The sequence below is a fragment of the Astatotilapia calliptera genome, chromosome 7 (assembly GCF_900246225.1).
Source record: "Astatotilapia calliptera chromosome 7, fAstCal1.2, whole genome shotgun sequence".
In the NCBI taxonomy this organism is placed as follows: domain Eukaryota; kingdom Metazoa; phylum Chordata; class Actinopteri; order Cichliformes; family Cichlidae; genus Astatotilapia; species Astatotilapia calliptera.
Genome location: NC_039308.1, coordinates 65,799,928 through 65,872,016, shown reverse-complemented (window position 1 = coordinate 65,872,016; position 72,089 = coordinate 65,799,928). Strand labels below are relative to the sequence as shown.

The following is a 72,089-nucleotide window of genomic DNA, read 5'->3' as shown; positions in this document are numbered from 1 at the left end:
CTTTATTTCTTGTCACATTTTGATGTATAATGTAGCCTAATGATTTGGCTTAAAATAACCTACAGGTTCGACTGTTCATCATAACACTTAAATGCTTCCTCGACCGTAGCCAATAGTTTGATGTAATGCACGATCCAAACTACCATCAGCAGCTGCAGTGAGCGTCTCCTTTCCAAAGTTATCCCTTATTTGGATAACGGTGTGCACTTTAATCAGCAGCAGCCAGATGTGTTTGTTTTGAAAAGCCTGTCTTACATCAGCTCAGCATAATCCCTAAAAGGACATGTTGGAAAATGGACAACATCCATGTGAAGGTTCCCCACTGATTACTACAGAGGATTCATAGGACGTTTTCTTCATCTTTTACCTTTTCTTACGACATAAATTAGGCCAAAAAAAGCAGAGCAGGAGAGAGAAAGGGATACAACTCGCTTCTGAAAATTCAAGCTCAAAGCAGGCTGATGGGCTCATAATAATAAGCCCAGGTATGTGACACAGGAGTTTTGAGAGCTCTTCCATTTGAGAATGACAAAAAAAATTCAGCTTCTTATCCTGTTATCAAGACTAAAAAAAGCATTTCACTGCTCGTTTCCTGTACAAACAATTTCTGAAAATGACCCTTGGCACTTCTTTGGTCAAAGAGTGGAGGATAATGCACCAAGACAAGAGTCTTCAATGACAGATGGACAGACAGAAAAAATCTTTCTGTATTTTGTAGAATTTAATAAGCAGATGGTCGTCCAGTCTGGGATGCTCTATAGCCTGGAGATTGAGCAATAAATTGGAGGAAAAAATCAGAGTAAAATGGAAAAGAGGAAGAGAACGATTCTCTGCTGGCTGCCCTGTCATCACTCACAGAGCTGATGACATTGAAAACACAAGAGTAAAGTGCACGATGTATGAGGCACCTGAGGAAAAGACAAAGCACGAGTCAAACTGTATACTTTTGGGAAATGCAGCATATCCAGATGGCTTGGGTTTAGGGCCGCCTCATGTTCCTGCAGTACGGGACAGTCAACCCCCCAGGTATGTAATGACAGGCCGGGACAGGATCAAACCCTCAAGATGGAGGAGGTTGTTCCAAGGTCACAGACTGTGGAGAACAGAGGAGGTGTAGGGGGGAAAAGAGAAGGACAAAGTGAAAAAAACACTCAGGAATCTTTAAAAATTCAGGTGTTGGAGAATTTAATGAAATCAAAAGCTGACCTTCTTCCACCCTTCGTTTAAAAAGATCATCTGAAACGTCCACGTGAGGTTTAAACTTGTACTCCGTGACAGATTGGAAGTATCGACCTTGTGTTTATGTTTGACGGTGGAGGCATCTCGTGGATCATCACGGATCGAGTGAATCGTGTCTCCTGATATGGCAGAACAACATCGCTGAAAAAGAAGTAGGAGATCCTCAAAATTATGATCATACTGAACACTGTATCCCAACTTCTGTGCAGATTAGATATGGAGACAGCATCAGTTTGGTAAGACTCTACCATGTAATCCAGATTGTGGTTACTCTTTTGGTGGCTGATCGAAATAAAATAAGCAGGAAATGATTTAGTACACTTAAATTCTATGTAATAACTCTGGGAATTTTTAATATTAACACATTTAAACAGTTTGCAGTGCAAACAATCTATTAATCAACAAAATCATCACATCAGATTTTCAGTGCAAAACTAGTTGCTGCTGCTTATTTTGACTGTTTTGAACAGTGCTGCTCAAAAGTCTTGAACCACTGCTTTTTCATATTTTCCAAGGAGCCAGACTATGGATTAGTTTGTTAACGTGGTCTTGAGCAAAGGTTTGCTAGGTTTTCTGCAGTTTTTCTTTGGACACTGGCTGGTTTTCGACTCATTTTCAGTTCAGCTCTTTTGTGTTCCTTCCTTTGTTAATATCACTGATCTGTGAATCATTTAAGCATAAAGAGGAGTCAAACTTATAGGATGAAACGGTGTCTGTAGCACCTTAGCAAATAAACTATTTTAAATTGCATGCTTAGGCACTTTGTCACAAAATCATAGGGTTTGTTTCCATTTCTTTAGTAAAATTTATGAAAAATTCCAACGATCAAAGAGTTTGACGGGCATAAAATGCCAAGTGCCACTCAGCTCAGCACGACCAGGAAGAAATGACCCGAAAGACTGAAGCTCAAAGTCCTGATCTCATGGACTCGTGTGGAGTATTGACTATGTGCACGTTAGCATATGCTACTTCTGGTGCGGAAACTCCTGTGGGGAGCTTTGTTTCCGGTGTCCAATTCGCGCCTTGTTTACGGTCCAAAACAAGTTTTGCAAATGAATGAATCAAGCGGCGATTTACATTTCTATAGATGTCTCGGGCATTTACCCAATATATCTGTAAATGATGTTCATCGACTTGTCGATATTTTTCCCCGCGCCTCAGAGCAAAAGAGAAAAGGGATTCAAATGTTAGGTTTCTCAGCTGTCCCTCGTTTATCGCGGGTGTTATGTTCTAAAAATAACCAGCGAGAGGTGAAATCAAGTAGCCAATTTTATTTTTTGATGGTGCAAAACGTTTGGTGGACATCGTGGACATACAGCGCTGCACCTCAGAGTCACACTGCTAGCATCGATGCAGCGATTCTGTACTGTACAGGAGAGACGTCACGGAGGAGATCGTCTGCAGCGATCAGGACACAATGTGATGTAAAAAAAAATAAGCATGCAAACTTGCACTAAAAAAAAATCTGCGAAACAGCGAGGTGAAAGGTGAACCGCGTTATAGCGAGGGACCGCTGTAATTTTGAAGGTAAGTCACAACATACCCTTCGTACATACTAATGTATAGAAACCGTTACAAGCAGTCGTTCATTTTTTGTGTGGCTTTTTTCACGGTTTGTTAACATGCTGTGTAGGTGTGTACTGGACTAGCTGATCTCGACATAACGGGAAACATCTGGTTTGACTGTTCTTCACCTGTAGTTTGAACGCTGAACATTTGCCTGTTTAGATCATGAGACCAGTCACTATACAGAGATGTGCTTCTGAGTGTGGACGAGGTGTCTTCTGCTGCAGTGATGCAGTTCTGCTTGTGTTGAGTGATGTAAACAACTGATCGATCTAAACGCTTTAAACGTCAAAATTGATCATTAGATTTTTCATGACACAACAGCGGTGAGTGTTCCCACCTTCTGCTCTTTGTAACTTAACGCCATCTTTCCTTTTTTCGAGTTTTGGACATGATTTTGGAGGATATATCTTCACAGTAGCGATTGACCGCAAAGTAAAGCTACCGGAAATGTACAACCCCACATCCGGTCTCAAACCAGGAAGTTAGCATTTTCTCGTGCACAGGGTCAATTACAGCAGCCTGGAGGTCAGAACCAAACAGACCAAAGTGCAGGTCACACAGTAAATCTTGAAAACACTCTGATGGATGCTTTATGCACTGATCTCTATATGAGACGGGATGCTGCAGTCTGTTTCGTAATAGAAAGGCTTATTTTTATCAAAGTCTCCTTCGGGATAAACATTGCCCTTGCTCACCAACTGTTCCCCTGTGGAGTTCATGTTTTTCTTTGCTCTCACTGACATTTCAACATCTGAAGATCGAGTCCACAGATGGCCAAATAGCTCTTTTTTGCATCATCTCCTTCTCACTCAGATTTATTTTGGAATCATGAGCCCAGCATAGGGGGCAGGTTCTTTTTGCTGGTGACGCCAGTTTTTTTCCTTCATATGGTGTTTTGATGCCTGCAAGCTACACATCGCGCGAGTGTGCACTCATGTGGGTGTGTGCTGTCTATCATGATGGAGAATGCAGTATAGCAAGTGTCATGTTAGTAGAACGAGGACATTAGTTACAGTGGAGCCAGACGATAAACAGATACTTCCTGAAAGGGACGATAACAGAAGAAAGTGAAGTATTCAGCAAACACACAATTTCGATGCACAAGAGCTGGAGAATGTCAAGCGGAAAGTTGTTTTCCTCAGACAAAAGTTTTTGACACTGGCTTTAAAATGTGTGACTCAGATTGTTCAGATTTTTTTTCACACATCCCAAAAGACATGAATTAAGGCAGCTAAACAGAGCAGCAGCAGCTTCCAACAGAATAAAGGGCAAACGTAGAACTCGCAGTCAAAAGCAAAGAACTAAATGCTCGGCTTAAAGCAATGAATAATCAGTAACAATGAGTTTTAAGGAAGATGGCACATCATATCAGTGCTAAGAAGAAGTCAGTTGTTCGTTATTGAAAACTCGCTGACTTATTGGTTGTTTCATATCTAGATAATTGGCTCTATTCTCACGGTTCTGGGTCATTTTGACCCAGCATTTTGAGTTCCTATGTTTTGGTTTAATTTTGGATTGTATTCTGATTCTTGTGCTTTGTTGATTATTATTAGAATTCTATGTTTCTGTTTCTTCTTGTTAAGGGATTCGTTCTTAGGTTTGGTGTCTCATGTTTAGTGTAGGTTTAGTTCTGTGTCTACTCTGCGTCTTTGTGTAGTTGTTTCTTGTTTCCTGTTTTCTGTTTTATTGTGAAGGTCCGTGTCTTATGTGAGTATATTCAGTTTTGCTTCCCTTGTCTCGTCTCGTCAATTACTTCCAGCTGTGTTCCCCACCTGTGTGTAATCTCCCTCTGTCATCCTGTGTTTCCCCCTGCATCTGTCTACGTCTCCCTGCATCTCCGTTTGTGTCTCCAGGTGTTTTATTCTTAGTTTTCCCAGTTAGGTTTTTTCAATTCTGTTCTCGCCATCCTTTGCCTTTTGTTGTACGTCATCCTCCTCAATAAAAGTCCACTCACATCACTAGTGCCTGCGTCTTGGGTCCTTTAATAAATTACACACGGCTCGCCCCGCTGGCCGTGACATCTATTTTTTAAGTCAGTAGTATAAGAGATTTCTTACTGGCTTTTACTGACTGTCTATATCAATACAGTTATAGTTATGGTACAGTTTTTTGACGCCTGTCAAAGTGGAAAATTGCAGGTCACCAACAGATATACAGATTCTTGTGTGATATGAAGAAAATTACCCCCACAAAGAGGAAACAATACAGTAAATAATGGGATCAAAATGGGTGAAATTGATGGAAAGTGATTGTCAGAGACCTTTGTTCATGTTTCCAGTATTTCCTGTCATGTTGATGGATGCACTTCACTGAAACCCAAATGACTACTAAACAAAACGGCAACTAAATAACAGCTTATACAAGGACAGGACAATACATGAGAATAAAAAGACTTTTACATAAACGTCAACTTCCTTTTACTCACATAGAGTAGGCAGAGCGTTGAGAAGGTCACGCCGCAGTAAAATATATATCTAACGACACCGCTTTTGACAAGCCATGCCACTTTTTTCCTTCATTACTTTTCAGGACTATTAAAAACACATTTCTGAAGAAGAAAATGAGATTTAAGCTCTGCAGTAGTTCTGCTCTACTGGTATATTGTAACATAATTGAGTTTTTTAGTAAAAGTCTCTCTCTGACTTTGTAATGGGCATGCACAGATATGACAGAAAGCAAAACATCACTGACTCTGCAACTTTACCATTGCATAAAATCCCCCATTGTCATTAAATTGTTGGGTTATGCTAAATCATCCTCGATCAGAACTGAGACTAGGACAGACAGTCCGTCCATCCATCCAATCTCCATCCGTCCATCGATCCATCCATTTGTCCATCAATCCATCCATTCGTCCATCCATCCATTTGTCCATTCATCTGTCTATCCATCCGTCCATCTGGTCCTCCATCCATGCATCCATCCATCCATTATTCGTCTATCCATCTTTCCATCCATCCATCTATACATCCATTCGTCCATCCATCCATCCATTCGCCGTTGAGATGGTGGTGGGTCTGGAGCCTATCCCAACTACCATAGGGCAATAAGCGGGATGCACCCTGGACAGGTGGCCAGTCTGTTACATATTGGATTGGATGGTTATTAGTAATTAAAAATAAGTGATTAGAAAACATAACTGACTTCAAGCGGTATTTAAATTATCAAGCACCCAACATTTGTTGTAACGGTGTTTGTGTAAACTCTCTAAATTGCATTTCTTGTGTTGAGGATAAGCTGGGCTTATAGAAATAATTCAATAAAAAATGAACAAGTAATAATAATAACAAAATACTTTTAGTTCACTGCAATCAGGAATGCATGCTATGCTATGCTTTCAGAAAGCCATTGTGGCTGCTTCCCCCTCTTCCACCAGCACCAGCACCCCGAGCCACTTCTGAGCCACATTAAATGACTCCATAAGTTAGTTTAATAGAGAGGAGTGCAGGCCCACAGTGAAATATCCACCTTGTCAGTGTGCCACAGCTGGCCCTCAATTTAGGACTGAATAGCTAGCATTTCGTGTTGTTTGCCCATATGTTCTCTGGCTCAGAGGAGTGTGTGTGCGTGCTTGTGATTGTACGGGTGTGTTTGCAGTTCCACAGGCTCTTTTGCCTCATGATTGCTTCGGCAGCACTCTACTGCTTTCTCTCCTCTATTTGCAATCGGCATGGAAGGTCACGCATGCAGCACGCTCATACAAACACACACACACACAGATACATTCACGCCAGCTGTTTTCTCCTCTCTAAGACAAACTGCGAGAGAAAAAGCAGCAGACGGGGGAAGATTTCCTCAAACTTTCAAATGTGTTTTTAACCCAAAGACCTCTCAGACTTGCTCAGTGTTTTAGGGTCAGATGAAGACAGCAGGGCTTTGTGCATTCACACTCAGTTCCTCCATTCCCTGAGCAATTAGCTCAGGATTAGATTGAGGTCAATACCTTCACCTTCGTTGCAGTCCCTCTTTGTGGAACATTTTAATCAATCCAGCCCCTCTACACACAAATCAACTTTCTTTTTCACCTCCCTCCCTCTGTTTTTATGCCTCAATTGAGATTCAAATTAAACCTCATCTAATCTGGCAGTTAAGCAGAACATTATTTTCTGCTCTCAGGTGAGGTCGTTACATTGTCTTTTTATGCTGAAAGACATGAAACAAAGGGGCCGCGTGTACTGTACCACTGAACATCATTATTAGCCCCCAAACTCTCTTTTGAATAGGTGATTTAAGCCAGAATAGAAAGGAGGATGATGATGATGAGGAGGAGGAGGACAGTGCTAGATGTGACAGTGCTGAAGGTGATGATGATGATGATGATGATATGGGTCAAAACCCTCATGACCATCAGCAACAAACTGATTTCCTCCCACCGTTACTTTTGAAGGAGGCAGAGTGGCTGTCTGCAATACTTTACAGTCCATAGGTTTTACACACCATTACTGACTCTCACTGGTGGGTATTGAACTCATTTGCATGTTATGATACTGCATTAGTGTGATGACCTCAAGCTTTATAGCACATCGCAGAGCATGTGGCTGATGAGGATTTATCCAGAGGTCATCTGTGTGATGTGCACGCCAAGATAACATCAACTTCTGCAGAGCTTCCCGACATTAAGTCACCGATAATCATTAGTCACGTGCTGGAAGTCAGAGCAGATACACAAGTTCATTAAACTACTCTTGTTTTTAATTTCATAAATTAAAAGGTTCTCCCTGGATAATGAGGAGAGATGTTCAATGTCACTCAAAGTGTTCAACAGAAAACATCAAATTTACAGAATATTAATTCATCGAGACAGCTGAGTATGTGATATTAATCTGCTTTGTTTAAAATACATTAGTTCCAGAAACAATTGACCTTGTTATAAACCCATCAATAATGAAATAACTGAAATAATCACATAAGGCATGACTCTTTACTTTGGCCTAGTCTAAACTAACAATAAATACTAACAGAAATCATTGAGATTCTTATCCCAGTGTCTTTGTTTTCAGTATCTCTGCTTTTACAAAACAATATGGTTGCTACACACTTACCTCAATAAATGTCAAGGACCCTGTGGTTCAGTTATAGCACAGTATGGCACTGCGAGGTAGCGGCTTCCTGTTATGATATGATGGCATTAGAGAATCTCCAGACTGCTTTCCTTTAGTAACAGGTTGAAGTAGGTTATGATAACTGTGTCCTGCTGCTCTCTGCTGCCTGTAATGCTGTGGCTTTGTTTTGACATTGTAAAGTGAAGTAAAATAAAGCAGCAGTGTAGGCATTCCTATAACGTTGTCCTCTGTTCTCGAAGCCAGCTAACTGTGTGCTGCCAGTACCTTTCTATCTTTATCATATCATACAGCTTTATTGCAACTGATTTTTTTCCAGTAGTGGTTTAGCATGTTTTTGGCAGCAGTGATCAGAATACTGTAAGGTCTGAGAGTGGCCTCCTCTATGCTCTGTACTCAGGCCTTGGAAAACCTGGCATGTGATGGGAGACTTTGTCCAATTGCCAGATGAGGTGATTGTTGTAAAGAGTGATGCATGAGGTTTGAATACCACGTTTTTATATGCATTCAAAACGCGCTCATGTTCAAACATCTTCTAGATTTCTGCCTACTGAGACTTTCAATTCTAAAATCTATTTGAAATATTTGAAAATACAAATACATTTTCTTTTTTGAATAAATGTCAAAAAAAATATTTTGAATCAGCTGTTTGTTTGTTGTTATGTTGGCAGGAAAACATACCAAACAAAATACAAATAAACAGATACAAGTTGCCTTTGTGTCATCAAGATGATGCTTTTTGAATGCAAACTTTTATACATGTCATATAAAGACATTTTCATGATTAATGGGACTAACAATGATTGCTGCTTCAGCAGGGTCATTGTGAAAGCCAAGCCACTGTCACTGGATACTTGGAGAGTTAAATAAACAAAGGCGCTGTAAAAAGACAGAAACCCACCTGTGCTGCTGTGACAGTGTTTGCACTTGATCTCTAATCACACTTATGAAAGTATTAAACATGAGATTATTAGAAATTTTTCAATGGCTTAAATTCTATTTATTATCTTTCTGGCTGTGTAAAATTACTGTACTCACTGATGATACATTGGCATTCATAAACACATTATTTTGGCTTCGATGTATTCTAATGTAGCCATACAATGAATAAGGCTGAAAAACCGCCGCCTGGCATCAAACCACCAGAGAGGCAATAAGGTAAGTATCACTGCCAAGAAAGCTGGTGAGTCTATTAAAGGGAGACAAACTACAAGCGTAGTACTAGCGCTCAAATATGCTAAATGTAATGTTCTGTGAGGCAAACCAACAGAGATGTGTAGTTTATCTTTCCTTACCAAACTATTCAACTCTGGAGCCATTAAAGCATTTTAGGATAGGATATGTTTCTGAAGGTGGTTGGTGTGCATATGTGATGCTTCACAGTGTAGTGAGTTTACAGTATGTGGCAAGGGGTGAGTGACATTTTTACACAAATTTTGTCAGTCCTTCAGAAATCCAAAGGTGTGCTCCCCTGCTTCACCCCGAGAGAGAAACCTGATGGTTGGAGGATGAGAAAACAGAGTAGGAGATGTGAAGGAGGGGGAGGGAGAGTCGAGGGGATCAAGGAGCAGTAAGGATGAATGTGCAGAAAGTGGCTCGGAAGAAAAGCAACAAGACAAAGACGGAGGAAAATAACATAAAGATGAAATAAAGCGTTAACAGGCTGTGAGGATATTTAGCGTGCACGGCTCAGGTGATGAAAATCTTTTGGCCTCTCCATCACAGTAAACCTTTATTCTGACACAATAAAATAACAATTACCTCTTTCACACCTTTCTTTCAAACACTGTCCTCCACAGACGTATGCACGGCTGTCATGTTTGATGCTGTCGGGAAACTGATTTTACAGCAACATGTGCCACAGTCTGTATTTCCTGTAATGTAAATCGAATGCACGTGTGTTCAAAACTATTTCTGTGTACTCTGTATAACGCCTGTAGAGCTTTCTAAAAGGCCAGATGTTAACTGATGCATCTTGGATTAGATACATCAGATAACATCAGATTAGAAATGTAAGGAAATTAAGTCGACTCGAATTATTATTTTTACATTTCTAGTGGGTCAAATAAAAATGTGAAATGTAGAGGAAACCAAAAATACATCAATAAGAGAGGGAAGATTAGACTTAATGCACCAGGAGACAAGAGTATCTGAACCCTCTGCCTGAATATTAAAATAGAAAGAAACGCTCAAAAACATCTTACTTTACTGTTATTTGAGACGGACTGAATCAAATACATTATTACACAAAACCCATATTTATTTTTCCCGTTACATTGCTTGTTATCCCTGAAATGTGGCAAAGAATGACAAGGTAAGGTTACAATGTTTCTTTTTGTGTCATCAATACGAGAGCTGGAAGAGAGGCAACCAATCTGAAGGTGAAACCTGGGAAAAGAGGAATGAAGGCAAATAGGAACGGGGAAAAGCAAAAGAAAAGATGTGGAAAAAACACAAGCACCCAGAGAAATGGCTCCACGGACAAAATATACTTTTAAATGACCATGTGGTAATATACACGGTAAAATGAAGTAGGATGGAACAGGATAATTACTGAAAAAACAAAACAAGACAAAAAACAGTCAATTTCATAATTTCACAACATTTTAAGTGGAGATATTGTCTGAATTACAGGAGCGGGACCACTCCTCCTTCACGCCCCTTCCAACCTCAGACTATGTATGCCTCCTTCTCCAATACCTGCTGTCATTTTCATGCCCCCCCCCCCCTTTCCCCTCTCTTCTCCTCTTCTCTCCTCCTACCTTCCTTCATTCACCTCTCATTAGTACATGGGGTTCTGCCCGGCCCGGGAGCCTTCGCCAGTCCCCTTCGAGGCCTTCCCCAAACCGCAGCACCAGTTCATACTCCCTCATGCCTCCGCCCATCGTTCAGAGGATGTGATTCCAGCTACTGAAAGTGAATTTTAAATGTAAGATGTCATCATGAAACTTTCCCAGTTAACTCCTCACACTAAGACAGTTATTTCCTGTGTATTAGGAGGTTTTCATTAATATCCAAGAACATAATAATAATTCCTGGTTTTAAATCCTTGTTTGGTTTTGGTGACATTGTGATTTCACAGAGGAACCTTTTTTTTTACACTCAATACTCTGAACTGGCACAAAGAGTCCATCCATATAATGCTCTATGAATCAGGTGTTGACAGAAGTCCCACTATAATGACATTGATAAACTTTTGTTTCGTAAAACTGAAAATGTTCCTGCATGTAAGTGTTGAGAAAACGGGCCTTAGAGACATTCAGTTGTGGTCGTTTCATGGTCTCATGGTCATTTTGGACTCTTAACGCTTCTTTTATAGAAAAAAAGAACCTGCCCACAGGGAGGAACAAAATGTTTTATGATTGAGATATTTGGTCACAATGACAACCTGTATGTTTGGAGGAGTGAAGGTGAGACTTTAAACCTGAGAACACTGTCGAGCATGGTGGTGGTAGCATCACACTCTGGGGTTGTTTTGCTGCCAGCTGGAATAGTGATGATGGAGGACTCTACCTCCCAGTTCTTGAACTTCACATGAAAACAAAAGCTCGATGGTTAAAACAACACAACAGGACAATAATCCCAAACACATGTAAAAGCTGAGTTTGGCTAACGTTAAGTTTCTTGGACAGCCTTCCCAAAGCACCGATCGCAAACCACTCAACATTTCTAACTATGCTTAAAAGCCAGTTCTGCCAAGAAGAGTGGTCAAATATCCAACCAGAAGTATTCCACAAGCTTGTTGGTGTTACCAGCATCATCTATTCAAAGTACAGTTTGCTTGTGTCTGTTTGGGCCTGTTTGGATATTTACTTTGTGTGTGGAAGAGAGAAAATCCAAAATAAATTCAGTGTTTGAAAACACAAAAATGACCAAAAATGCAAAAAAAGCTTCTTTACAGATCACATACTGTACACATACATGTGCTTGTACAATGTTATTTATACACGGACACACAAAAGCACACTTAGTCACCATTACAAAGCCCCCCCCCCCCACACACACACTCCTATCTGCTGCTGTAAACAACTCCTCAACCTTTTTCCAGTCTCAAATCCTCTGTGTGATTTACCTGCCCACATGAACAGCTTGCATGGAAGCATCATGAGGTCAGACACGCACAATTGCACACTTACTGTCTTTCTTTTCTCTCGCTCTCCACTGATGTCAGCGACGTGCAGCAGAGAAAGAACGAGCGGCTGAGTGAAACGGACAGAGTGGACTTCTCCCTCCCACACACCTAGCTTTCTATAACAGTCTCCTCTGCTGTATCACTGCAAGCCTTTGTGGACCTCTTGTTCCCAGTGTGAATCATTAACTGGCTCTACAAGCCCAGACAGGCGAGTGAGAGGAGAAGAGAGCATTTCTCAAACACTCGGCTTAAAAGCAGAGAACTTCTGTTTTTTTTGCTGCACTTTTCGCTCTCACTTTCCAACAAGTCATGCAAACACAATGAAATGCGCAGGGTGTTTTGGTGAAGTGGGGTAGTCATCGTGCTCGATCATGAGACACATTTACATTTACGTGGCCTTTTGTCGTGCTGCTTCCTTTGCTTTGTCTCTTATGAACGTTGAGCCAAAAGAGAAATCTAATGCTGGGCAATTGAGAAGATGGAAATCAATGAGAGATACCACAGGTGAGTGTGTGTTCTCATGTATATTTGTGTGTGTGTGTGTGGAGCATTGGAGCATTAGGGATTATCCTTTTACTGCTACTCTGCTTTAAAGCATCAGGCTCTGATTTCATTAAGCTTCTCCAGCCAGAGTCTGATCGTACTGAGGAAAAGGCTGAATGGGTTTGTGATCTTCCTCGCTGCTCTCTGCACGACAGTGGAAACCTGACTTACTAATGGCGCGGTCTGAGTCAAAGGACTGACAGCAGGGGTAACCACAAGGTGATTAGCACACACACCAATTCAGGCATTATTCTCATTAAAAATGCTTATGATATACGGTAGTTTGAATAAATCCCTGAAATGGAAAACATTTAATGGGACATCCATGCAAGTAAATGACAGCTCCAACGGTCAGTGTGCTGAGCTGCATGTTGGGAGTCATGGTCAAAACCATAAATTATGCATTTGCTGTATGTTACAGTGAGACACTTATTCAGAGAGTGGAAATCCTTTCATTATCTGATTATTATGGATCCCTTGTTCTTTGCAGCATGTGATGTTTGACTGTTCTTCTATCCACTGGTGGCCTCTTCCGTGCAAGAATTGGTAACTTGGCTGTTTGGACTTTTAAATCATCAGTTTTTTAAAAATCATCCTGCTGGTAGTACTGTATGTGCAACGAGCCACACACTGAATTTAAACATATGTGCATGTGGGTGACCATCTCTCCATATTTTTTGGTTTGTCGTTTGACCTGGATCCTTCACCTCCTAAACTAATGATCCAAAGGCTCTGCTGTTTGACTCGGGCATGGCTCATAGTGTCATCAACTCACTTATTTTGTCTTTTAACAATCAATGCAAATCTATTTTAGATACAGTGGCACCTCTGAAACAAAGTGTTGTCCATTCTTCAAATTTCTGTCCTTGAATAAATGAAACTAATCAAACTTTTAGGCGATATTGTTGCAAGTTAGAATGTTTATGGAAGGCTTCCAAGCTTGAGGTTCATCAGGTTCATCTCAAGGAATCAATTTTCTCACTTAGCGACATGATAAAAAATGCCAGAACTGAATATTTAGCAAATCTTATAGCTTCAAAAAAGAACAATCCTAAAATGTTGTTTGATAAGAATATTGTCTGATATTCCTCGTGTACCAGTTTCTACTAAATCTGATTGTAATGAATTTTTGAACTATTTTGTAAATAAGGTCGCTGCCATCAGGTCTAATATTTCCCCATCATCCTCTCATCACGCTGACACTTTGCTTACTTCTGATACCTGGACCTCTTTTGCTCCTGTTACCTTACCATCAGTGCTCTGCTCGGGCATATGAAACTGACTTCAAGCCACCTTCATGTACTTTCTCCTTCAATTTTTGTGACGGAGTGACCCGTCTCAAGGCAGAGTCCGCTGAGTATGGCACCGCCACCATTAGATCGCCACCATTAGTTCGATTTGGCACCAGGGGCGGCGTATCTTCCTGTCGACCGAGTAGAGGAATAAAAGGGGTGAGGAGCAAGTTGTGAGCCGTATCGGGGGTGGCTAGATTTTGGTTCCCACTTACTTGTTAAGGGCGTCGGTCGGGGAGACGTGCGGGGGATCGCCAATCGTGCAGGGTGACGAAAGCCGATGGTATGGGGGTGTGGGGTTTAAATAATGAGTTCACGTGTGTCTGGACCGTCATGAGAATGGCCTCATTACGTGGGCCGTTAATGTGTATATGAAGTCGGGTAGACTTCCGGGAAATAGTTGAGAGCCTGTATCAATGTATATGTTTTGTGAGTGTATAATGAAAAAGAAATTCTGGGGGAGGGAGACGGGGATTAAAGTTAGAATAAAGAATTGGTGGTGACGCCAAGGGGGAGGGGTTACGGGATATAAGAGACGGCAAGCCGGATATGAAGGGGAGTGTGTTGTAACATACAGGCTGTGTAGCACGGATCTCAGTTTTATGTCTTTGTAACCATCTTTTTATGCACTGGGGAGGCCGTTTCAAATAAAGTATCCACACTAATACCTTACCGACTACGCCTGTGTTTGTCCGGGAGAGGTCTGGAAGGGGACCCCGTGACAATTTTCATTAGTGTGTTTGACTCTATTGGTATTGTGGAAATAATTAATACTTCTCTTTAAACTCCCTCTCTCCTGCATTGGCAGAAAACTGAAACCACTATTTCTGAATTCCTTCACAGGGAAGCCAAAATAAGTGAAGAACTCACTACAATGCAGGACTGTCAGAGGCCAATGGTCAATCAATGATCAATGGTAACTTTATTGTCCCTGATGGGAAATTGATTCGCAGTATGTCAAAACAAACAACAAACATACAACCAACACATCACGTACACTCATTAAAAAAATTCTATAATATAATATAAGCCTGATAAAACAACCTAGATATTCCATCGAAAAAAGTGCAATGTGCGATGGCAACAACACTTACAATTTAGTGTTGTTAATTAAGATAATAGCACTAGGTACAAACGACAATTTGTGTCGCTTTGTCTTCACTGCAGTCATTTTATAACGACGACCTGATGGAAGCAGTTGAAAATCGTTAGAGAGAGGATGATCTGAGCACAACAGGACAGAAGTTGCCTTCCTCAGCACCTGCCTGTTATAAAAGTCCACAAGCTGGACCTGAGACCTCCCTGAAATCTTGCCCGCCACTTTAACCAGATTGTTAAGTCTGGTCTTATTATCCATGGACATACTACCGTACCAAGCAATGATACAGAAAGTTAAAACAGATTCAATAAAACTTTTATAAAAGAGAGTCATCATTTCAGATGAAACATTAAAACCTCTCAACCTCCTTAAAAAGTACAGTCTTTGTTGGGCCTTTTTCACTGTAGCAGCAAGATGTGACTCAAAGGACAGAGAGGCACACTTATCTTTACTGGTAAATTATACTGGGTTTTTACAAAAGCTGGGAAAACTGAGTAACTACTGCTCTGCTGAGTGGTCTTTCAATCTGAGCTGGTTGAGCCACAGGAAAGTGAAATAAACCAGAATTATCCTTCACGCTTAGTTAACGTTGTATAGAAATTTCACCAGTGGCAAAAAGAATTTATCATTATTTGCCATATTTCAGATATAAACATGAATATCTGGCAGTGGCAGAGTTTATGAAACTGTAATAGATTGAATGATTTTCTGCCCTTAATATAAAGAAGGACTCATACTGGAACCACTTGTTAACTAAATTTATTGATAAAATTATTGTTTCTCTATTTGGACGGACTTCAAAGGCTGTGTGAAGTTTTTAAACTTTTCAAAAATGTATTAACATCAATACAAAATAGAAATTATATTAAATTCAGTTATCACAATAAAAAAAGAACGTATTTCTATATTTTACATTTGTGCACACAGTTTGGTATACAGCGCTGTCACAAACCTTCTCCCTCCTTGCTGATTTCTTTTTTCAGTATTTTTTTTTTAGTCGTATTTTGAATTTTTATTTTCTTTTTTGCATATTTGTCACGCTGTTTCAGATCAAAACTAACTCATGTAAATATGAAATGGAGTTGTTGAAATATAATTTTATTTATTAGGATCTACCTCAGCTCAGTGTTCATGGTTCAACAATAAGGACAACAGTGGGCTAAAATGGCATCCATGTGAGAGTCCCAAGGCAAAAACCACTGCTGACCAAAAAGTGCACAAAGACTCATCTGACATGTGCAAAACAAACAAAAAAAACCAAAACCCAAAACATCTTAATGATCCCCAAGACTTTTGGGAAAATATTCTGTGGACTAAGAAGACCAAAGATGAAGGAGGGAGGCTGGTTTCATGTTTTCATCTGGCATAAAACTAATGCAGAACACCACACCAACAGTCAGACATGGCGGTGGTAGGGTGATGGTTTGGGGCTTCTTTCCGGTTCAGAACCCGGGTGGCCATGAAATTTGCTCTCTCAACTGCACTCAAGATATGAAGCAGAACAATGACCGTAACTCACCAGCAAGTCCACCTCTGAATGTCTTTAAAAACCAAAATCTGTCATGTTGAGGCTGTGTGCAGGCAGGAACGCTGGACCCAGAGTGCAGACTCCGGAGACAAAAACAGCTTTAATGCTGAACTCAAAGTAACAAACTCAAAATACAATGAATAAACTCAGGCAGCAGAACACACAGCATGAATGAGGGTAGATCGCAACACAGACAGATGAAAACACAGGGCTTAAGTACACAAAGGGAGCAATCAGTGAATGCGAGACAGGAGGGAAACACAGCAGGGACAAATCAGGCCTAGCGAGACAGGGGAAGCAAAACAGGAAACATAACACAGAGACGCTGACTTGACGAGGGGAGACAGCAACTATGGATCACAGACAGAAAACCAGAAGACTAAAACTGTAACAAAACCCACACAAAGAACCTCCACTTAGAATAATCCAATAACCTATAAAACAAAGAAAGCTAGAATCTAACGAAATAAACTAAATCAAAGAACCAAAAACACAAAACACTGGGTCGACGCCCCAGGCACCCTAACAAGATGATGGTTTTGGAGTGGTCCACTAAATGCCTAGACTGATTGAAATTCTTTGGTGTGATGTTAAACAGGCCGTTTGTGCTCTTAAAGCAATTCTGCAAAGACGATTTGGCCAAAATTCCTCCACAGCAACGTGAAAAGCTTGTTGCCTGTTATCACAAAACACTGATTTGAGTCCTTATCAGTTTTAAACAGACTGATTCACATAAAGCATTTTTGTACTCAGTCACTCAAAGTGCTTTATTCAACATGCCTCATTCACAGGTTGATGTTTTCTATCTGACATTCGCCGTCCAATGAAAACATCAGAAAGCAATGTAAGGTTCAGTATCTTTGTCCAAGGATGTGTTACCATGCAGACTGGAGCAGCCAGGAATCAAACCACCAACCTGTCAGTGAGCAGATGACCTGCTCCACCTATTGTTATTTTGATTACTGACGATTCTTTTGTTGTCACGCAGGTCGGGACTGTTTGGATCACCTTTTTGCCTTCATAATGAAATAAAACATTTTCTTTACCTGGGTTATCAATATCTAACATTGAAGGGGATGATCTGAAACATGTAAGACAAATATGCAAAAAATAGGAACTCAGGGACACAGCACTGTATATGCTGATAAGTATGTAGGAGATCAGGTCTTTTTACTTTTGTTCTTTCGCTGTATTTTTGGTTTAGTTTGTTATTTTTGCCTCATTTTAGACATTTATTGAATGTAGACAGCTTATCATGATGAGTGACAAATGTTGGGGCAGAAGCTTCTGAGTGGGAGGAGGGCAGGATTATATATAGTATAGACATAAATATGTATATATGTATATAATTCCCTCTTCAAAGTGAAAAGTTGTGAATCACACGCTGAAAGGAACTCCGCTGGCATTTGAACATGACGTTCAGCCAGCTTGTTTATTTCTTCATATAATATCCACAGAGAAAAATAAAAAGTCCACTGATTAAACTAGAGCAACATGATGCATTATTCTGCATTTGCATCTTTTGATTGTCTATGCGAACAATCAGAAACTGCAGATGTAAACCAGAAGGTTACAAATGAGCCAATTACTGCATCCTATAAAATTGAAGATATTGTTTACTTTGGTAAACAAAGATATTGTTATATTGAAGATATTGTTTACTTTGGAAAAGGAACAAGACCTCGTTTGTTTTGTAAATAAGGATAAAAGGAATAGAAATTATAGACATTTGTTGAAAAAATACCAGGACATCATTAAAAGTTGTTAAAATTCTCTTTTTCCTCTTCTTCTTTTCTTGCTTTCTGACTCTCGTTGTGAACAGTAGGTTCTCTGCTGAACCATCGAGTTTGCCCGTGGCACCGAGTTGCCTTCTTTGGAGTCTTGTGGCAGAACAGCTGCCTCCCTAGAATAGCTCTGCCCATCCATATGTTGATGCACTGTGCAGCATTTTTGTACCATTCAACAGTGAACAATAATCATAGGTTAATTATAATTAAATATGCCCTTGCTTGATGTGTGCACAGTGTAATTTGAGTAAATGAGAACAAAAGCAGTGAGTAAAAGGAAACCTGGAAAGACTGATTAAAGGAGCGTGAGCGGGGACTGTTTTATCACTCGAGCTCTTCTTCTCACACATGCATGCACAGCTGTTTTCCTCATAAACTCTGCAGGCATTGAACATTGTTTCCTTGATGAGTTCCAGTGCCAGAGTTTGAAAGAGCAAACTTCAAACAGGCAAAATTACACGTATTGTTCCCACGCTCAAAAGCTGCTGTCATGCATGCAAAAAGAGGACGATCCCATTCTTACTCCCAGGGTGTCAAATGGTGACAGGTGTTGTGCATCAGGTTATGCAAATAGTAAGATAGGTCTACACATCTGAACTCTTGGTCAGGACCCTGATCTATGATGCTGGAGTCAACTTAGGACAAAGAACGAACACTTCACAAAAGCACTCAAAGAAAGCCAAAAGAAAGGCAAAACTCGGATCAATCGTTTCCACTCTCCTGTTTCCTGTCAAGGCTTTCTGTTTGGACCATTAATCGCAATCAATTTTAAAACAGGACTATATGTAAGGTATGATACATTATTGATGGCTGGGCCTCAAAACAAACATTTCACTCAAGCAGAAACCCACTGGGCTGAATGAGTTTTTGAATTATATTGATTGTTGTCCCAATTGGTGTTGAAGCTGCAGTTGATCGTACTGTTTGGTTGAAAGAGTCACAAAGAAAGGTGAGAGACGACTGAGAGGAAGACGTCTTTATTTTTCACCACCTTTGACTTGTGTTGTTATTCTGTTTGCGGCTGACGTGTCTGCCTCTGCCTGTTCCACTCTGCTCTTCTTAGATTAACTAGTGTTTCAGTTTCGGCTCAGAGCTAGAGTCATGAATGTATTGATGAGGACACGTGTGCATGTCCTTTTACTGGTGAACACACGCAAACACACTCTGAAGTCTCAAGGCCTCAGAAACTCACAAAGCAATCTGGTTTCATCAGGAATTTAGTGACTGCTGACTGAAGCGTCCCACAAATCTCAAATCCACAAACACAAGGTGTGCTCGGAAATATTGTGAGGCCTGATTCAAAGGTAGTTGTCCCCCTTAACGTCGTCATCTTGTGCACCTCTGGATCACCTTTACCTCTGTAAGCCTTTTTCACCACTTTCATGTGAACGTCTGCTGTTAAACCACCAACCTTACAGAGATCAATCTTGATGTCCTCACGGCTCAGGAAAGCGTAGAAGTAATGGGATGCGACCAAGAGCGAGGTCCTTGATTCCTTCAACATTCCCCACAGTCAGACTGTCAGTGCTTAAAGGAGGCAGACTTCCATCATGTATGTGTTTTGCATTTTTGATGGGCTCGGCTTAGCACCTTTGCACAAAGCTCAGCTTTAAAACTGTAAATCTGTCATGGTCTCCGTGCCTGCCCGGTCGGCCCCACAAGGCTACAATTGCTGTTGCTGTTTTCTCCCTCTCTGCCTGGGCGGAGCTCACTGTGGGCTCCCGCCCTTGGCCCACACACACACCTGACAACACTCACCCATCATCACCGGGAGCACTATTTGAGGCTGGAACACAGATCCTCTCGTCGCTGGATGATTGTACCCCTAACGTTAGTGTTCTCACAGCTCTTGTGCTTCATATCCGTGACTTGTGATTTGTTGGTGACCTGCCTTCTCGTCTGCTTCAGATCTCCCCCCCCGGACCTGCGACCTCCCTGCTACGGGAAAGTGTGTGAGTGTGAGCGGAGAAGACGTGAGCGAGTTACCCTGTGATTCCCCCCGGAGTTTTTGGATCCCTTCACTGTACATATATTGCACTGCACTGTAAATAAACCACACCTTGGAGATACCTTACCGCTCTGCGTTGAATCCCTGTACCAGATCGTGACAAAATCTTTACGTAAATTTCAGTTTAATTTATAACTTTAGAAACTTGTTTCTTACTGGGTTTTGCTGATACTGGTGCGTAATAATCAGCAGGTTAATAAGCAGCACTGTCCCAGGTATAATGTGGAACCTGAACAGTCGATAACATTATGGGAAGCACTCTCTCGTACTGGGAGAGTGGATCTCGTCAAAGAGAGAGGCCATTAAGATTACATTTCCTGTTGATCTTATCAAAGGATAAAAACAGAGGAACTATATTTTCACAACTCAGGGCACGTTATACCACAAAGCAAAGTGAAATAATAATGGCGACAAAACACACTGACTGCTTGTTAACCTTTATATTCCAATTCAATTCAGTTTTATTTATACAGCTCCAAATCACAACAACAGTCGCTTCAACGTGACGATAATTAAGGCATCTAAATTATTTTAGTTTTAGTCGATCATATGTACCAAATATCATTGTCGTAGCAGACGAAACCTAAAACTGACTAAATATAAAGTGTAAAAGACTGTTATGTTTTTACCAGTGACAGTTGCTCCACATAGCAAAGTTTCTTATTTTTCTATACAGCGCATCGTTTTTTATCCTCATGCATTAGTTTTTATTTAGATATCGTCTTTTTTTTAGGATGGAAGGAAAACAGTGAAAATGTCTGTTGTTGTTGTATAATTATAATGTGTTTTGAATAAAAGCTGCATTATAATATACAGAACTAGAGTGAAAGTCAATGTCGACAGGTCACGTGTTGGAGATCTTGTCAGAATTGGTGGAATTAGTGAAGACAGAAAAGTACCAGCCAGATGTTAATCTATCATGTAATGCCATCTGGAAAGTGTCTGATTAGCAATGGCTTAATTTCTCAGCATGACAGTGATCCCAGACACACTGCCACTGCAGTAAATGTACACCTGAATGGTCCCAGCATCGAAAAACACCGAATGTCCTTTAAGCAGCCTGGAGAACTGTTTTAGAAGACTCTTAAATAAATGACAAGTACTCTTACTTAAGGGGAAGATGGTCATGCCAGACATTGACTTTCAAGCTTGTTAGAAGCGTACAAACTGTGCTTTTGCCTTACAAACTGTTTTCCGATGTACCGTCTCACATTTCCAACTAATCATTGCACCAATGTCTTGCTTTCCCAACAAAAGATGAAGAAATGAGGAGCGGCACTGTGTGCTGATCCCTGCAGCCGTGTGCTGGTGTGAAGCTAAGACTGAATCCAAAAAATAATACAAACTTCAAACTTTCACCACCCCAGTTTTCATCACGCTACACAATTGACTGTATATATGACACAGATAGAAACTTCAATGCAAACGCACAATGTGGCACTGTAGACATTTGACCTTGTTATTGACACATTACACTGTTCAAATAAACACTCTACAATGTTGCTGTTTTTCTCTGTTTGTGTGGCTTAAGTTTCCAGCTAAGTCTATTTTTATCTGTAATAACTCGCCTATTTTTATTTATTCATTCTATTTATTGTTACTTTTATCCTTAGAGAAAGCCGAACTGAATTTCATTTTACTTTGTATAATGACAATAAAGGTCACTGATTCAAACAGGAGTGGGACAGCCTTGAAGATCTTCACAAAGTATATTTGCACAAAAGGCTCAAAAACACCTCAAAAGCTAAAGTCGAATCGTAGGATAATGACAGTAGCGCTAACTGAGACTCATCACTTTCATGATGATGCTGATGGTCTGTCTGGTGACTCACTCGCTTTATGTTTGTTGTGTCCACAGATGATGTAGGCGTTTAACACTATCAAATCAAAATGCTCAAGAAGTGTTAGAAACAGGCTTTTCAGTCACGGCAAAATACTGAATTTTGTGCATCCCATTAGAGCAAACGGGACAGAGAAGGCAGCAGCAGAGTACCACTGATAAGGCTGTAATAATAACACACACGCTGTTGTCACAGTGAGCCAGACTGCAGGCCAGCTACACTTAATGCATTTCCATCCAAATGAGTGAGACCTACAGTAAGAAGCTGGGGCCTGTGATAAGTCGCACATTAACCCAACATGAGCGTATGCTGTACTGTTGGACGCTGTGCTGTGATGGAGGTGTTCAATAACCCAAACTCGTCTGAGTCCTCACCTTCTACCAGCACCTTCTCGGCACTCTGTCTTCTCTTTTTCTCCTCTCTGTCACGGAGACTGATTTCACTTGTCTGTATTTCCTCACCTTTCCAAACCCAGGTGCAGTTAGTTTAAAATATGACTTCTCAAGCTGTGTTATAAAATGCTGACATGTTTAGAGGGGACACTCTGATTAACAATGAGGGCAGCTAATGCTCACACACCATGCTGCCCAGAATAAACAGAGAAAAGTGCAAACACATGACTGGAAAGACAGCGGCACGCACTGCAGCCAAAGGCAAACATGGCCAAACATGACAGAAGAATGTTTATGTAACATTTCACACCATATGTCTGCTTATTAGATTAGAGATAAGCTTGCAGTGTCATGGACTTGCAACCTGTCCAGATGTGATAGGATCTAACCCCTCCACCACCACAGTTGGATAAGCAGTTAAGAAATGCATGGTTGGTGATATGATTTTAATGATAATCAAAAGCTGAAAAGTTATGGTTGAACATGTACTTTTCACCTTACTATTAACTTTAAAAGCTGCGTAATATATTAAGGTGTTAGTTACTATTCTGAGTCTGTGATAACATTGAGTCTGCAAGCTCTCACGACAGGCCTGATCCATGCTTCTCCAAAATTTTGTCTGAACCATTAAAGCACAAATGCACACAATAAATCAAGTACAATAAAATAATAACCCTATTATAATCAGAATTTATCAGAGTGCAATGATTTGTCTTCCTTCTCTCACCCCAACCAATCACAGCAGATGGTCCCGCCCCTCCCTAGCCTGGTTGTGTCGGAGGTTTCTTCCTGTTAAAAGGGAGTTTTTCCTTCCCACTGTTGTCAAAGTGCTGCTCATAGGGGGTCATATGATTGTTGGGTTTCTCTCTTTTTTGTTTGTGTTACGGCCCTAGCCTCTCTCTCTCTCCTGAGGGTGCCTGTGTGGGCGTGTCCCACTACCTCCCCTGCCTGAGATGTCACCTTTCCCTCCTGTACAGCTGACTCCCATCAGCAATTAAGGGTATTTAAGCCCAGAGCAGGGTGAGCTCTGGGCCAGAGTGCCATTTTGTGTGGGTCCAGCTAGTGAGCTGAGTGTCTTGTGGTTTCCAGCTAGTGAGCTGCGCTTTCCTTTTGACTTTTTACCTTACTGACCGACGCCTGAGTTTTGTTTGTTTCTTTTAGTTGAATTACTTCAATAAAACTGTTTTATTTAACTGTTTTGCCTCCCTGCCTAGCCCCCCCCCCCCCCCCCCCCCCCCCCCCCCCCCAGGGGAACGTAACATTTGCTTTATTGTAGGGTCTACCTTACAATATAAAGCACCTTGAGGTGATTGTTGTTGTTATTTGGCGCTGTATGAATAAAATTGAATTGCAAATAAATCTGTATTTTATTTATAATACAACATAGAAAACACATCACTTATTTAAACAAAGAAAATGTGCCATTTTAAGAAAAACAGGTCATTTTGAACTTTCTTGTCTGATACAACATTCTAGCTGTTTAACAGTTTGTTGTATTTTTGTCTCATTATTTTCTGCAGGTGAAAGGTCAGGATCAGAGTCAAGCCTCTTCAGTGCAGTATGACGATTAGCATGGTGCTGCTGAGCCATGCAAAAAGACCTGATGTATGTGTTGCTCTAAAACAGGGGTGTCAAACTCAAATACACAGTGGGCCAAAATTCAAAACTGGATCAAAGTCGCGGGCTAACATTAATATTCATTGAAAAAAAATCTTCCTCCAAATATAACAAGGAATCTTTTCTTATGGACTCAAACAAGTTTTGCTGAAAAACTGAGTATGGAACAAGCAAAGCTTAATACTAAACAATATATATAACTTATATAAACGTATATATAACTTAATATTGCACACATGCAAAATCGAAATTCCAATTAAATAACACATCAGTGGAATTCATTTCTTAAATAAAAATTGTATTTGCAGCCAAAACACCAACAGAGCATTCTGGGAATTGTAGTATTAGCAGTACATGAACTGTATAATACCAGCAGGTGATGTATGTGTTGCTCTAAAACCTGCGTATACCTTCCAGTATTTCCAGATGTACAAACTGCCAGTTCTGTAGGCACCTCCATACCATCAGACATACAGGCTTCTGAGACCTGATAACTAAACAGATGATCTCTCTCCTCTTTAATCCAGAGGACGTGGATCCAGGCTTTCCAAAACTAATTTCAGATTGTGATTTATCTGACCGCAGAACAGTTTCCACTTTGCCTCAGTCCAATTTAAATGAGCTTTGGCCCAGAAGAGACAGTGGCATCTGGATCGTTTTCACAAATGGCTTCTTCTTCTTTGCATGACGGAGCTTTAACCTGCATTTGTGGATGGCATGGTGACACAGACCATGACTCCTGAACGTGTCCCTGAGCCCGTGAAGTGATTTCCACAAGAGAATCATGCTTGTTTGTAATGCAGTGCCACATTATACCCAATCACGTTGCTGAACTTCCAGTGAACCTCATTAGTATTAAAATGTTCTTCACCTAACTGTGTTTCTGATAACAAAGTTACATGAGTCATGTGGGTATTCTTACATGCAAAGCCCAAACTAAATGTAACAGGATTGTAACCAAGCAAACAGAAAATATGATCTTCACTGGTGCACGAACCAGTTCTTCAATATACTGAAGATTTTGTTGTTACAAAGGAGAAGAACTGAGTAGAAAAGCAACTATTCTTTGCTAGATTTTTCAACTTGTAAGTGCCTCCTAGTTTGCAAAGAAAAGTATATATTGTAAAAGCTGGAACCTACTACCTCCCTCAAAGCCAACCCCTGTTTCAAAGGTTATCAGCCTGTTAAATCGCTGTTATCAGTTACTGTCGCTGTCGTAATACCAGCAAGCAGCCCTCTCCATATGCTCCCTGGGTATCCTGAGCCTGCTATTTTATGGTGGTGGTACTGTGTTGCTGAACCAAAATTAAGAGCTCACTTCAAGTTTTTTCCACTTTAAAAGGGCAAAATAATCCCCTGTATCTGGAGCCGTCTCTAGTGGCAGTGGCATAAATCATCAGATGACCTTCTCGAGGAAAACTTCTGGCCTTTTTTTTATGTCAGTTAGACATGCCTCTTTTAGGGTTGTGTTCAGGCAGACCCTGTTCACAGAGCAGCAGCAACACCTCCAGTAAGCTAATAGGTAACCAGAGAGAAATGTGATTTAGCAGGTGTTTGCACATATGTCATATCCTGGCTGTGCAGTATGCCCGACTCACAGGCACGACTGAAACTCAAAAATACAGCTTTATTGCTGGTGTGCAGGTGTTTCAAAATGATACTAAACTAAACTGGAATTCTGGAACCTAAACATACAACAAACACACGGGGAGAAACTATTAACGCTGATTCTTTGATCCCCATGATAGAACAGAGAAAACCCGACTCAGAGTGGTCAAAACATTTATAATTCTTTATTCAATCATCTTCCGGGAGAGAGAGCCCTGCACAGCCCAAAGCCTGTTACAGAAACTCTAACATTAGAAGCTCAACATGAGTCTCATATAGCTGTTATTTCTGTACTTCAGACGTCACACACAGTTTCAGTTTCAATACAAACAGCTCCTTATATGTCAGTAGCTTCCTCTTTTTCTGTTTAGCTTCCTGTACAGCTTGCAATAACTTCCCCTTTCTGAGGTCTGTTGCCAGGGCAACCTGTCACCCATAACCTAGTCTTGTCTCCTCTGAGCTCAGTTTTTAAAGGCCTCTCATATTAAAATTAGAGATGGACCGATCCGATATTACGTATCGGTATCGGTCCGATACTGACCTAAATTACTGGATCGGATATCGGAGAAAAATAAAAAATGTAATCCGATCCATTAAATATCACGAAAGCACCTCACAAAACTTGCAACACGCCGTAACTCACCTCAGAACGTTAGCACGTCGGAGCAGTATGCATCACGTGATAGAGCAGCTGTGGCATGCGGGACCTGTCGGTGGTCTGGATAGCATGTGGAGCTTCGCTAGCAACCTGGCATTTCATCTCCGACAAAGTTATCCCCGAGAGAAGTAAAGCAAGTGTGTAAGTCCATCTCTGAATGTTTGTAAAGCATTCCTGCGTTAAGCTTAACAAGCGACTGCGTCTTCTTGCTGCTACTTCAATCATGAAACTGCTTAACGATCAGCTGATCGGCTTTTCTGTTGCGAGTCCGTGTCTCTGGTTTGTTTTTGGCCCACTTTGCACCAGAAAGAGGAAACCAGCGGCTGAACAACAGCAGCACGTTTAAGCTTGATAAGCTGTTGTTAGAATGTATTTAATATTACTTTCTACACCAGGATCTTTTTCTACGTAGCTGACTGGTAACTGTGCAGGGGCGGATCTAGCAAAGTTTAGCCAGGGGGCCGATAGGGCATTAACAGGGAAAAGGGGGCACAAAGACATACTTTTCTTTCTTATTCTCATTTAAAATGTCGAGCTTTTAATAAATAATTATCTGACACCCAAAGTTTTAATTTGATGCAAAATGAATAGAAGTCATTTACTGTATATAGTGACTATTAAGTCTAATATATATACCCTAGTAAGCTATAGTACTTTTTCCTTTGGGAAGGTACCATCTGTGCAGTCTGCAATTTTGTTGAAGAAAGATGTTGAATCTATTTAATATTTCTTGAAAAATAATTGATTTCTGTGCATTTTTTTTTTCACACTGCATCAAATTAAGGTTGATTACGTTGATTAAGCATCATGAGGTGGAGCGTGAGGGGTGGTTCCCTATTTTTTATTTATTTATTTTTGTTGTTGCTGGGAGTTGGAACCCTATTAGTTAGGTTGCTTAATATTTATGCTAAGTACTCTTTAAAATACCAGAATAGGGAGGATGGTGTAGGTTTAAGTTTATTAGATTGATCAGTATTGCTGAACTATGAAATATTTTTTTTTGCATATAGGTATAACAGAATAGCTTTAGTGTAGTTGTTGTTTTAAACTTGAGTATGAACTTATACAAAATGCAGCAAGATATTAAAAAACAGTTTTGTTGATTAAAAAACACTATATCGGATTCATATCGGTATCGGCAGATATCCAAATTTATGATATCGGTATCGGTATCGGACATAAAAAAGTGGTATCGTGCCATCTCTAATTAAAATACATAAAACAATATAATCAGAAAATAAGCATTAAAATATATATATATTTCTTAACAATACACAGCAGGAATGAGAGAGAACGCGACAGTGGGCTGAGGGAAACAGGCTTAAATACACAATACAATGACGAGGGAACAGGAAACACATGGGAAACACAGCTGAGACAAATGAACAAAACGAGACAGAGGAAGAAAAACTAAACACACTGAACATGAACCACAAGACTGTCAAAATAAAACAGGAACATAAAGACACAAACTCCCAACATGGCACAGGAATATACAACAGAACAAGAAAAAGAAGGAAAAAAGGGAGCGCAGGAGGTAGACATGATGGGCTGGGGAAACATGGGAATGAACACATGGAAGGGAAACAAGACACAAAGACCCACACAAACTCAGACACACGGAGGGGACACAGAGGACAAAGACACAACGGGAACCTAAATGTATAAGAAACTAACATGGAAGAAACTCAGGACTAACTACATGAGCCTTAAATAATTGGAGATGATTTAATTGGAAACTAAATGTAACAGGATTGTAACCAAGAATTGTATGTTTATCGCAGTTTCAGGAGCGGGGCCACGCCTCCAAACGCACTCCTTCCAGTTCTCATCTATACATGTTCCCGCAGTTCTACAAGCTGTTCATTCGCGTTCACGTGCCCCACTCTCCCTCGCCTTTTCAGTTCTTTAACTTCTTCACTTCTATTTCGTACACGAGGATCTGCCAGGCCCGGGAACCGCCACCAGTCCCCTTCGAGGCCTTCCCCAAACCGCAGCTCAATGCATGACCAAGCCCTTCACCTTTACCACTAAAAACCTAACCAAACCTAAAATGAGAGCGTGGGCCCAGCGAGTTAATAAACATAATAAAAAATGTCACCAAAGCACCAGAGACTGAAAATGCTGCATCAAAAGGACCCAGAACCATGACAGCAGCTGTTTGTCAAAGAAACCTCTTCTTCAGGTTGTTTAACTAGACTCTCTGTTCATGGTGCTTGAGTCACAATGTCAAACAAAATTATTTACATACAATATTTTAAAATGAACACTTTATTTCCTGTAGTTGTTTAAAAAGTTGTCTGCTTTTTGTAGACACAACACTGGTTTGTTCTCTGAGTTAGTTGCCTTTAGGTGTCTAAATGAAAACAATGGAAGACCTTCAGAAAACTGTGAGAACTTTTGCTGATGACCACTAAAGTCTGACTCCCTGACAGAGGGAAGGGGTGGCTCAAGACTTTTGCACAGTTTTATGTTTATTGAGTCTATTCTGTATAGTTCAGCTTGATATGAATTCATTTGACATCCATATTTTTTCTTCCACTTTATTAAATCATGAATAGTAGCTGCATAATGACGTCAGAGATATGCAGATTGGTGCATGACAATTATGCCCACGCTGTCGGGTATGATGTCCTCAGAATATGTAATATGTAATGGTGTTATAGGCTGAAGCAAGAAACAAGGAACATGAAAAGTAACTTTTGCACGAGCATCCGATCCCTGCAGCCATGTGTGGATTTATTTTCAGGGATGTGTGAATCCGTGCACCACTGCCAGAGTTTGAAAATCCATTCAAGAGTCACGCTGACCTCAGAAATGAAGCAAGAAACTAGCAAGAAGCCCATGTTTTCTACTATTTGTGTGTGTGTGTGTGTGTGTGTGTGTGTGTGTGTGTGTGTGTGTGTGTGTGTGTGTGTGTGTGTGCGTGTGCATGCGTACATTGAGAAGCTTTCTTGCTTCTTCATACTCCTCAAGTAGCAACTTCATAATACTGATGAACACAGAAAGAATCTAATGTGTGGGAATGTTAAAGGCACGACATGAGTTGTGAAACCAACTAACCCCATCTCTCAAAGAATCAGTATCTATTTAATTAACATAATTAATTAGCCAGGTAATAACCTGGCTAGATTAGGTTCTTCTTCTTCATGCCAGAGATGCTATCACTGTATTAAGAGCTCTGTTTTGATCCCAGGTTACTGTGTATTGTGTTTCCTGTAACAAGATATAAGAGGGAAGAATACCCACGTAAAAGCTTGAGAGTGTAATGAGAGTCGCTGTGTTTCCAACCATCCAGATACTGTTTCGTTGGTTACCTTTTAGAAAGGAAACTTCAGGGATGAACTCATGGGGGGTGGAAAAACACCGCTGGCGACCTCTGACCAAAGCTCTGATGAAACAGGCTACACCTCAGTAACTTCTCTCAGATAACTCTTGCAAACTTTATGTGGCAATTATTTATTTTGCAGGTTACACCGTCATTAAGGACATAAAAACTAGACTCCCCGAGTGCTTTTACTTGATTTGTTATCATCTCTAAAATCTGGAATGTAGCAGTGGGAATATATGAGCCAAGATTGAGGAACAGGTCAAAAGTAATTTCAAAGCTTTGCCTTTTTTAGCTGAGAAATCGCTCCAGAATGAGATCATTCATCTCTCTGGGCCAAGAACAGCAACATCTCTGCATTTTTACATCTCCTCTTTTGGGTGATGGCAGCTTCTTGCATCTCTGGGCTCTTACAATATGCAGAAGCAAAGCTTTCAGCCAGCAGCTGAGACACAAATTGAGTGTTGAGTGTTTTTCCAGTGGTTGCTTGATAGTTTTGGAGCAGTCTTTTTAAAGATAGCTTCCCTGTGAAAAGAAGGGAAGAAAAGATGAGGGTGGAGGTTTCCGATGGGTTGCTTATTTTAAATCCTCAGGCTCTCACCTTGGCGAGGTCAGTGCTGATTACGCAAAAACTACTACTACCAAAATTCATTCAAAAGTTGGCAGAGTAACAAAGTGCCCTTTCAACTTTGCTTAGTGATTGTAATTGAAATAAGCCCCTCAGAGGGCCCTGCAGTTAACCTGAATATTAACTACTTGACCTACCTTAATATTCCTCCAATGCTGACTTTAATTACTTAAAAGTAAATTAGTGATGTGGGCTGGATCCAGAAGAAGACAGACCAAACTGGAATCTTTAACTGGATGTGATTGAAGTGAGATGAAAAGAAGAAATTTAAATTAATGTCAGGGATGGACACACGGCGAAAACAGAGACAGCGGTGAGCTTTGCCTACCACGCGGTCCGCTGTATAGGATTTTCTTTTATGCTGAATAGGATTTGGAAGTCAGTAGGGAGCCTTGTTGATAAGCTATGAACCTGTTTTGAATATAAATGATCCCGAGAAGCGAACACAACGCTGGCTCATTTCGAGTGATTTCGCCCACTGGAGGGTGTGCAGGTCTGAATATTTTTACATTAGGAATATGCATTTGAATTCTGCGAATCCGCCTTCACTTATTATTAACGAGGCTGAAGTTAGTAATGATTACAGTATTAATGATGAGTCCAGCTTAATCTAATCTAAAGACAACGATGACCAGACCCTGAAATCGGGGATTTCATCTAATGTCATGTTTTTTTCTTTCGAGCACTCTGACTCTATGAAACACAGCTCTTCTCCACCCACTCTGTGTGTGTGTGTCTGTGTGTGTGTTTAATATATAAACAAGAATTACACGAACAAACATGCATGTTGTTGATACACCTTGGTTTTTATGCCAAAAATAATGTCATCTGTCAGTTGTGCTCTGGGATGTTTGGAGGTTCTTTGATAAAACACTGTGTGAAATAAATATGTTATTGCTGCTCTCAAATATTACAATTAAAGACCAACAATGTTAAAAGGCTATAAGAATAAAATCACATGTTTTCTTGTTGTGGGTCGGACACCAATAGTCTTACAAGCTGCAAACCACGCGTGGTGCAATGTCAGAGCTAATAAGGTCAATGGGCCTAAACGCTGTTAAAGAGTGTTCTGCTGTTGCTGTGATTCCTCATGTCTCCATCTTCAAATATACACGAGCCTGCTTGTTATTTTTTCTTTGTTGTGGTTTCTTTTTCTTTTTGCCTGAGAGTGTACAAGACAAGTGCAAACCAAAGGATTTGTTTTTGCTCTTAAATTTTTGGTCCACAGTGACAGTTTCAGGCAAAACATGGTGGATCAAACGCTGCGTATATGTTTAATTCATAGGAAAAGAAACCAACAAGATTATCTTTGTATCACACAAACTCAGATGTTAGAGACACTAATTGAAATGGACCTTATGTAAATGCTGTCTACCTACATCAGCCATAGGTTTCATCAGCCGGTCCTTTCCTTGCCCTCTTGCAAACATATTTTGCATTGTCAGTGCTTTACCTCTGTTTTCTGAATTTCACTAGCAGGGACCACTCCCTTGGCAACGATGAGCAACGAGGGATGAGGAAGTGTGATTAGTGCTGCTGTTTGGGGAAGGCCTTCAAGGGGACTGGCAATGGCTCTCGGGCCGGGCAGAACCCCCAAAGACGGCATCCCCTGCAGGAGGAAAGACTGGGCATAACAGAGGTTTTGGAGAATGTTGCGAATGTATACCAGGTAGGCTTGTGATGACCATCGACCCAGGAGCTCGATTAAGTGGTCAGGGATTCCTTTGCGGGAGGCAGAAGTCGCAACGCCGGTGAGGAAGGGAAGGCCAGGGAAGTGATTTGGAGGAATCCCGGAAGACGAGGGCGCTTGGCGAAAGTTTGAGAGGAGCCATGTCCTGATTGGGGCGTGGCCAGATTCGGTGATGAACAGAGGATCTGAAGGTAAGGTGTGCTGAGATTTTCTGAGGTCGAGGTAAAGGGTTAGTGATTCGGAGGGTCTTATTTTGAAGTTGTATGTAGGCGTGGTGCTGCCCGATTGATTGGTTTGCTTCGTTTGAGGATGAAAATAAAGCGGTCTTCGGAGGCTGGGTGGATGACACTCATGCATGGGTGAAGAGTCGGATGGAACTTTGAGGATGAGGAGTTAAAATTCGGAACAGCGTACGCCAAAGAAGGCGAGTAGGAACGTGGCCTCCAGTGTGCACGCCAGGAAGTAATTGCTATGCTTCAGCTGGAGGGTAGAGATGCAGCGATGTTGTAGATCTGAAGTTGGGATTGATGCCGCTGAAGTACGTCTTTATGGAGGGAATTTTGATGCTCATGAGATATGAAGCTGGATACTGTTGCGATGTCAAGTGACGGAAAGGGCAGGTTGAAGTTGTGATGTGATGAATAGAACGTGTTCCGAGCGGTCCAATAGGAGAACAATGTGCTTGCTGCAAGGCTATTTTATGATCGCTCTCTGGGAGATGCTGATGAGTTCTGCGATGCTGGGGTTTAGATCTCGAAAGACGTGGCTGAAAATGGAGGACCTGGGGTCGGAGCTGCCTCTGCGTAGGGCGCCAAGGCTCTGAATGTCTTCGGCCGTAGTAGCCCCCAAAGCCGGCAGAAGGGGCGGCATCTGTGAAGAGCAGGACGTCGTCGGGGTGGGGCAGCTGATCGTTGGAGAAGAAGGCGATGCCGTTCTAGTTAACGAGCAGAAGTTGCCAGAGACGCGATTCGGCCCTGGGAGAGCTATGCAGCATGGCGGAGTCGAGGAGTGGCTTTGGTTTGGATGTAGCGGGTGAAAGCAAGTGAGGGTTAAGTTTAAGCGTCCCAACGGGAAGAGCAGCCGTTGTTTGAAGCAAGAGAGAGCGAGGAGGAAGTTTTGGAGGACAAGGGTGATGCGATTGAGCTTTTTGATGGGCAGGACAGCCTGGAAACGTTCAGTGTCGAGGGTTATCCCGAGGAACTCCGGGGATGTTAAAGGTCCCGCGTTTTCTCTTCCGACTAAGGAGCGCTGAGTTCGGAGAAGACTGACCTCGGAGAGGATAATCCGTGAGCTGGTGGTGACGTGGGAGGGGGTATGACTGGGAGCCATCAAGGGGTGAAGCACCTATTTATTTATTTTTTAAATGAGGCAACTTCTAGTGCTGGAATGTGGATGGGGGGGGAGGCTGGTGGGGTTGAGGGGGCATTCGGGGCGGGAATGGCCGCCGCCACAAAAGGAGCAGCAGTGAATATAGCAGCATTGAGGCAAGGAACAGCTGGACTCGTAGAAGTCGTGGCAAATGGTGCGGCCTCCGAGGTGCGTGATGGGCCTGCCCCGCCTGTCTGAACCGTGAGGCGAAGGCATGCTGGGGTGGAGATTGTGGGCTTACAGGTTCTGGTACGGGAGCTGGGGTCAAGCGGGAGAGAACAGAGGGACGGCATGAGGGCTGAATCGTTTTGGGCTGAGACTATGCAGGTGGAAGTGGGACATGACAGGGCGCCACACAACTTGCAGGAGAGAGAAGACGGGCGGCGAAGATGGCAGTAGATTTCCTGATCGGGACTGCCCCGGAAGGTGTCTTGGTTAAATTGCCGAAGGCGAGCAGCTGCCTGAGAAGCAAACTGAATGAGGTACTGGCAGAATACGCTGCCGCCAAATCGTAACGCGAGGTTGCGATTTATAGGCTGAGGCCAGAGGGGGCGTGAAGGAGAAGTGGCCCCGCTCCTGAAATTCAGATGACATCTCCACCAAATGGCTTCCTTCATGCTTCTCCTTTATTTAATCATTTTGAGACTATTTTTACTCTCAGTTCTCTTAGCCCCCCCCTCACTGGTCTTTATCCTGTGTGCATAGAGGCATTCTGTCTTTTCCCACCTTCAGTTAACCTGATCAAAACTCGGTAGAACTGAGATCAAACAAATATCAGCGGGGGAAGTTGGTTGGAGAATCACCGAGAGAAGAAAGAGAAGAAAGACTGTAAAATCAGAGCAGAGACAGAGAACAGAGACAGCTTTTAGGGTGGAAAAGTTTGACAACTCCATCGTGTGGGACCTCCAGGTAGCCATCAGTGTGAAAGCATCTGTTCAAACATTTATTTATTTATTTTTGAAATAGCCCAGTGACTCATTGCTTCTCTCCTGCACGCACCTCATGCCGTTGCTGATCAGACCCCTGGATGCTGGCTGCAGCGATCTCATCTCAACCCTGCTTGCCTGTGAAGGATTAAAGTCTTAATCCGCCAGACTGAAGCTTGCTATTAGTACCAGCAGGGCTGTGGTATTCATTGTGTTTTCTCATGCATGTGTGCATGTCTGTGTTAGCACTGCGGCGTTTGTGAGACGGATGGTGGACAGCTGCAGGTGTGTGTGTGTGAGAGATTAAAAAAATAACAGTGACCTGAGGGAAGAATGAGTTGATACAAGGGGGTAGTGCAGCAGATAAAGATGTTAGCTGGTTTAATGTTAGAGGCTTGGGTGTTCCCTGTCTACCACCTGTGCTAAAATTGAGACTGAAAACACTCCATGTGTCCATGTGGGTGTGCGAGTGATTCTCTCTCTCTGTCTTCACGTGTGTGATAAAGCAAAAGAAAGTGACACACAGCATTAAAAGGTTATATTGCATTACAGTCACAGTGCGGTGCCTAATCTGTTCAGCTGTGCAGGAATAAAAACAACCAAAACAGAAAACACAGAACTATTAGCCCAGCATGTGTGATCAGTGTCATGTTGCATACACTAACCAGCCCTCCTGTGCTGTAGGTTAATGAGTAGTGATGGAGGGATTAAATAAGCTGAATGTCTCTCACACACACACAGAGCACCACCTGCCTACCTCGTCAGTTTCCATCTCTTGCCTCACTAATGTGTTGTCTGCTCTGTTAGATGGCATAAAGGACTGGCCAAAGTGTTTGCTTGTTTTAGCAGCTCCCTCAGGCACACACAACCCAATGAGCTGCTTCTCAAGGACAAACTTTGAGGCTGGAGATGCAAACAAGCCTGATGATATTTTATTCTCTGAACTCTCACCTTGTCTGAATTATACTGCATGAGTTTTGTTGGAACAGTTACACTTTTCAAAGGCAGTTTTAAACTCTCACATCTATTTATGTACTTGTGACGCAGTCCAAAGTTTGTCCAGCTGTTCAGTGTTACTAAGATTTATTACTGTCCTTCCCACCGGCGAGTTTTCCTCTTTTATGTGTGGCTTTAAATAGTAATTCAAACATCTGGTTCAACCTACAATGACTCTTCTTTTTTACATAGCCCATATCTTCCAGTAGTAAACAGCAGTAAACTATAGGAAGCAATAAGACCATCAGTTATTGAATTATAAGATTAGTTCAAGTAAAATATTTATAAAAAATCAATTTCATTCTGACAGCACCTTCTTCGTCGACCGTCCAATTTGCAGCGCAAACAGGCTCACCTCATCAGAACAGCACAGAGATGTTTGTGTTTTTTGATAAATCAGGTAACGTGAAATTTTCTGTCTTGCTGTGTTTTCTTTAAAGCCACTAGTTTGGTCTTATTTACACATAAAACACAAGCTGACTGCAAAATTTGAGTCTGAATTGGAGCTCGAGTTCAGATGTGTTGGTGAAGGTAATTCCGGGGAGAACCGCGCCCCCTGTTGCGCGTGAAGCGGTCAGGGTAGGAAACATGGAGGATAGCATCTCCTCAGTGTCCTTGAATTACACACTGTGTAAAAGGTAGCGGACAACAAAAGCCACCCGATGCCCGCATTTCTGCTGAAATGCCCCCTTTGTGTATTCTGGAACTTGCACACAGTCGCCTTTTCCCGGTCACTTGTGTACCTGCTGTCACCTTTACGCACACTTGAACTTGGGTAAGCTATCCACGGTCTTCTCTGTTGCGCACCACAGCGCCGACTCCCTCCTCCCGTGCTCTTCCTCCTCCTCCTCCTCCTCCTGCAGCACCGCTCCGTGAGCTGTAACGGGACACTTTCAGTGCTCCAAACCTTTACTCGCTTCCCATCAACGGTATGTTCAGACTGTCTGCGCGCCTTCCATCGGAGTGGATGACGCCGGAAAGGCGTCCCTGTGATTGTGACATGTGGTGGCTGGTGATGACCGCTGACTCCCTGACGTGGCGTTGAATGATCGGAGGAATTGAGAGGCGACATTGAGGGATTTTACTCAAAATCGATCCGGCCGTCTGAAATGAGCGCGGGGCTGAGGACGGTAAGGTGTGCTCATAAGTTGTATCGACGTCTGCAGGGGTTTTGTTTGTAGTTTTTATATTTGTCTGAAGTTGTAATGAAATACAAGTCTCTTTTTATCTCGCCAACACTGTAACACAGAGGAGGACAAATGATCACACTTTGTGTTTGAGAGTTTTATTTGGAACTAAGTGTATCCAAAATATGAAGTTGTTTCGAATCAATTGTAAGATTACGGTCTTTAAAATGTCCTTCAAACCACATTTGACTTTCGGGGTCGTATTATTATTATTATTATTATTATTATTATTATTATTATTATTATTATTATTATTATTATTATTATTATTATTTTCTTTTCTGCAAAAATCCTCCAAACGAGAGTTGGTTATATGATCGTAATTACGCGACAGATTTAACCGAGTTTAATTGGATATCTATTCGAGATAAGGGCGTAAAAATGTTTCCCAGTGTGTGCTTTTGCAAGTTGGGGAGAGAGAGACACAGAGAGAGATTTTCCTGCTGAACATAAAGCATCCCTGCCTCTCCAGCAGCTCCTGACAAACGCAGTCACTGTTGACTGACTATGAATATAACATAAGCTCCCTGAATGAATGCTGCATGCAGCACAGCCACTTAATAGAAAACTCCCAGAGTCAAGAATCTAAAAAACAAAACAGAATTGTACGTATTCTCATTTTAATACAACTTTAACTTTTAGTCAGTTTCATAAGTTAATTGGAGGATTCCTAAATGTCACAATGTTCAATAAAACTCCGCTTACTGAATTCTAAAGAAAATGCACAACAATAGGAATTTCATTTTAACTGACTGACCATCTAACCTATTGGATTTGTGTCTATTGTTGCACCAAAATTAGCTGATAGTAACAGTGTAAGCGCTTCCTTCAATTAACTTTACAGTAGGAAAAAAGAGGGAACTTCCATTAGGACTACAGATCAGTTAACTACAGTTTATCATTCTCTCCTCTTCCTGTGCGGTGGAAATGAAATACCAGCACCTTGACAGAACTGATTTATTGGTTCCTCAATAACAGGATCTTATCCTCTTGCATCTGAAGCACCGAAGCACTTGGGTACGATCCAGTTCGTCCAAGTGTCATTCACACATTCAATAAGCCTGTATGTACTTTACATGAATACTAAGCAGAACAATGACAATACTGCAGTGTTAGTGTTGGTGGTCCTGGGTAGAAAACTGTGAAATTTAAATTAGGATTATCTAAACTGTTGGGACATTTGAAGAAATGTCACTGTAGCATTTTATTCACACCAAAAGCTGCCAAGAGAAAAGTGGAGGACAGCCAAATATAAGGCAGCTGTATTGTTAGTAACAGGATACAAAAACAAACTACAGAGGATTATCTGAGTGTTTGTTGAATTCAATTAAATGTCAAATAACACAATAAGAGGGCTCACATTGAAATCAGAGTATTAACTATAACTCTTTAAAGCTCTGACACAACTCACCATTCTGGGCAACTTTAACAGCTAACAGTGCCAGTAAGTTTCAGGGAAGTTGTTTTGCCAACGGCAAACATTTTGGACCTTGCGCTGTGCAACAGACACTGAAGCACACGGCCAGTAACGTACTCTGAGTGTGAATCATACCGTGAACCTGAACGTTCTTTTCTTCTGTTAGTCTTTCATTTTTAACAGATCATTTTTCTCTCAATGTGAACATGAGCAAAAAATTCCTCGCCTATGCATTCAGCAACGGGCCATTTATAGCAGTACAGCAAGTGTGACTGTCTTCTTTCTCATTGAAAAGAAGTGAAAGAGGAGGGAGGAGCTTCTAGCACTGCAGTCTCCTTTAGGTTTCTCAGTCTTGGGTCTGTTCTCAGTCTTTCCTATTCTTGCTCTGTGTTGTCGTATATGCCTTAATCTCAGTCCATCCTTGCTTCGTTCTAACAGTTCTCTCTCTCTGTCTCTCTTTCAGTTGCCTGCATGATGCCACCACGGGTTTAGACCCTCCCTAATCCTGTTGTGGTGACACAGAGGATCTTCCTCAGTTCCCCAAACACCCCAGCACTGCAAATTTGGCTCCTTACCTCATGCAGCTCATTCTCTGCAGCTATCAGCCAGTGATCAGTCCTCTTATTCAGGCTTGCCTTTGCTAGACTGGCTTCAGAACAGGATTACCCACTGATTTGATGTTGAAGTCTGGTACACAGACTCAGTCTGCTGTGGACCTCTTACCTCATGACGCTCTGTTGGTTGGGGACCAAAAAAAGGAAAACAGCACTGCACCTTTTCTTTCTTCTGTTTTCCTACGGTAGCAGGAAAACTTTTTCAGATCTGTAAATCAGAAAAACTGATGTTTATTGAGACTGAAAAGTTTCAGAGGGCACTGTCTGCAGACTCTCTCTGTATTTGCTATCTGGTCTGAGCTGTCCACTCTCCAATCGAAGCACAGTGCTCTGTGAATGCTGCCATGCCCATCATCAGCAATGCCAACCATGACTTCAGCAATCTGTCCGTCAGTGATGACAGCAGTCTCGACCACATATTCACTGAGATCCCAGAGACTGAGACTATCAAGGTATGAACACGATTGCTGGTAAATTTAATGGTTAGGGAAGATTTATATTAAACAAGTTCTCAAATCGTATAACAATGATCACCGTTTCATTCTTCGTGCTATAGGGTGTGTACTACCAAAGAGCTCAGTTCATCCGTCGGCCAGAGGACCTCTTGTCCATCGACCATGCTTCCTTGGCAGTGATCAATGTCGGGGGAAACCGCTACACCTTCCCCTGGAGCACACTGGAGCAATTTCCCCTCACACGACTTGGCCGCCTCTGTGGCTGCAGGTCACCTGAGGACATCGCCAGCATCTGTGACGACTACGATGAAGCCCGCAAGGAGTTCTTCTTCGACCGCTCACCATCCGCCTTTAGGGTTATCCTCAACTTCTTGGCTGCAGGGAAACTCCGACTGCTACGAGAGATGTGCATCCTCTCCCTGCACGATGAGCTGACCTACTGGGGCGTGGAGATGGCGTACATGGAGCGCTGCTGCAAGAGGAAGATGTACACGCGCATCGAGGAAGTGCACGAGAAAGAGAGGCGTCGGCAGGAGCGCAGGCAGAAAAACGCCATGCAGCGGGAGACAGTGGAGGAAACACAATACACAAAAGTGATGAACTGGCTAAGAGATATGGTAGAAAACCCACAGTCAGGCTTACCTGGGAAGATCTTTGCCTGCCTGTCGGTGATCATGGTTGCCGTGACTGTTGTCAGTTTATGTATCAGCACGATGCCAGACCTCAGAGAGGAAGAGGACAGGGTGAGTGGCCAACAGTGCTGATTGTGACCATTTTGATTTAGGTTCAGTCATAGTCTTTGGGTTTTAGTCATGATGTAGGCATCTAAATTCTTTTAGTTTTAGTGTAGTTTTAGTCAACTAAATATGGTAAGAGTACAGTACACCAGATCTAAAGTTGAATCAGCTGACAAAAATGGAAAGTGTAAAGGTTTCTTGTGTTTTTCCTTGACATTGAATGTGAAATGTGCCCATATTTCCACTCTTCCTCCCATGCATTGATATTTTATCACGTTGTCGTGAGACAGGGAGCATGGATGCTAGTTCCTGTCTCCTGCAGAACTTAATTAGTTCTGATTGGATCTCGTCTCTCCAGAATATTTTCATCTCATTTTTATTCACTCACAAAAGGGTCAGTACATTTCAGCCTGTTATTTTTGGTCGTTGAGGAAAATGACTGGCCAGTGAAATCAACACTGGTGACCAAGCGTGTGTTGGCCTGCTGCAAGCGTAGCTATTAGCAGCAGAAGATTCAGAAACCAAGTCAGATTAGTACAAAAGAGCCATAAATGACAATTTTGTAGAGAGAGTCCTAAAGCGATTTATCATGTGAGTGATCGTGACTGCTTAGAATGAAGGCTCATCAAGACATAATCACTAGCACTTCCTTTATTTCCTGGAAACTAACATTAAATGTGTTTAATGGAGATATTTGGTTAATAAACATTTTGCCATTGCTGCAGCTCAGGTGTGGAGATTAGTGGTGGTGATAGATTCCATTATAAAGTCCAGATGATCCCCAAACCCAGGCTATACGCTGGCCCTTTGCAAGTCGGGGTCTGTGCACACATAATTGCATGTTTATGAATAATTGCTTTTAACTGTTTTTATATCACTCCACTCTGGATTGAAGGACAACAAAAAACAAGAGCGAGAACATCTTAGACAAATGCTGATGTTGCAAAAGTGAAAATTCTAAACTATAAAACTCGCTGTCATCTTATCCTCCTCAATATTCTGGGGGGACGCTGCAGTGTCGGTGTGTGATCTGTCTACCCGTAGCAGCACAGAATAATTAAGCCGGAGCTGCTCACTGAGGCCTGTCCAGTATCTGAATAATGAAATGAGCGTACTGTATGTGACAACGTAGACGGACTCACACACGCGTGCATCAACAGACACGCTGTAAAAAACACATATATGCACTACCACTGCACACAGAATAGCCCATCCACTGAAACTGATACAGCGCTCTCTGAATTATGCACACATTTACTCTTTTGTCTCATGTTGGCTCATGACTAACGTCTGACAGCAGCATGTCCCCCATTCAGGACTTGATCATTTTTCATACGCCGGGTGTCCTTGAAGTAGACCTGTCAGGCTCGTTCCCAGCTCCACATTCTTATTCTAGAGCAGCTCAGTACAATTCACAACTGGGCAGCTGTGGCTCAGGTGGTAGGGCAGGTTGCCTACCAATTAGAAGGACAGTGCATCGATCTCTGGCTCTTCCAGCCCACATCCAAAGTATCCTTGGGCAAGTTGGTGAAATCAGAGTTGCCCCCTGTGTTAGAAAGTTCTTAGGCAAAGTTCTGCATGGATGTATGTGTGACTGGGTGAATGAGACTTGTATTAGAAAGCTCCACTATGGCACTACATGAGTACCAGTCCAATTACAGTTCAAAATAATCCCTGCATATCAGGTTCAGGTGTACAATAAAGCAACTTTAACCGAGTATCAGGCTCAAGACAGTACATATGTACGTATGTATGTAAGTTGACACACCTGTTCAATGGAAACTCCTCAAGAAGTGTACAGCAGCATCTCTGTATTGATTTTGATACGAGCAGTCACAGGCAGCCAAAAGATCGAGTGCAGGGAGGGGGTGGTGTTATTGGAGAAGGCCGACAGCAGAATACTTGATGAGTTGTAAAGGCTGAAGAGAGGATTTTGAGAGTCCTGCCAAGAGGAGTCCAGTAGTTAGTGAGAGTCATAGGAACACAGATGGACAAGAGCTTTGGCTCGGGAGTGGATCGAGTCTCCTGGTCTGCTGCTATGCATTCGATATGGACCTTTTAGAGCATGTGATAGATCAAACCTATTACTATTGTCCTAAGTGGAAATATGCAGTGGCTTCAGTTGCTGCTGTAGCTTTATTTTCTATGCAGTGATGACAGTGAAAGGTCCAGCAGAAACGAATGAGAAATGCAGCAGGATTTAAAAGCAAGCAGAGATTGAATAGCATAACATTTCTGATGTGTAGTATTACAGTAGCATTTTTATGTAAATGGTAAATGAAGTTTTCCTGCTTGATATTCACCTCAGGTAAGCACAGCTGCACTGACGGAGACATTGAAAGGCTGCACGCAGCCTTCCCTCGTACACACGCACTTGCAATTACCACGCCGTATTGATTCCTGGTGTAACAGTGTTTCCAGCCAGTGCAAAGTTTTGTGAAACTCTTTCTAGGAGTTAGTGTAACTAGGAGTGTTTGTCTCGATGCCCTGAGGCAGCAGTGTGGGTTATCAGGTCATCTGAGATTTGTATGATTGTGTCTGACATCTCACACCTTTGGGAGGATGTTGTGGGACGTAAGGACATTTAGGTGTATGCGTTCACTCAGGCATGTGTTTGCATGTCTGCGCTCATTCCTAGAAAGAGGATGGCAGTTCCATCTACAAGTAAACAAATCCATCTGCCGCTTTCATGTTTTTCCCTCTGCATGCTCCGGAGGTTCAGACTATTCAGCTGCATTGAACTCCATCTGCAGCGTCCAGCTAGCAAGCAGCGGCAGGGTTCCTGTCATCTTTAATTCACGTAGTCCTGCCGTTTGTCTCTCTGTTCTGTTATGTGCCGGAGTGGGCTGAAATTCCCTCGTCCACTCATAATTCATCCACCTTCTCTGCCTGTTTCTGTTTGGCTAAGGCATGTGAAGGAGAGATAGCGTAAAGTAAAGATGGATTGTGGACTAGGTGGCTGAATAGAGTGAAGGAGAAAAGGAGAGACAGAGAAAGAATGTGCTTTAGGGAGATAAGAGAGGAAGTTTCTGGTAGAAAAAACCCGGCAAGAAACATTACTTAATTTTTCTCCTCTGATTGCTCCCCTTTGTCCGTGTAATGTGTTTCTCTCTGTCCTCAGCTGATCTCGTCTATCAAGCAGTATACCACTAGGAGCTAACAGCTCAGCTCCAGTCCCACTGATAACCACTCTTTCATCCTTCTGTCTCCTGCTGTGGGTGTGCATGTATCTCTGCTTTGTATTATGTAAAAACTTTCAATGTGATTCTGAAATCAATGTCATTTCTGCAGGATGTTTGTAATTGTGACACTTTGACAGAAAGCACAAAAACGCAAGTGGATGCAAGAAACCTTCATATGATTCAACAATGCATCTTTGATCATGTCGAAAAACACCGAACAAGAGTTGAGCTTCATGCCTCGTATACAAATGATGCCAACAGCAGCTTTTGGACTAAAGATAATAAATTGATCTTTTATCAAAGAACATATTGTAGGCAGTGTTGGGAAGATTAGTTTTAAAATGTATTCCACTACAGATTACAGATTACATGCCCCAAAATTTATTTTGTAACGTATTCTGTTACGTTACTCAATGAGAGTAACGTATTCTGAATACTTTGGATTACTTAATATATTATCATGCTGTTTACAACTACATGAATGTCCTATTGCTGTGTGATTTATTACGATTACTGAAGGTCCGCGGCGCCGAACCGTAGTAAAGGGACCTCTGACTAATACGTAGAGTTTGTGTCGGGCTCGTAGCCGAAAACTAGCTTTACTTTGCTGTCTGGGTCAAGTTTTAGACAGAGAGAGGCGTTGAAAGGCTGCTTCAATGGAACTTATTGTTTCGGAGGAAAACATGAACACAGTGTACAGTCGAGTCTTAATAGCTTACTTACAACTGGGCTCGTCAGGCTCTCTTCTTGGCTGAAGTGGTTATTATTATATTTACATGCTTCCAGCTCCCGTTTCTGCTCGGTGACAGCTTTTCCACTCTCCTTCTTCTCCCTCCTCGCGCTCACAGACCCATAACGTGTATGGCAGTCCATTCCCCCTGCAGCACGGACTACACTGCCCATCAGGCTACATGCTTTAGGGCTATGCCTGTAGCATTCTGCCTATTAGCTTAGCACAACAAAAACAACAAAAAGGCGCTCGCTCACCAGGAAACACACAAAGAGAGCGTTACCCTGTAACCATGGCAACCGTAACGCTGCCGCCTGGAACAACAGAATAAACAAAACCCAAACAGTCCTGACCCGCGACAATATGAAACAGGAAAGTACCGCCGTGTAATCCGTTTATTTCAACAAAGTAACTGTATTCTGAATACCACCTTTTTAAACGGTAACTGTAACGGAATACAGTTACTCATATTTTGTATTTTAAATACGTAACGGCGGTACATGTATTCCGTTACTCCCCAACACTTATTGTAGGTACATAAAGGCAAGGTGTGATTTGAAGCACTGCTCCCCGTGCAGCTGGTATTTTTTGATTGCTCTGTGGAGGTCTTCCTTTCGACCTTGTGAGCTTGCTCTTGTGTGTTCGCAAAGTCACCGTGGACCTTAAACTTGCACAGAGAGACAGAGAAACAGCCTGAACTGTGATGACTGCTCTTGTGGCCACTCCTCAAACCCTAATTACCAGATCTGAGTCCTTATGACTTTCTCCTCTCCCAAAGGGTCAGTGCTGTAACACATCAGAGGAGATCCAAGCCTGTCATAAATGCACAAGTGCTTGTACCCGAACATGGAGCGATCTAAAAATAGCATTTGCACCATAAGAGTTGCAAAGTTATGGTAAATGGCCTGTATTTATATAGCGCTTTACTAGTCCCTAAGGACCCCAAAGCGCTTTACACATCCAGTCACCCACACACTGGTGATGGCAGCTACATTGTAGCCACAGCTGCTCTGGGGCGCACTGACAGAGGTGAGGCTGCCGGACACTGGCGCCACTGGGCCCTCTGACCACCACCAGTAGGCAACAGGTGAAGTGTCTTGCCCATGGACACAACGACCAAGACTGTCCAAGCCGGAGCTCGAACCGGCAACCTTCCGACTACAAGGCGACCTCCCAACTCTTGAGCCACGATCGCCCTTCCCCAAGGAGACTCTTTGAAGGGCAGATCATCCAAATTTAAATGAAATATCTTTTTGTCAGTTTCAGAATTTTATAATTTTGCATATTTTGCCAAGGAGTAACAAGAAGTGTTATAACATTAATACCAAACTAGGTCTTTCTCTGTTATATAACTTGTGCACATTACACAATTAACACGTTTTTTTTAAGTCTTTAACAAAGAAAATCAAAAGGATTCATATGAAGATGATCATTCAAAGATTAAAAAAATTACTATCAATATATGATTAGTGATTAGTCAGCCACCTAATATCTATATTAGTAAGTGGTCCTGGATTATAATACATTTTCTTTGACCCATTTCTTTTCTTGGCCCATTAAAGTCTAAAGATGCTTGTGTGTGAAATACCTTATAGTAAGTTGAAATGAAAGTGATTTGTTTAATACATCAAAGGCTCCTGTACCTACCTAATAGTACCCAAGATCCATACTATTTCAGGGCTGTTATTAGACTAAGCATGTAATAGTGTTCCTGAGATCACTTATAGTAACATAACTGTGGTTCCTGGGATATTAAAAGTAGAATGAGAGGCAGAGTTTTCAGGCCCCTCTTCTGTGGAACCAGCTCTCAGTTTGGCTTGGAGAGACAGACCCCAAACTTTTACTATTAAAACTGAAAAAGTTTTGAGAAAGGTTACAGTTAGGGCTGAAGCAGGTGACTCTGAACCCTCCCTTAGTTATGCCGCTATAGGCCTAAGTTTGGGGGGTTCCCAAGATTCACTGAGCATTTCTTCTGCACTTACCTACTTTTGATCTCTTCATGTTTATTTATTCGTATTTTTGCATTTAATCATTTGTTACTGTTAATCTCTGGCTCACCTGGTTCTGCTGGAGGTTTCTTCCTGTTAAAACTGTGTTTTTCTTCCCCACTGTCACCAGGTGTTTGCTCATAGGGGACATCTGATGGTTGGGTTTTCTCTGTATTGTTGTAGAGTCTTTACCTAACGATGTAAAGCACCTAGAGGTCACTGTTGTAATGGTTTAGTGCAATATAAATGCAATGAGTTGAAGTGAACTGTCAGTGACTCTTTAAAGTGAGACTGGGCTACCAAACTGCTAATGGCTCTCCAAATGAACTTACTGTACGCACAGATGGATACCAGTGTTTATTTACAGAAAGTATTTCAAACTATAGTATAGATTTAGTTAAATAAAGTTCATGGGATGTTTGATGCAGTGCTCTTGCTCAAACGTTGACAGAACTAAAAAGTTGTAGCATCATCTCACTAACTAGCTATTCACAAAAGATCTGTCGCTGCTGTCGAGAGGCTGAAAGGACAAAATAATCATTTCCTCTGATTATCACTCTCAGGTAATCCTGTTTGAGATTATAATCAAGTGTAGATTGAGAAAAAACTCGATTCACGTTATTTTTTAGGTGATATTTTTGGTGTTATTTATTCTAATAAATAACAAAGTAACAAAACTCATCTGTACCTTATGGCTCGCAGCTACAGGATGCTGTGATGTTGCCTTTACTTCTTGCTTGTGTCTTTACTTTTACTGTTTTGGATTAACCTTCACGTTCTGGTTGTGGCCCCCTAATGTAATCCCTCTGGAGTGGAAGCACTTTCTTCCATCAGTGTCACATATTGAGCTAAAAGACACGACGATCTCAGTGAATCGCTCGTTATTTTTGACGCTTGCTTATTCATGAAAACGTTTTTAGACACCAGTAATCTTCTTGAGTCAAATCTATGGTAGCAACACTCAGAAAGAGCAGCAGGTCTCAGTATATATCGATAACCTTCTTGAAATTACATGTTATTGCTCAAATGTCACAAATGAAACAAAGACGCACTTTATTTGTGCTTTCAAAGTAAAACCTGTCTGTATTCATTTTCATCCGTCTATCACAGAAATACGTTCCTGTCATTAAGTGGTGCTTGGAATTAAGTCTGTTTGATGGAGCATTTTCAGACAGCCTCGACAGATCTGCTCTCCTTTGCCTAATTCAGATGCTTTCTGGCCTGGGGAGTCATTTTATGTTCTTAATGCCATAAATTGGAGTGGGATTTGCTGTTCAATAGTTACGTCCCAGGACATCAATCACAAATATCTTGAGACTGAGGGACAGACTACGTGGCTCAAGCGCCACACTGAGCGTTCTGATTCATCCACATCTTCTCAAACAGAGACTGGTCAATAGTCCCACTGAGTTACAGAGCTGGGCTGTTGATTGCGGACGAGAAGGATTTCTTATTTTATTAGGAGATACAAAACTGACATAATGAGTCTTGTGATGTCTGAAGGAAGATAAAGTATCACTTTATGTATTTGAGAGAAGAAGGTAATAGAGGAGTAAGAGACGAGTGGTAAATATTAAAACATCTGCATTCCAATTTCTGTTTTCTCAAAGGAGCTGTTCAGTATTTAGAGGCTGTCTCAGACAAAGTGGTAAATAAGAAAGAGGAGACACACATGTGTGCGCACACATTCTCGGCACAGCAAACCTAACTCATTTCATATTATTTTGCTAGCATTTTTAGCCCCCCCACCCCTCCCCGCCCGCCGGTGAGCGTCATACGAAGCACACGTCCTTGACACTGACTGTGCATTTGCAGCACAGTCAAAAATCTATTTTTAGACATCAATTCTTAATAGCGTAGCATGTTGCATTTGATATGCTGAACTCTAAGGTCATTAAGATAAAGTTAGTTTATGTAATGGTGTGTAATCACTCTTGGAGTCCATTAAATGACCTTCTATTCATGTCATCTTCAACAGAGCCTCAGTGATGGAATAATAACCTAAAAGCAATTACTGTCAGTAATCCTTCCACATCAAAAATATTGGGCAGCACTGAAGATCATTCATTAATAATACGATCACATAGCTGCCTTTAAGAATGGCATCTCATGTTTGACAGGTGATGGGTCAACCCAGTATCACAGCAAAACGTGTAATAGACACGCGAGTCCACCGTGTCCTTTTCACGCTTTGCCTCTCCAAATCTGAAATGGACACGCATGCAGAAATTGCATTACCAGCAGGGGGAGATGATATACTTAAAGTTAGTGTTTTAATTCCAGGATCCTTAAAACCCCTGGAGGGTCTTGGGTCGATTTGTGGCTATTTGTGGCTATTTTCAAATTTTGATTACCTGCCATTTGCACAGTGTTGAATGGAATATAGCGAAAGTCTGCAAAAAAAAGTTTGGTCACATTTACTGTTAAAATTTCAGTATGACTTCCGGAAATTAGCTTCAGTGGCTCAGCTAGCGATAACCTTACGCTATTGGACCTAGGGTCGATTTGTGCCCCATTGAAACCCATTATAAACGCTATTTTTCACGGCAGAATTATTACCGTTAACATCTGGGTGATGGCTTAGGTTTCATTTTTGTTTTGGACAAGAGGCCTTAGAATTGTAATTTTTTTATTTGTCCACCGGGTGGCGCCCTTGCTCCACATTTGACCCGGGGCTGGAAAACAGCGGGCTGCTTAAAGAGACCTGCGGGGAATGAAGCGTCATTTCCGGCGTGCTGCAGCGGGTTCGCCCGCTGATCGTGCGGGACCATTTTTTGGTCCCTAGGACCATGAGAGGGTGCTTTTTTTTTTTAGTCAACAGGAAATGACGTATTTGTTGTCACGTGGTATCGGACGTGTGGGCTGGAAAAAGCAGTCCCCGGTGATCGTGCCCCGGTGATCGTCGCGACTTACCCCGGCAACATGCACTTATTTCGGCCTAGAGGAGGAGCATTTGCCGCCTGGAGACCATTTTCTGGTCCTGAAAAAAAAAATAAAAGGCGATCGAAATGACTGTTTGTGCCAATCTTTAGTCCATCTAAAGGCCTAATTATAATAACAATCAAATATTACTTCAAATGTTTTTTTGGGAAAATATTTAGTTTTTTAGTTTTTTTTTTTAGTTTTTTTGTAATTTAAAGGGTTAAAACAACGAAAATATAATTAAAACTTTATATGAATATTTCAGGGAGAAGTAGTTTTAAAAGACTGACCAATTTAAAGTGAAAAAAAAAATTAATATTTAATATTTTTATTGCACTTTTTGGGCGTGGTCGATAGTGTGCATTTTATGAAATGCGCTCCTGGAAAAAAAATAAAAGGCGATCGAAATGACTCTTGGTGCCAATCTTTAGTCCATCTAAAGGCCTAATTATAATAACAATTGAATATTACCTCAAATGTTTTTTTTGGAAAATATTCAAGTTTTTTGTTTTTTGGGGCAAAAAAAGCAGTGCGCTCATGTGACGAAACCGGGATATAAAGGGTTAAAATCCGCGGAATGTAATTAAAACTTGACATGAATATTTCAAGTAGAAGTAGGTCTAAAAGATTGGCTAATTTAAAGTGGAAAAAAATATTAATATATAAATTTTTTATAGCACTTTTTTGGGCGTGGTCGATTTGTGGCTCTAAGACCAATAGTGTATGCATTTTTCTAGGACCCTCCAGGTTAATCGTTAGAATCGAGTAAGCTAGGTGGCTAATATGTATAATGTCTGTTTAATGCATGATTATTTTCATGTTGGCTTGATACTGCAGATTAGAAACTTACTGCAACGTCTGCATCTGTGAAATGGACACAGTGGACCGGTGTGTTGTGATATGAATGGGTACATATTGTAGCGCTGACCTGCTATGGAACAGGTAGCATCTCATGTAATCTATGAGACAGGTTTACATATAATATAGTAAATAAAACAATAGAAATAAGAAACGATTGGCCAGGAAAGAGTATAACATTTACTGGTTGTCAGAGATCCAAGCGTCTGAAACCAAAAACACGCTTTTGCCTGAGTCTGGATCCTTATCTGGCATTTTATGTCCAGCTTCACTGAAAACCAGTATTGGCTGTGATTACATCTCAGAAGAATTACTGGCCTCCTGCTTCTGTGCTAAATTCCATTATGTGAATCAACAAAGACATTTTTTGTCTGTGAGGGGGGAGTTGTGATTTGGAGACCAACATTTTTGACTATCTGGACTCGGAAGCATGAATGAATTCCCCCTGCAGCTCAGAGCAGCAGTGACAGCGATCTGATAAGTTTTGTGTGAGCATAATGTAACTAAAGGCTCCCCCTGCATGTAATTTAGCTTAAGATGATTTACTTGCACACCTGAGATGTGAAACATAATGTAATAGATGCACAGAATTAACACGAAGGCTAGTGTGCATGTGTGTGCACACGTGTGTGTGTGTGTACTCTCTCTGTCATTGGCCAAATTCAGAAGACAAAGCACTGTCATCAGTCATAAGCTTGTTTGTGTGTTTAACAACAGAGGCACAAAATTAAGCATGCGTGCTTTGTGTGTGATGATTCCCCCCCTTCATTAAATTCACACAAAGAGAGCATAAATAGGTGCTGGTGTGTAAAGTTGGTTGCCTCAGCAGGATGCGAGTCTGCCAGTTACTCAGGGTTACTATACTTAAGTAACTAAGTAAGACTTTAGAGAAGCAGGTGGCTGCAGATTAGAGGGAATGAAATAGAGGCCGGAGAAGTAGGAAAAAGAGGTGGCTAAGTCGGCGGTTTGTGTACACGCACTGTCCTTTTAAAATGGCAGACATTAGATCTTTTCTAAACTTGAAGGTCTGCAGTTACAGTACATGCTAATAATCAGATTCCACTGCAGCTGGAATAATTGTAGCAACACTTTGAGTTAGCATGCATATGCATTTCCTTGTTTGTTTCCCCGGGCATGTATGTACTCTGAACGTATCAGTTCCAAGCAGATTCCACGCCTGTTACGGCCTATCTGCTTATGAGCTGCATTCCCTCCGTCGGATGTGCCGCATGGCTGCCAAGTGGGATTATTGAGAGAACAGCAAAGCATGAGGTGTTTATCCTGTCCATGCCAGAGTGGGATCGCACAGCATAGATAAGTACAGCAAAGCACGGGAGCCATTCCTCAACCTTTGTCTCCTGTAACACATTTTAAATTCAAATTCTGCTTTTTAATTCAAAGTGTCTCACCCGATGTTGCCAGTTTATGAATTTTAAAATCACTTGATGCTTTTGTGATGACCTTTAAAAAGAAATGAAAGACATGCAACAAAGATGCATCACACACACTTCCATAAATGTCAAGTAGCCTTCACATTCGTGCTGTGCTCAAAAGGTGAATGAGAACAAATATAGAACATACTGGACATGAACTTCCGCCTATAAATTAATATTTTGACATCTACAAGTTAAAATGCATTTGAGAGTTGCATCATATGAATCTCTGTAAACTGTATACATACTTATAGCAACAGGTAAAGATGCACAGAGTCCCTGAGTGTGATCTGGTAATACAAATATAAGAGCAAGCTGCATAAAAAAATAAGCTGACTATTCAAAGATTAAAGTGGTAATTAGAGAAAGAGTATTTTCCCCGTTTCATATGTTCCAAATATCTAATATCTGCCATGAGCCCGCCTCCATCTTTGCTTTCTATTTTAAATTTTTGTCCGGTGCATTTTCTTCTGAATTTGCCTGCTTTTGTCTAAATGCAGCAAAAGCTGATTAATGAAAATGCAAAATATTTGCTTGTGTTTTGTCTGTTTAAAAGAATTTGTCAGCTTTTCTTCAGCTGCAGTGTGTTGAGCTTTCAAACTATTGAGCTAGAAAATTAGTCTGAAAATATTTAGTAATTTTCACAGATCATTTCAATATAAAAAGCTAAAAATCTATTTATTAGCAGAGTCTCAAATATGACTTTAAATCTTGTGAATAGAAGCTTATTTTCCCAAATACAAAAACACAATAATGACCTTAAATGCTTCAAATTTCTTTCCCCTGAGTGATTTTGCTTCATTTGAGTTTTCAATAATTCGGTTTTAAAGTGATTTGGCAACTTGGTATCACCTTCTTTACAACAGTATTTTAAATGGTTTGTAAATAACAGGACATAGCACAGCCTACAACTGTAAGCAAAAGGAAGTTGGTCTTAAACGTGCAGCACAGTGTTTGTGCTTTATGGCCAAATATCTCCACTTAGTTCCCGTCTGTGTAAAGAACATCTCTGTGGTTTGATCAGATGGAACCTCTGCTATAGTTCTATATATTGTCTTTAGAGAGGAGAAGCCTTCTCCTGACAACCCTTCCAAACAAGCAGTACTTGTTCATTCTTTTTCTAATTGCACTGTCGCGAATGTTAACTTTTAGCATGCTAACTGGGCCTGTAGAGTCTGAGATGTGGCTCTTGGGTTTTTATTATTTTTTTGCACACTCTGACCTTGAATGACATTTTGTTGAGACACATTTATTGCCAACATGTAGTTTTCATAAAGGTGTTTACACGCACTGATGATTAATTAACCAAGGGCATTTGATCAGCAGCACCTGGCTGCTACTTCCCCTTAGCTGTCACAGGACTGCACAGAGCCCTTTGAATTCTTTCTTTTTTCCCATAACTGTAGGTAAAGGTTCTTTTTGCTTGACCTTATCTAGAACATGATTTTTGGTGAGTGTTTGATAGGATTTACCAGACCTACAGATATGATGATCATATTTGCGCATGCTAATGAAGCCACAATATTGTGAAACTGCACATGTGTGCATAACTCATATCAGCAGGTAGAGTGTTTGCCCCATAATCGGAAGGTCGGGGGTTCAAATCCATCGAACGACTACCCTGAGGCAACCCTCAGCAAGGTACCGTCCCTACACACTGCTCCCCTGATGCTGGATCGGTGGCTGCCCACTGCTTCACTGAGTGAATGCGTTAAATGTAGAGAGTAATTTCCCCACAGGGGATTAATAAGGTATACAAGGAAAAAAAAAACTACCCACATGTCTACGATGCTAAGATGGCTGCCAAATGGTAAGACTTAATTCCACGAACGAAAGCTCAGCATAATTAACAGATGCACTGCAAACAACCTTGTAACTGAGAAAACAGCTCTACTTATGCATGTAGAAAGTAATTTGTGATGTGGGACAGCTGTGGAGGCAGGAAGCACATTGGCACAGTTATGCGGTTGTGTAACAGGAGCCCACACAGCTGACACCTGGTGGACAGGTGTGGAATAACACCGGTGAGGGAAAACTCCCCAGAAAAACCAGCCGGCCCAAAAGATCAATTAAAAGTAGACAGAGTAGGATGTGGTAGAAAACCAGTTGTGACAGTGACACACAAACAAGCAGCAGATGCTTAATTTCCTGAGGTTACATACATGACATTTGCCAACTCCCTTTTCACAAGACAGCTCAGTCGTGTCGTAACAGCAGTCACTCTTTGTGTCACGCTGCATTCCCCCACACACTCAGAGTGAGCCGGTGCACACTGCAGCCAATAGTTTGCTTTTTTCTTTTCAGCTCCACGTTCTGACGAGACATTTTTATAATTTTCTTACAGATAAAAAATAAAACGCTTGCACAAAATGTTTTTGTGATCATAAAAGTTGATGTTCGTCTACTGAAGGCGTGTGTGTGTCTGTGTGCGCCCGATGTGCCTATAGTTTGATGGGACACTAAACAATTTAAAATACTGGATGAGGAACTGACATCACATTAAATTGCTTTTATAGCAGTTTGCACTGAAACTGGAGGCTACAGACAGACTTTACTAGTGTGTGTCTGTTTGTGTGCATGCAGGCATGAAAGAGAGAGTCTAACAAGCAAAAACCTTTGTTAAAATTTGTCATCTCTGCATTTGTGGATGTTTGTGTGTCCATGTGCTGCACGGACAGACAGACAGAGAGAGAATAGAGATGCAGAGTTGCAAATGGTCCCCATGGTTCAGATGTCACCTCTTCTTTTCCTCATCAACTTTGCTTGTAATCCCTTTCTCCTCTCTCCCTCTGCACCACTTAGCCACCCACTTTCCTTTCATCTATTCTTCTTTTTTCTCTCCCGTATCTCTCCGAGCCACCTTCTCACTTTCATTTTTCTCTATTGGGGTTTTCATGCATGAACAATCTCTTGGTCTTTATCAGTGATGGATAACTCTGAAGGCTTTACAGCTACTTCATATGAAGATAAAACCGTGCAACTCTATGCTGACACAAATGTCCGTGGTAAGGTGCTCAGTGTAAGGAGTCGTACTCTATAGAGAATAGCTCGCTGTTTGAGGCTCTTATTTATTACAATATATCTCAAGGATTCTTGTAATTCAATGGGTGCATATAGTCCACACGGCATATTCTACCCAGTGTGCATGCGTGCGTGTCCATATGACTAGTGAACACATTGCTCGATGTTGGCAGTTCCAGGTTAAGGACAGCTGCGTGTCTTTTGTGGTTGTCCTCGCTGTCCATCCACACACTCCTTTATTCAGCTTTTCTTTAGAGCGTTCAAAGTGAGGGCAAGGTCAGTAAAGCAGCATAGAGGAAAAGTGTTTAGTGGTGCAAAGTTTGTTCAAGGTCTGCTGCACAGTAAAGCTGACAGATGGGCAGAATCTTTGCTTTTGCTCCCATTTCCAACTGTACCTCTTGATATGCAGGACTGCAGAATCATCGTGGGAGAAGGAGCCCCAAGAGATGTAGAAGAAAGAGGAATGAAGAGTTATATGGACATACTGTGAAGGAGTCAGAGAATGAACCACAGTTTATAATCATGCAGTGGTTAGAAAAGCAAACATTCCTGAGTTGCTGTAGCAGCATGACAGTTGCGAAGAGTTGTCCTAATTATCTTTTGAACACAGTGAAAATGTGCAGCTTTATTTGATCCACACGTGAAAAAAAACATTCATAATTCAGAGATATAGAAGCTTTCTCTTGTCCAACAATAGAGACACACATTTACACTTCAAACCCACGGTACACGGAGCGACCCCACAGCCAGTAGCTGTCTGACTGCACAGGGTAGATGCTAAGCTGCCAACATTAATATAAAGCTCAACTGATGCTGACACAACAGTAACAGTATGATGGCGATGAACCAGTGCGGGGGTCAGAACGAGAAAAACACCATCACGAGCTGATTGAATGTTTCTGACCGTCTGCTTAACCATGAACACAAACACCGTGTAGCACATTGCAAGTCGTCAAAATTACGCAGTTAAAGCCAGATGTTTATTTAGAGAGACGACAGAAAAACCGTCATGCAGAAAAGCAGCTATGCTGAAGGGTCAGCAGACATTAGCTTGGATCACTTTGTATAGGTTCAATCAATTTTCCTGTTGACTCCTGGGGGAGCATAGGTCCGCAACAACACCATGCCAACGGACTCTGTTCTGGGCTGCTCTCTTTAGCTTGTATAGGTTGTAATGCTGTGATAGTTTTATGCTTATATATATTAATATTGTAGCATCTGGCTTCTCCTTGTTATTGCCGTATTCAAAACAAGGACAATTGTCAAGGTCACACAGACATTTTCAGCTGAAACCTTTTTCTCCACACTGTGTTCACATTGTAATACCAAAATAATGTATTACATAGCAAGTGTAGTATCTCAAGTTGCCTAAGATGCATACTTTACGTTTTCAAAATAGCGTCATCATACATAAGTATTAAACATTTTAGTTAATACTTAAACTGTAAGGTGTGGATGTGATCACATATAATGAGCTCTGGCTGAGTGCAGGGCTGCTTTTAGGGCACTTCAGCCAAAATATAATGATCAATATTGTCATGCATGTGTTTATTTTGTAAAACACACATCTAGTGCAAAATAGCAACTCAGTTCAGATCAGCTCGACCTTTGGGTAGAATTTTTTTGCGTCATACATATTGTTCATTTTGTCATTGAGTTCTTTTTATTCATTTACTTCGAGTTGATTTATGCCCCACATATCTGAGGGATTCTGTAGAAATACCATTTTTATCTCCGAAATATAAGGAAAGCTGCAATAATACTACTAATAATAATAATGTATTTTCCTCTTTGCTCATTTTAAATGTCCTTGCCATGAGAATGCCTCAGTGTTCGTTGCCCCCACTGCAGTCTTTGTCTTAATTTGACATTGGGATGTGTTAATGCAGATGATAAAACGAGACCCCCTATGAGACAGCTGTGGGGTGAATGGTGTCTGTGCTGAAATGTGCTGTTGCTGGCATTAGTTCCACAGAGTCATTCGGAGGAGATAAGGTCAGGGAGATAGTTAGTATTGTGGGAGGTTATTGTGTGCACAATTGTGTCTGTAGTTGAAAGGCAGAGAAACAGAAGTAGAAGGCTTGGAGCTCTAACAAATGGTCTATTCTGCAGAGAGCGAGAGCACAAAGCTGCGATAGGCCTGAGAAAGAAAGAGCCGCGAGGAGAGGATGGTGCTTGTGTCAGACAGAACATCTACACTGTGACAGAAAGTGCCTTAAAGATTCATGCAGGGAGACCACAGAGTTAGACATCAGACAGAAAAAACACGATGAATGTCCTGAAACTGAGAAATTTAAAGGTTTATATTCAGTTAATATTTAGGTAATGATTTGCTGTGGTGTGTCTTTTCCTTTAGTTCAACAAAAATATCAAGCAATGAGTCCTTCAGACCTCTGGAGAAATCATATATAGCCATCGTGGTTCTACTTTTAACTGTGCGGGCTGCAGCTTTATTGAATACATTTTAACATGAGATGTTAAATACATCATAAATTCTCAGAAACATTATGATGCAATGACCAGCTTAAGAGCGATGTCGCTGTCGACTCAAAGGCCAAAATAAAACAAAGAGTTTTTGTGATTTTGCTGAGAAACCAAAAGAAAGCTGTAAGCCATCATGTTGCCTGCTGCATGTGGAAACTAGGATGTCTTGGCTAACATATTAACCACACTGATGTTAATGATACACTAAATGTGTTTCTGCCCTGCTCCTCCTTCTAGGAACCATTAAAGGTTCATGTTTATCACGATTGTCGGGACTAAAGTTTATTCATCTGTTTTTGAATCATGTTCAGCAACTTTTACATCATTTCTTTCCTAGAAATCCTCACATTTAGAAAGCCGTTTGGTGCAATTAGCAAATATCAAAAGCTAAACTGAGACAGTGACTGAAATCTTTAATTACTAGTCTAAAATTGGAAAACAAAAGACTGATCGATTTTAATCGATGTCTTCAGTTAACAGAGAGCTTTTTTTACTTCTTATAGTCACATAGAGACTTTAAGCCACCTGGGAGACATGAAGCCTCATACATATTGTTTTAGGCTTACAGTTTCATCACAGTGGGGGTCAGTTCCTACCATAAGATAGCAAAGAGGTCAGGCTTAATTTTATTTCCATGCAGCAAGTGAAAGATGTGGAATCTTGGGTTTGAATATTTTACTGGGTGTAAACACCATAAAACTCAGCGAAGCCTTGAAAGAAGCTGATGCTGCATTATGCTACAGTATGCAAGTCGTACTGGATGTAAATCTAAAGCAACATGAAGTTACTTAATGAATATTTGTCCATTAAAAATAATGATCAAAAGAACTACATCTGCCATGAAAGGCCTTATATATAAAACATTAACACAATACAATCAAATAAAATTAATCCTTTTCAAAAGCATTTAAACAGTTAATATTAAGACCTGTTCAAATGTAGATTGTAGAGCATAAAACCTAAAAAGTGTCTCACCAAGACAAATTTGTCCTGAACTTTGAAGAACTAAGATTCATGCCAGAGAGCTGAGAGACTGTCCTCCTTTATAGACTGGATAAACGCTGCTATTATCACTGCTAGCATCACTGCATGATGCAACCTGCACAAAGGAACATCTTTGAAAGTCACAATATCTTAGCACACATATTCCTGCACCAGCATTACAAAATATGCAGAGCCACTCTGCAGGAATGAAGCAAAAAGGCAAAACATCACAGTGGGATTAAAAAGAGTGAAAAAGGCAGAGTGGACACAAGTGATAATGCAACACGAAGTAAACAGATGTATGTGTGTATGACGGATACAACGCATAGAGAAACTTCACTTAGTGGAACGCTGAATGAATGAATGAATGAATGCAGGCTTTAATGCAGAAGGAGAGCAGTGTGAGGGGCGAGCACAGAATGAAGAATGAGAGGGGAGGGAGTTCGAAGAGGGCGATACAGGAGGAAAGAAGAATAAATGATGAGAAGGTGGAGATGGAGGCAGAGGGATGAAGGAGAGGCTTGCAGGAGGATAAAAAAGTTGTGAGATAGAAGGGAAATGAATGAGACAGTGCAGATAAAAGCAGAGAGTGAGCAATGGGAAACGTGGGGAGAAATGGGGGGGAGGCTGATGAAAGGAGTGTCACAGAGAAGACATAAACAGTGTCTGTCTTAATAATGCGGTCTCACATTCAGCCTGTGTAAAAACCAAATAACTCATAACATTATGAAAAACTGATGATTCCCCATCATCGGGGCGCAAAGTCTCCTCTTCACAGAGGGGATACTTTAGCATATTTCTCACTTACTACAGTCAGAAACCGACAACAAAGTGTTGCCTGAAGAAACTGCGCTTCTAAGAGAAACATTGTAGCAAATACTCAGAACAACATATATTCAAAGTCACATGACAAAGAGCTGTCCTGGCTGCGAGGAATATATCTGCGTGATGGCACAAGTGTGTGAAAACGAGGGTCAGTCAGCAGCAGTGTCATGTACACACACACACCCCACTCCCACTATTCTTTTAGAGGAGTTTTTTATTATTGCATTGCTCTTCGTTGACACTGTCGTTGGAGGGCACACAAGTTTGATTGCGTTTTGTCGCCACTCCCATGGAGGATTAATCCTTGAGGTCTTCCCAAATGCAATAATTGATCGATCACGTCACTTTATAACCCACCAGTGCAGCTGCAGTAGCTTTAGTATGCTGACCGAATGTAACTTATGATTAATTAATGAATACCAAAGACGATTATCTGACCTCTGAATCTTCTCCCTGTGCTTTTCTCACCATCTGTCTTACTCCCTGTCAATTCTCACTTCTCTTATCCTCGATTTCTCTGCCTTGCCTTCTCTTCCACCTCAGGGCGAGTGTTCATCTAAGTGCTACAACATGTTCATCATAGAGACGGTGTGTGTGGCCTGGTTCTCCCTGGAGTTCATCTTGCGGTTCATTCAAGCTCAGAGCAAGCTGGACTTTCTCCGCGGGCCGCTCAACATCATCGACGCTATGGCCATCCTGCCCTACTACGTTTCCTTGGTGGTGACAGAGAAAGACCCAGCGCTGGAACACGAGAGGCCGGGAGGAGGTAAGGGCTACCTGGACAAGCTAGGCCTGGTTTTGAGGATCCTGCGAGCGCTGAGAATTCTCTACGTGATGAGGCTGGCTCGCCACTCTCTCGGCCTGCAGACGCTGGGGCTGACGGTGCGACGCAGCACCCGGGAGTTTGGCCTTCTGTTGCTTTTTCTCTGCGTCGCTGTCACCCTCTTCTCCCCGCTGGTGCACTTGGCTGAGAGCGAGCTCACAGGTACCCATGACTTCACCAGCATTCCCGCCTCCTACTGGTGGGCCATTATCTCCATGACGACAGTGGGATATGGCGATATGGTGCCCAGATCCATTCCGGGACAGGTGGTAGCACTGAGCAGCATCCTCAGTGGCATTCTCATCATGGCCTTCCCTGCTACTTCCATCTTCCACATGTTCTCCCGCTCCTACCAAGAGCTCAAGATGGAGCATGACCGATTGTTCAAAGAGGAGTGCGTGGCTGCCGCTGCAGCTGCTGCTGCCAGTGGGGAGCCACAGGAGGCGGGAGGTGAAGGAGGCGGTGAGAACTCGGCTCCACCTAAAATGCATCTAGACAATGATAATGTGCACTCGCTGGAATCTCTGGCTCTGTTAGGGAAAGGTGGCGAAGCTGCTGGAAATAATAATCACAGCCTTCCGGCAGCAGCTTTCTGAGCTGCATTTGCACAGACTGACCTCTAAGATGTGACTGTGCAGTATACGATGAAAGTACTGTTTCCAAAAGGCCTCACTATCTACACAGCTCTGAGGGCATCTGCATTGTTTGGATAAAAAGAGATTAAGCAAACATTACGCATTTCTTTTGCTCTTCAAGGATTTCATAAGGAGTAAAAGTGTCCGCGCTGAGAGACACACAACCCTTTAAATCGGATGATTTTGTCCGACCAGAAAGCCTCTGCAGCAATATTAGTAAACGGCTGCGTCCATAAACATGCAATATTCAATCCAAAGTTGCTTTTCCTCCCACTGTGAAAATACTGACTGCAACTTTTAGTTTCATTCTCATTACTTTTTAATCTGTTGCCTACAGTATGACCTCAGTGTGTTTCGTACTGTATACTAGCTTGAAGCCATGCTATAGCAAATTGATTGTCTCATATATGATACGATTCATCTCTCTTGTGTATATTTCTATGCTTGGACTGAAATGGTTTCTCCATTCTCAAATATAAACTCCAGGTAAACGATTAAGAAATTGCATAATTATTCCAAATGTTTCTAAATCAGTGACAAAAGAAACGGACATGGAGGAAAAAAAGGTGTTTTTATTTGAATGAAGACGAGCGTGAGTGAGAGAGAGTGAGCACTAAAACCATGAAATGTACTTTGCAACGCTCCAAATAAAAGCTCTCCTAGTAATCTGAGAGAAATCCGTTTTCTGGTCTGTATTTTTTTTCCTTGGTGCGATGGTCTAATCTCTGCTCATCTGGGATGCTCAATCAGAGTCCTACTGCTGAACATTTACTCTGAGAAGAAGAAACAGAAACAGCTGCCGCTGCCAGACAGAGAAGTATTCTGTGAATTCTGTGGCAATCCGCTTCTTACATCACCTTCTCGTTTTCATGCGCACAATTACAGCACTGTGGAAGAGCGTCTCTCTAATGTCTAATCTAATGTTTTTAAGACAGCGGTCTCTGGTTATTGTTGATCTTCGTGTCTGGAACAAATCTGTCCTCATCTACTCTGTTTAATCCCGCTGTGGCCTTTGGACCTCTCAGAGTTCTTTTACTGAGAAGAGTTGCCTGCAGCACCGTGGGGTCCAAGAAGGTTGTGGAGGCACGCAGGGACATGACAGATGTGGATGTAATCTAGATTAAAGTTGGGATTAAAACCCCCACAGGGAAACGGGTTACTGCCTGAAACTCAACTTCATCCAGTTGCTTCAAATAAGATTTATCTTTTTTTTTCTCTATTAATTCAGTGGAAATTTCTTTTGCTTTATTGTGGTTTTCATGCCTTAGAATTAAGATTTACATGCACATGATGAAATATAATGTATTTTACAAAGTTTTTTATCCATCTGTATACTCAGTAGGTAAAGACACATTGATATTATAAACAGTATATAATGGGGTTTTGCAACACTGATCATAACTCGTATGGACCATTATTCTAAAAGCAGCTACGGGGGATCAAGTATTCTCATATGTCTGTGTAGCTCATCGTCACAAATCATTACTGATGCTCAAAAGTAAAGTTCAGTCCAAAAAGTCACTTACACGTCAAAGACAAGAAAGATGAATGTTTGATAAAGACCTTTTCAAGGACTTTCGCTTTTGAGCGGCACTTTTTAAACGACTAAAACATTTTATTCTAACTTGAAAATGTTCTAATATTTTCTCTTTGCAGAAAGTTGCATTAAAAAAGTAATATCATTTAGGATGTTGGAGCCAGCAGGGTGTTTGCTAAATAAAGCTAAGCCCTTTAATTTTTTGTACAGGAATCAGCCCATTGTTTTATGAAGGTTGTGTGGGGTCAACCCTCAAAAAATATCTTTGTGTTTTACATTTTTATTTGACCTTTCCAGTCAACACATCACCGTTTTTGCATTAATAAGGCAAATATATGTAGAAGAAGACACGCAGACACGGAGGCGAGAAGGCCATGAAAAAAAAAGTATATTTAGACATTCTGTGTAGAACAAAAAACGACTGTTACTTAGCTAGCCGGTGGTCACGTGCAGGTGTTTAATGCAGTTTCAAATCATCATGGTAAGCTAAGCTAATTACATCCTGGCTCTGTCTCCATACAAACATAACAGCAGCAATAATCCTCTTACCTAACTCACATGGTTAGATAAGAAAATAAGAACGAGCATCCAGTGCATTTTCCAAAAAGGACAGTGCTCAGCGCAATTATCTGCTCACACTGTATCATTCTTATGTATCAATCTTAACAGGTTTTGATTAGCATTGGTAACAATAACAAAAATGTCTCAATTATATAATTTTGGACAAAGCAATGCTACGAGTTATTCAAATAAAGAAATCACACAGGAGGGATCAGAGGAAGACATTTGTTAAGTTTTAAGTAAGTTTTCTATATAAAGACCTATTGGCCATGCTTGTAGCCAGAATTATGTAATGTAGTGAGGGACTGACACACCAGAGGGGAACACAGCTGAACCTAATTAGACACGACGAGACACAGACCTTCAAAGTAAAACAGGAAACTCACAAACTGTTTTACAAACACAAACTCAGAGGCATGAACAGAGCACAGAAGGGAGAACACTAAAACCTTAAGAACTAATACAAAATAAGAATCAACACAAAACACAAGATGATATCAAAATGAAACACAAAACTCTGGGTCACCGATCCAGGACCATGACACTTTCTCTCTTTCTTGCACGGATAAACTGTCTCTCACACGCCTACTTATTTTTTCATCCATGGTTTTAGGGGGAGTATTTCTTGCTCATTGACAGTCGAAAGGTCGCTGCATGCATTCATTGTTCCATGATGTGGGCGCTGAGGAACCCTTTGACAATGTGATAAGAAAGGCTGAACAAATAAAGTTAACTTGAAAAATGTGTATGTCATGCTTCTGGTAAAATAAGAACGGAGGTGCACAGCGTGGATGTGGTAGAGGTGTTTGGATGGAGGTGAGGATTGGGACTCAGCATACAGCAGATGGAGCATCTGTCATGTATGTCGCTTCTACCTCTGTGGCATTAAAGAAATCTCAGCAGACGCTTATTACAGTTTTGGGGAAGGAAGAGAAGAAGAAGAAAGCTTGATGGTATAAGTCTGTCATGATGGTAGCTCAGGTAGGCCCCAAAGTCAGGCTTTGCCATTATCCAGAGACATCAGCTGCCCTCACTGCCAGTCAACATCTACTAATGCTTGGCACTACTGTTTAAGCTGATTTATCCTGCACATAGTTCTGTGCATCTGCAAGTTACTTTGCAACCCACCCTAACCTCACCTCTTTTTTCACAACCCTAATCAAGGTCATTTCTGTTTTCATTCATTCTTTCTGTTTTCTGGGTCTTCTCTCAGCTGGTCTCATGCCCTGCAGCATTCGGTGTATGTGGATGGGTATGGAGCTGTGTTACCCTTGCCTTATGCATTTTATATGTGGATGTGACGAATTGAAGATCCCCAAAACAGTCACACCACCAAATACGTATAAGTCACTGCAGATGGAAGCAGTCCCAATACAAAGTAGGATATTCTCCCTGGTGGTTAATACACGTGAAGTTACATTTACCAATATGGTAAATCATCCACCCTGGCAGAAACTTTTAAAGAGCAGCTCAGCAGATTATCTGTGTGGTATGTGTTGTTTTTTTTTTAAAAAAAGGTTAATATTTGGTGTCACCATTTTTCCATTAACTTTTTTAAAGATGATAAATAAACATACAATGCTTGAAAAATTTATGAGACCACCACTCATTGTGAGGTTTATGCCACAGATGCCCTAAATTAATGCTACTTATCATTACCAAAATCATTTTTATGTTTTTTTATGGTTCACATCGTACAAACTCTATAATCAAATTGTATCCAACAACTTTCAAATGTACTGTTTTAAAAGATGAGCTGAAAAAATGGCAAAGCAAATGATTCAATTTATACCAAATTACGCTTATTTAACTGCAGAAGAATTGGGGTTGGTGGTTGATTTTAATTGGTGATTAATTTCTGACTGATCAGAGAAGTCTTTCCTGGCTTTGGGTTTAAGAACATGAATTTTGTAATTTGCTTAAAAGATAATGATGTAATTTTCTCAAATATACTTAAATTACTGATGTTGTCTTGTTTTATGACGTGTCTGTGAAGGTCCTCAGTCATCCAGGTCATCGTAGTCTAAGGAGCTTGCGAAGCAAAGCGTCTGGACTTCTTTAAGTTGCTTGAAGACGTTTCACCTCTCATCCGAGAAGCTTCTTCAGTTCTAAGGTCAAATGGTGGAGAGTCCCAGATATAAACCTAGTGGGAGTTTCCCCCCACAGAGGGACAAAAGGACCCCCTGATGATCCTCTAATCGCCTGAGCCAAGGTGTGAAACTGGGTGTGGGTCCCAATCAGCCAGAGTTTCGGGTGTGTTCATTGTGAAACCTGGCCCCACCTTATCATGCGAATTCCTGAGGTCAGATGGCCCAGGATGTGAGTGGGCGTTAAGGCGTCTGGGAAGGATCTCAAAACTGGATTATAGATGGCAGAGAGTTGGTGTCGTAAACCCCGCCTCTGTTCAAAGATGGTCGCTCACAGTGGACATAGATGCTTCTTTCACTCCTCTTTCAAACCATCTGTCCTCTCTGTCCAAAATGTGAACATTGGCATCCTCAAAGAGTGTCCTTTATCCTTAAGATGCAGATGGACTGCTGAGTCTTGTCCTGTGGAGGTGGCTCTTCTGTGTTGTGCCATGCGCTTGTGAAGTGGCTGTTTGGTCTCTCCAATGTAGAGGTCTGGGCATTCCTCGCTGCACTGTACAGCATACACCACATTGTTAAGTTTGTGTTTTGGCGTTTTGTCTTTCGGGTGAACCAGTTTCTGTCTGAGCGTGTTGCTGGGTCTGAAATACACTGGGATATCATGCTTGGAGAAATGCTTGTTTTATGACATATAGTCAAGCACTGTATATTGACATATGCTACAATATTCCTTATAAATTACATATACATATGCATGTATCATAGCACTTTACCTCAGTTAATGAACTGAGTGATCATGTTGAGACTTATCAGATTTTTGTCTGGTGTCATGCTGGGGGGAGACCCACCAGTCTTCAACAACCCAAACTCCCAAAGACCCAAGAGCCACGTAAGGAGGAGAAGTAGCTGTTTAATATTCAAAGCCAGCTTTGCTTTCATCCTACATTTGTACTGATGACAGCTAAGGCTACAGTTAACTGGTGTTAGCTTGTCGGAGGTGCTGTAATTTTCATAGTGAAGCTAACACTTGAATTTCAGTTGTTCCACAGCCATGAATTATTACAGGTTCAAGACAGCAGTGAGAAAAGGGTATCGTATGTGCTTGTAGGGACACGTGAAGTGAGCTGCTTGTTTTAATCCTTGGAGCAGTCCTTGTGAGTAGATGTGCAGATTTTGATTTTAGAAGTATGATTATTTTTAACATTTTTTGTTCTGGAATAAATAAAGTTGAGAAATATTTCATACTACAGGTATTACTGGTCGTAATAAGGTCAAATTGCAAAATTGTAGGATTTTCACCTTTCCTTTTCTTTTTTTGTAGCAGTTTTACTTCAGGGAGGCTGCTGCTAATGTGGCGAGAGGGTGATTCTTGTACTGCAGAGATGTTCAGGCCGGTGGTGCAACTGAAGTTGCTTTGCAGCGTCATCTGTATGACATCTTTTTTTCAACACAACCAATTTGTAAATCTCAAACATTTTCCTATATAGCAAATTTTACCTTGATGTGAGATTATGCACTGATTCTGTGATGCTGGGAAATCCCCCCACTGAGCATTTCTCTTCTTTGTTACAAGAAAGAATTTTCTTAATTCCCTCCATGTCATGAGATAGGATAAGCTGGTGTTTGATTTTCCACCATAGGCATCATAGTTGATGCACACCATAAGATATATGGTAAGATATGGATCCAATTAAACTGCACAGGCACAGACTATCAGCACAGAAATCCCTACAGAGGACATATCCCACCATCTAGATAGAGAGCACTTGGCTCAGACCGCAAATGTAGATTTTAATCAGCCGAATGAGTCTTTCTCGTGTCCCAGTGTGTTTTCTCACTCTAATTTAAAGGAATAAAATGGAAAAGGGAAGAAAATGCATTCTGCCATTAATGTTCGACTGTAGGGACACTGAACCAGTTTGTTCCAAACAAAACCAAAAAAACATGAATCTCAAGAAAAAGACAAACACAAGCTGTTGTTGATGGGTTTCTATGTGATTTAATATTTGAATATTTGTTAGTGGGAAATCAGAGGATTTGTGTAGATTTGATAAAAATATAAAAGACAGAAAAAGGAGAGACAGAGGAACATCAGAGAGAGGGAGTGGACAGAGAAAACAAGAGTCTCTGTAAGTGTCTTCTTATCTAAAGCCAAGCACATTTTTCTGCTCCATAGTGAAATGAATTATGTGCCCTTTATTACGTGGCAGCTTGACTTGATGGTCCACTGCCCTTTAATACCTTATAATCAGAGGTGTGGACTCGAGTCACATGACTTGGACTCGAGTCAGACTCGAGTCATTAATTTTATGACTTTAGACTTGACTTGAAAAAATGTTCTAAGACTTGTGACTTGACTTGGACTTTTACACCAATGACTTGGGACTTGAATTGGACTTGAACCGGTTTACTTGAAAAGACTTGATATTTTACCCCAAATATAAAATTTAACATGCATATTATATAGAGATTGAAAATGTGACGTCATTCACGGGTAGAACCGCAAAGGATTCTGGGAACTCGTGGCAAGCGGTACTAGCGCACGCAGGCTTTCAATTGAAATCAGTCACACAGCGATAAAAAGAAACACAAAAATGTCAAGAAGCCGTTGTATTATTAACTGCAATAGCCGGTCGCATGACAGCCACGGGAAGCCGACGGGTAAAGAGATCGGTTGTTATCGGATTACGTCGTTGAAGAGAAATTGTTCGAGCCATGTTTCCGAAGTGACAAACAGGTGGTCTGGTTTGCAGCCATTCAAAGATCAAATATAACGTCCCAGAACACTCCAGCTCACAGGTTAGTCTGCTCCAAGCATTTACACGAAGGTCAGTGTCTTTTAGTACTTAATACGTCATTTTCATAACATAATTGGTGATATAGGTTACAAGCAAGTCTGGCGCTGAACAGAAATTGTCGCGCTATGCTCCTTTGTTTATTGTGCATAAATAGTGAATTGTCCTGACACAATATTGCGTTTCGCTTCTGTTATTATGGTACATTGACAAAAACATATACTTTTATTCACAGGATAAAACAGGTTTTTTGTATCACTAATTGCCCGGTACGATTACAGCATACAGTATTATTGTCACTGCTACATTTCTGTGATGGGTACCAGAAATTATTTCCACTACTAATTAATTACCGTTGAGCTCAAAGGTCCTATTAATAAACGGTTAACGAATGTGTATTTATGACGACGATTTGTGAGACTGGTAAACTTATGATACGTACGATGGTCTTTCGTTCTACACGGTGCATTTCAAGGTCCTGCACCCATCCGTCGGTAAACTGTACCTGGGCTTGTTGCAGTGACCTGAAGTTACTAAACTTCATGAGTGTATGCACTCACTCCAAGAGCCGTATGATTATAAATATGCATATAAATATGCTACAATGAGATAGCTGACTTCATCTAACTAGCAAATGTTTTCCAGGCTACGTTGGTGATACAGTTTTTTTTAATGTGTATGATATTTTTGTCATGCGATTTTAAAGCCGGTCCTACAACCGCATCCAAGAATAACATGCAGCTTATCTCAGAACTGTCGGTGAAAATTATTCTTGGAGCTAGGTTTAATTGAGCTGCATTTTAAAGAGGTGCAATTTCACAATTTGTGTATATTTTCTAAGTTCACTATTTTGTCACGTGTTGAGAAAAACACAGATTAAAAAATTACATGGTCTAATATTTACATTTAGCATAACTGCAACATTATTTTTTCGTTTTTTTTTTTTAAAGACTCGAAAGGACTTGAAATTCAAAGTTTCAGACTTGTGACTTGACTCGGACTTTTACACCAGTGACTTGAGACTCGACTCTGACTTGCCTGACATTACTTGAGACTTGACTTGAGACTTGAGGATAAAGACTTGAGACTTACTTGAGACTTGCAAAACAATGACTTGGTCCCACCTCTGCTTATAATAACAGAGGACTCACACAAACACGCTCACATAAAGACAGTGAACTTGGTAAAAGATTAACACAAACATGCTAAAAAATGTCCTGGAAAGCTCAGGAGGAGGGAAGCTCAAGTAGTTACAGTGAGGCTCGTAATAAAAAAAGTCCTTCAGAGCTTCACAGTCTTCGCAAGATTTGCAGCAGATTTTATTCACTGAAGTATTTTACCATCCTCTGCAAAGGCGACGTTTAGTGTCTGTAAACATTCATGCTCTAGCAATACCCCTGATTAACTCTGCTTACCCAGGACCTGCAAGCCAGCACAGAGGGACAGAAAGGGGAAATCAGCCGGCCAGACCAGCATCAAACTGAATATAATACAGTCGTTAAACATTCCTTTTCAGCTGTGTTGAACTCAAAGATTACCTGAGGCTAACCAGATAACTGTTTACAAAAACCAAACCTCCTGTTACCTGTGGATACAAATTAAAAGGGAAGAGGAGAAACAACAATGCAAGTAGGTAACATGCATACAAACAAAGGCTTCTGTACAATGAGGCCACCAACACATAATCCACATCTTTGATGTATAAACCCGGTTCATTTAGGATGCTGTGTAAAAATTGAATTCAGTGATTTGCAAATCTCATGAAATTATATTTTATTTATAACAGAAAACAGAAAACATCTCAAATGTTTAAACAGAGAAAATTCACCATTTGAAGTTATCTTTAATATTATGGCAGTAACACATATCAAAAACGTTAGAACTAGGGCTGCCACTAGTCAACTAGTCACCAATTATTTTTGTGATTAGTCGATTAGAAACTACATCATTCGGATTGTCTACATTCAAAGGAACTACTTCCTCTTCCGCCTTCATACTTATGTGCGAAATACGCTGTATTAATGTCTGGCAGCCGCTGGCGCGTGAACTCACAACAATGGCTGAGCATAATTGTGCGGACTTATTTTACCTCCACAAACAGCTGAGACGTGGTTCACGATACATGTGGCAAAAAAGTGAGGTGTTGTGGCCATACTTGCCAACCTTGAGACCTCAGAATTAGGGAGATATTCAAAAGGGCTGTTGGGGGGGGTGATAAATACATTTTACAGGGTTTATTTATCGGATAAAATACGTTAAATGTCACCGTTATTATTGGCCGGTGTTCTGGGAATCCATCCTACCTGGAAAAACATCCTACCCAATGTACCCGGCTTGGAAACAGCGGGGGTGTCCAAATTCAGAGGCTGCTTCCACCTCAGGAACCAGCCTTTCTAAAGAAAGCCGGGTAGTACGTCACGAGCTCCCTCGGTGGAGTGAAATGTTGCCGTCTGCTCCTTGCTGTCTAAAATATAACCGGGCGCTGACTTAAACTCTCGACCGTCTCACACTTCTGTTTAATCAGTTTTCTGTTTGATGTTTATTCAGCTGTGTGAAAACCCTCGAGGAACCCACCCGAGGGATTAATAAAATAAAATAAAATCTAATCACTTTAATCTCAGCCAAACCGATTTACTCACGAATAAATAAAACACTGAAGAAGCCAAACAAGAACATTTTTAAGTTATCAAAGTGACTTAAATATCATGTTTAACCCGAGTAGTGAAAGCCCGCGGGGGTTTGAAGACGATGTGTCGGCTCAGATATTTGAAGTTTACACAGCTACATTCTCACCTGAAAATATGTTAAAGGTTTTTTTGCGACCCAGAAAGAGAAATAAGAGTAATATTAAAACTAAGTAGCTGCCGTCATTGTTGGAAACTGGAATTCGCTGGGCCGCGCTATGAATTCTGCGATATGGTTTTTCAATTTTGTTGTCCGGGTGGAAAATCGGAGAAATTCGGGAGAATGGTGGCTCCGGGAGATTTTCGGGAGGGGCACTGAAATTTGGGATTCTCCCGGAAAAATCAGGAGGGTTGGCATGTATGGTTGTGGCAACATCACTAACCTTGTCACCTCAGAGTAAATCATATCACAGAATATGACGAGCGTTGAGACAAACTGAAGAGGAGGAGAGGGACAGGTGCTGCTAGGGCGAGACAGACGTCTCTCACAGGCAGGCAAGGTGGTCAAATAGCACAACTTCAGTTTTTTTATTTCTATATGATGAACTCTGCATTATTAAGTGATAAGAACAAGTAATCTGATGTCCTGTAATCATTATGATGCTATAATTTGAGATACAATAAATAAAATACGTTTTTGTACAAAGTATCGGATCAGTATCGTCGAGACCACCCTGAATATTACTTGGTATCAGATCGGAAAGGAAATCAGTGGTATCGCACATCACTACTGAGCAGGGCCACGCTATGAATTCTGGGATAGGTTGAGCCACGAAGTATTCACCCGACCCATCCTTCAAATCTGGGGAAATGAAGGGCGCATTTGTCCGAGTCTTAGCATTTGGACAGTCTTCGTCGTGTCGCTGTAGCGTAATCAGTAGTGATGGGACGTTCTGTATCGAGGCTTCGGAGTGTGTGTCGAGTAATGGAGGGGGCGTTTCCGCGAAGCGCGTATCGAGGCTTGCTTCATTTATGGGAGGAGCTGAAAATGATGACGTCCGAAGCCTCGCTGCCCGGCTGTACCACGTGACTGGTTCATGAAGCGGTTCGAACTTTGCCGCAAATAATCATTTTCCATACTGCCAGCATAAATATACACAGTATACTGCCATCACTACAATATAGATGTTTTACACACTCCTTTTGTTGTTGACATTTACAGGCTGTGTGCAAAATGCCACACTCTTCAAATTCATGCCAGCTATTATTTTTACGTCCAGTAGGTGTCCTGCTAGAGCAAATGAAGCTTCATGAAGCTTCGCGTTGGGGTGAACCAATTGGATGAAAAGCTCCAGTGCTTCATGGGGCTTCATCTGCCCATCACTAGTAATCAGCCTACAAATGCGGGTACAGGAGGATGCGGTTCCTGAATTTGGACACAGCTTCTTCTTCTTCGGGGTTTAACGGCAGCTGGCATCCTTGCTTTCCACAAAGTTGAGGAGTCTGTTTATGGGATTTTTTTTCTTGCAGAAGTGCATTTGTGAGGTCGGACACTGATGCTGGAGGGGGCAGCCTGACTCACAGGCTCTGCTCTAATTCATCTCAAAGGTACTCTATCGGGTTACTGCGCCATGCTGGAATTCACTGAGCTCCTGAGATCAATCACTGAGATCAATCGCTTCTTTTATAAATGTGTGGAGGTGCTTAGGTGCCTGGTTTTTTCCCCGTTGGCTATGGAAGTGCCTGGAACTTCTGAATTCAATGATTTGTTTAAATAAACCTAATGAACACAACAAAGTGCTGCTAGTCTAGTCTTAACTGCAGGGGAAAGATACTTACTAGCATCACATTGTTTGAGTGTCCCGCTTAACACGACTGAGTCAAGCACAGGAGCCAGAGTCAGGACACCGGTGCAAGGTTTGTGATCCCCCCTTGTGTGAAAATCTTTTTTCACATTTCTATAGATATATATCATCCATGGTATCCACTGCTATTGAGGTTGAGCACACTTAATGGATAACAGGAATAGCTCAGTAGGTAGTGTTTGTTTTGTTCCATATTCATATTCATCTAATTTCATCAACACCACAGGAGATTAACAAAAGAGCCACTTGTTTGCACTCCCAGGTCAAGAACCATTACCATTTTGCATATGTGTTAAGAGATAACATGCTAAGGTTCTAGAAATGGTGGGACAGATTATCTGGTGAACACTGGCGTGTTTGCACTGTCATTGGGGTGGCTGTGGCTCAAGTAAATAGCTCCTTTGCTCCTCCTGTGTACATGTCAATATATCCTTGGACAAGAAGATGAACCCTGAGTTGTCCTTGATGCTTTCATTGGAGTGTGAGTGTGTGAATGTTAGAAAATATGCTTAGGCATGGATAAAACATTATATGAATATATGTGTGATTAGATGAATGAGACTTGCAGTAGGAAGCACTTTGAGTGCCCAGCAGGAGTATTTAGAGTATACTGCATCATTAGCATGCACAGCTCATAGAGCATCTAGCAAAATTGTGTTACTTTGTAATGTTACATTTTGTAACATATTTTCTGTAATAAATTAGTTAGTGGTGCAGTTTCTATGACGGTACAGTCGCAGAGATGATAGAACTCAAAATATTATGCAATTCAAAGCAAATAGTCCATCAAAGAAATAGCATAATGGGAAGCATCATAGCCTACTGAAGCAGTGGGAATGTTCAGTATTCCCCTGTGAAATCGTTATTTAAAAAACAAACACTCCAACACCAGCTGATCCCACTCTTTAAGTCCAAGCTTCCAACTCATTACCTGTAAAGACTCATTCCTTGTGTTTACAGGTAACACAAGTGTGAGCAACCTTGTGCTTGTTAGCAACCTCCTGCTTTAACACATC

General features: G+C 41.4%; 2 protein-coding genes across 6 annotated transcripts in view; both read left to right on the top strand.

The window, feature by feature from the left end:
* Positions 1–35,893: 35,893 nt before the first annotated feature.
* On the top strand, positions 35,894–60,285 carry kcng4a (potassium voltage-gated channel, subfamily G, member 4a). 2 transcript variants are annotated; one of them, XM_026176704.1, is made up of 4 exons: positions 35,894–36,439; positions 38,377–38,979; positions 39,084–39,725; positions 58,690–60,285. In XM_026176704.1, the coding sequence occupies exons 2-4, from the start codon at positions 38,872–38,874 to the stop codon at positions 59,563–59,565; spliced, it is 1,626 nt and encodes a 541-aa protein (XP_026032489.1). In that variant the 5' UTR covers positions 35,894–36,439; positions 38,377–38,871; the 3' UTR covers positions 59,566–60,285. The 2 variants fall into 2 exon arrangements, with proteins under 2 accessions (XP_026032489.1, XP_026032490.1); XM_026176705.1 differs by having other exon boundaries at positions 35,894–36,444.
* Positions 60,286–70,552: 10,267 nt separating this feature from the next.
* The window catches only part of LOC113027140 (monocarboxylate transporter 13), a 13,541-nt gene continuing 12,004 nt past the window's right edge, over positions 70,553–72,089 (top strand). For all 4 annotated transcript variants that reach the window (XM_026176700.1, XM_026176698.1, XM_026176695.1 and 1 more), the window contains exons 1-2: positions 70,553–71,125; positions 72,034–72,089. The exon at positions 72,034–72,089 is cut by the window's right edge. The gene's annotated coding sequence lies outside the window, so the exon portion shown is untranslated. The remainder of the gene's footprint in view (positions 71,126–72,033) is intronic.

Coding starts and splice junctions, on each gene's coding strand:
- kcng4a (XM_026176704.1), top strand. CDS start 38,872: ATGCCCATCATCAGCAATGCCAACCATGACTTCAGCAATCTGTCCGTC. Junction 38,980..39,083: donor CAGAGACTGAGACTATCAAG/GTATGAACACGA, acceptor TTCGTGCTATAG/GGTGTGTACTACCAAAGAGC. Junction 39,726..58,689: donor TCAGAGAGGAAGAGGACAGG/GTGAGTGGCCAA, acceptor CTTCCACCTCAG/GGCGAGTGTTCATCTAAGTG.